The following is a 69,357-nucleotide window of genomic DNA, read 5'->3' as shown; positions in this document are numbered from 1 at the left end:
GCACATGTATTTAAACTTCATTAGCACTCAGCTGTAATACATAAGACTTAGAAATTTCGCAGAGCTAGGTGATTTCGTCAACAATTTAAATGCCAACACACTTGCGTCTTGAAGGCCTGAGTTCCTCTCATGTGTATCTACAATGCTCAGCCTTTTTAAAATAAACCTTTAACCTCCGACATTCGAACAATCGTAAATATTGTTTGTGTTATATAACGTACGTGTTTTTCCAATCTTTATATATTTAAAGCTTGTTAAACAGATCCCGTCAATATTTCCTTAAGTGCATATTATTCATTGAAATACGATGGTGACTAAAAGTTGAAAATTTTCTAAGGGAAATGGAAGGAATAAGTGATAAGATAGGTAATGCTAAGTAATACATTATTGCCAGTGCGAAAAAAGTTGTACAAAGAGTGAAAGGTTGTAAATTTAATTATTAAATCAATTTGAACAAGCAAGTGAATTTTGTTGACATTTTCAAATATGTCCATTACTTATTCTATATGTACACAGTATACAGAGTGTCCCACTGTTGGTATACTAAGCTCAAAAGAGGTTATAGTTTTGCATACGCTGTTGTACGTTAAAAATACTTATACAATTCCAGATGCAGTTTTTTTTAAATAGATGAATTCTTAAAACTCTATGTGTACAACCATAACAAGCAATCCGCCCAGCTTTGCTACCAGCACGTGACCTATCGTTTAAGATTATGTTTTCATAGACAAAATGCTCACATTATCGAAGCGGTATGTGCTAGGGCTGCGCGGAGCTAGAGAAGAAAATATACATTTTAGGAAAAATTTAGCAAACATTTTTTGATGTAATTTTGTTGTTTAGTCCCTTCGCGATTAGAATACCAATAGTGGGACACCCTGTATAGTACGCAAAAATATTTATTAATATGTAGTTGAATATAATTTCAAAAGGTATTACATATATAAATTATAACTATTTTACCAGCGTTTGGAAATAAACTTTATTAATAAAGTTTATTTCTGCACCAACAAAACTGCAACAAACAATTTATGTGAAATGATATTGTATTTGCACCACGCCATATTTATATAAATTCGATTTACTTTAAAGTTTTTCGTGAAAGGTTTTACAACAGCCTGAGCCATGTGAATAATTATAGATATTATAAACACGAAAGACAAACCATATTTATTATATTTCAATATTCTTAGTACAATAATTTTTAAATAATTCAATCCCAAAACAAGGAATATGTTTGAAACGTAGGTATAACCTAATATTGTGAATAAAGTATTTCTTGGATAGTAATCTTTTTTGGTAGGATAACTTGAATAAAATATAAAAAAATAAGAATCACTGTTATTTATTATCGTATCCATAAATCAGGCGCTGAGTTCACTTTAAGCTTCCACAGGTTGCGGCGGTACCAAGGGGTGGTTGCTTTCGAAATGCTACCCATCAAATACCTGCGGTATATTTGTTTATGTAGAGCTCGCCGTCATCACCGATTAGGAGATCTCCCCTTCAGTGACCTGGAACATAGTCACCGTTGCCGTTGTGCACGAGACGGCCTCGCTCGGAGACGACTGTGCCCTCAGCTGTCACGTATCTCAAAGCGTACTGCCCGAACTCGTCATGTAGGTACCTCCTCGTGCTCCAAGGCTGGCAGTCTCCGACCGGCTATGATTTGAGCCAATTGCTTATTCCTAAACACGTCAAAACAAAAGGTTTTAGAGTGGGGTATTCAGCCACTAAAATCTGGAATTATTTCCCTCCTCCGTAAAGGTTAGATATGGCATACGTACCTAACTTTAAAAAAAATCAAAGATCTTGTTATTTCAAAAGCAAGTTAATGTTAATAGATAGGATATAAGCCTCTTTAAAGTTTTAAAGTTCAATATGCATACGTGACCTTAGATAGTGTTTCTTTTTTGTTTGTCTTGTATAATTGTTTTGGTGTTATTTTTACTCCGGTTCTAAAGTAGTTATGTAAGAAATACGTAGGCAGATTTTTGGCGGCGAACCTCAATCCTGAAGGCCAGACTGAAAATCAGCGCTGTTGCACTCTTTCGAGTCAATCAGCATAGCTGAGTCTGGACCTTTTGCCACAAAACTATTTTTTTTTCTCATTGTTTTTTGTTATTATTTTATTTTATTGTGTTGTTTAGGTTAAGTAGATTTAAATGTATGTATCAAACTTGTTGTGGCAAAACGTATTCATTCATTCGTTCATTCAAGATAATATAAATATGAATTCATGGTTGCTGATGTTAGTTTTATATAACTTCTATACACAGAGAAGTAAGGTAATGTCTGATGATAAAATAAAGATTTATTTTCTTTTTATATAGATATTAATGACCTAATTTAATTGAATTCTTCGTTCCTCAAATTGCATAACTCAACAAAAATTCGCATTACATAATGTGCAACATTAGATAATTAACCTAAATTTATTTCTTACTTGTTATTTTAAATAATGGTATTTAGCATTTCAGTCATAGCATTTCTCTAAAATATTTTAGCATTTCTATAAATTTTTATTTTTTAAAGCCTCCGTAAAGAATCATATAATTCGTACTTGGATTACCATAAAATAATTTAAGTCCAGAAAAAATAATAGTAGGACAAATAGTATTTCGTATACGAATACATTTTTATTTATTTTGTTTAAAGTTCATAAATTATATAACTATATAATTTAAGCCTAAAAGTTGTACATAAAAAACAGACGATAAAGATCTTATAATATATATTATGATATAGGTATATACTCAAGAATATTGGTCCATGACTATTGGTTATAAGCTAATATCTATACTCTCAGTAGGTAATAGTAGTATAGATTTAGTCTTCTTTAGTGTTATAAATAAAATTAACTAAATTCTTATATAAAATTACTTAATCTAAATATGATCTTACCTGATACCTACGGAAGCATATACTTTTAAAAATTATCTTAAAATTAAATCGATAACAATAAGTAATTTTCTCTTCCTAACAATGCTTTCTTTAGAAACTTAATATTAGAAACGTTTTTTCTTAATTTCAGATTAAAAGATTAAAAGGCGCTCAAATTGAAAGGATACAAAAGGAAAATATAAATAAATGAAAAGATATTCATATGAAAATTTATTAACAATATTTTTTTCTAATCTTTCAATTGCATCTGAATGCTTGCATGCATACAATTTGCATTTAAGACGCATATACGTAAAATCATCATCCTATTTTATGTGTGTAATTGTGCGTTCAGTCAGTTTCAGTATAATTATTCTAACTAGACCTGTCGTAGAGCCAAATGTGATTATAAATATACATTTTTGATATAAATTTGAACTCGAGGGATAGAGACACATTAACTGCCGTTCTGTAGATCACTCTAGGGTAAAGCTATAATTATGCAAAAGTATGGTTTGTAAACAATATAAATATCAATAAACAATATATAAATCATGTACTAGGTAATATATTCAATATTATAAACAGCTAAGTTTGTGACGTTTTCTAAAGAAATAGATCTAAAGATCTACTGAACCGATTTTAATAATGATTCTAGCAATACTGCTGTGCATGCTGTCTATGCTTTGTATTCTAGGAGGTAGCAACGTTGACAAGTGAGCATTTTAGTATAGTTGGTTCTTTGATATGCTGTTCCTCTTGCTATTTCGGTTACAGTCCGGGCTGTCTGGCTGGCCGCAGTGGTTGCGTTTATTAGTGCGCATCTTATCTGCACAGGAAAATATTCTTAATTTAAAGTCATTTTTTAACGCGTAATTTTTAATCGTTTGCCTTTAGATAGATCCATTAGACATACATTTTTTATTGCAAGACGTATTTTTCGTTGTTAAATAGGTGCCAGACGCAATTTTTATTTCAAAATAATTAAAATATCATCGAAATAAGTGAAATTCCATCAACATGAGTCCCAGTGAAGGATAAGTAATCACTGTGTTACTTATACTATATATAATATTCATTTTACTATTTACAGTTTTTTTGCAACAATCTACCATATCGCCTCCTTTTTCCCAACGAACCTCAAATAGGACGTTAATGTAAACTTGATAAAAACCAAATATCATCAAGAAATTAAAGACTTTTTAACGGATTTTAAACGCGATTTATTCATTGTATTATTTTCTCAAGTCTTTAATTTCAAAATGTATAATACTCGCGTAAAATCAAACACTAGAAAATACAAATATCATCAAATTCATATTTATACCCAAAAGTGTAATAAATATGAAACCATCTATTAAAAATATTAGTTTACTAATTATTCAATATAAGTATTAAAAAAGGATAATATAATATAAATAATAAAGTTATTACTTACCTTTTAAGCGGACTCATGTTGATGTAATTTCACTTATTCCGATGACATTTTAGTTATTTTGAAATAAAAATTGCGTATGGCACCTATTTTACAACGAAAAAAACGTCTTGCAATAAAAAAATTATGTCTGATGGATCTTCTAAAGGCAATAGATTAAAAATTACGCGTTAAAAAATGACTTTAAATTAGGGATATTTTCCTGTGCAGATAAGATGCGCACTAATAAACGCAACCACTGCGGCCAGCCAGACAGCCCGGACTCTAACCGAAATAGCAAGAGAAACAGTATATCAAAAACCCAACTATACTAAAATGACTTTTTTTTAAACGTTGCTAGCTCCCGTACTATTGTGTGTCGTACTAAGCTGTAAGCTTAATAGCGTGAAGCAAAAACTTAGCTTTTAAACTTACGTAAAAGTTCCCCTTTTACGAAAATTGTGAAATTTCAGTAAAAAGTACATGAACATACAACCGTTTGTATTGTATATATTATAACTTTACGCTTTAGTTGATAATTATTATAAATTTCGACTACTGGATGAAGACAAATTGAATAAGATAGGTCATCAAATTCGAAAATAAATCATCAGAACATCTTAAACCCTAATGAGATCCATTACAATAAATATCGAAAGCTCATCTCAATAATATTCCAATTTTATTCCTATTAGAAAACTATAAACCTATAAATAACGATAACGAAAAAACAGGCCAAGTGATGCGCGTCCCACTCTCAAACCGGGTTCCGTACAACCTATTATTGTAAGTTTTGAGATTAAATTTATGGATTTTTCTGTATTTCTCTAAAAACGAATCGGAGTCGTTTGTACTACTGTGTCAAAGTATAAGATGCTATTGAGAAAATTGAACAGACAAGCTGATGAAAAGAAATAGGCGCATAAGTAAAAAAAAATTAAGAGCCAAAGCCGCATTCTGTCGCGTCGACTGCGTCAACTACAATCATACATCGCATGTGTGCAATGTGCAAGTCAACTAGCCACTATGTCACTTGTGGCTACCACCGGCTAAAGCCATCCGGTTTATGGACATTTGGCCTGTTGACAAGCGCAGGACCTGCACGTTTCTTTTTAAAATATAGGTAATTGATATTCTATATCGAGTATTTGATTATTAATTTAATAAGCCATGTGATACCTTCCTATTTGGTTTCTTGAAGCGCCCTTTTGTCACATTATAAAAACCAAAAACTTTAATATCCATTTAGATTACGAAATATGGAAAAGCCTAAACTAAATAATATAGAACGTTTTAGAAATATAATGAAAAATAAAAGAATCAGATTATATACTTGATAAAATAATTTATTTGGTGTCACTGTAGCTGCTCTTTCGGATCAACAATTTAAGCACTTTCAACAATTTCCGGAATTACAACAGGTTCTGGTGCTATCAATGGGTGATTGCTTTCAACTTGATAGCCGTCAGTTCCCGCGGTGAACTTGTTCGTGTAGATTTCTCCGTCATCACCAACAAAGGTGATTTCGCCTTCGGTGATGAGCACGTACTCTCCATCCACGGTGGGCACGAGGCGGCCTCGCTCCGAGACCACGGTTCCCTCAGCTGTCACGAAGCGCAGCGCGAACTGACCGAAGTCGTCATGTACCTCCTCGTGCTCGAGGGCTGGAAGCCGTCTCCGGGCAATCAACTCCGCAAGTACTATATCAGCTTTTGGGTCGATCGGTGAACATAGATTCACTGCTACAAGAGCCGATAGGACAATGAACTGCAATTACAAAGATAAATAAGAAATGTGTTGATAATCGATATAAATATTTACATTAGAAATATTATATAATTAAATAAGAAATGTTATTATAGTATATCATATTTTATGCAAAATGTTGAAAAAAAAACTTACAAATTTCATGGTGATATCTTTTATGTGGTGCTCTTTCTGCGTTCCAAATATTGAGTGATGATAAAACTAAGTTTAATTTCCTATTTATATATGTCTTAATGACTAAATTCCTAAATAGCGTACGGTCAGAATATTGTGCTATTAGTAAATTGTTCGTTAGTAGGTAATAATTATAATATTATATAATGTATTCGCTAATGAACTAATTGATAAACTTAATGAAAGAGCTGCACTGACCCCTATAAAAATCAGAGAATTATTTCATTTTACACCTGGCTAAGGATAGTTCTTGTGGGCTTGAATATTTTTTACAAAATGTTCCAGGATGCCGTGGTTCATTTTATAAATCATTATTTGTTTGAGTAGCTTCATTTTCATTTTTTCAAGTAATATAAGGCTAACTTTTTCTGTTACAAAATTATTTAAAAAAACTCGAATAAAGAAAATTACAGGGGTAGCAGGGATAATACGGATACGGATTTCATGATTTTCAAGTATATAATTATGGCATAAGTAATTATTTAAAAATATGTGTTTAAGTACTTTTAACAAATTGCCCACTATATATTTAATAAACCTGTTAAATTAAAAGTATATTCTGATAAATTTCTATGCACAAAATTAGATAGCTTAAGACAAAATGCGGTAAGCAGCACCTTTTTAAATTAGGTATTCAAAAACTATCACTTACTCTCCAAGAGCTCGTGCTCATAAGGACAAGAAATGAAAAGCCTAAGCCTAACCCTAATAAGTCATTAAAATAACGTTCAAAAAACCGCAGCGCGCTACCTTTCGCGTGTGACGCTTCGATGCTCCCCGAAATAAATTGTTATATTTTGATTTTGAATTTTATACTAATGAAAACAATGTTGAAAATAGTTTGACAATGAAAAATGCGCTGCGCTGCGCTTCTCCATATCTGCGCCGGGCCTTATTGTGTAATTTTTTATATAATATCAATGTGTTCTGTGTGATTTTTTTTTGTATATGTAAATAGGAGCTCAATGGATAAGTTAAAAGGAAGCTTTAATTATCTATCTATGGACGATGAAAATCCATGGAAGGTTGTCGCGTAAGAACTACAGGACAGTTCTTTGGCTTATTATGATAATATATATTATGTATTTAGACGTAACACTAATTATGTAAAACTAATTATTCAATGAAATTATTACAAATGATTTGATACTGTCATCAGTTGATGTTTTAGTTGAACCTAAATACAAAGATTGATAGATACTTGTTCTAAAACCTTAATTTCTTTCTCCATATAAATAAGTATATGATATTTGCAATTGCGGAGCGCAAAGATAGTCTCAGTAGTGAGAGAAATATTTCAAATATCATACTCCATTACTATAAAATATACATATACTTAATAGTTAGGGAGGCGAGGTAGCTAAATGGAGCAATTCAACGGCGCGGTGGAGACTCACCAAAATCGAAAGATAAAATAATTTCGAAAATAAAAGCTTGTATGGTTAAAACCATTTTAGCGGTGGGTTTGGCGTGTACGGTTTTTCAAAAATGATAAAAAGAAACAGTTACTTGGGCATTCTCGAGCGCGTCAGATAAGTATTCATACTATGTATGCACCAAGTGCCTCTGATAACAACGGTATACTAATCTGCTGGTTTGCGTGGTGGGGCTAGGCATATAAATTAGTCAAAAATGCACAAAAAAAAATTTCTCGAGCGCGTCAGATTTTCGGAAGGGGTGTTAAGTAGCCCCTAAGGAAGCTCCCTTTAAAAAAATTACGATGTCAGCGTGACGATAAGTTACAATGAATTCTTTAAAAGGAAAAAAAAGGTCTTTTTGAAATACTCGAGCGCGTCAGATTTTCATAGGGGAGGTTTATCTCGGTATCCTGAAAGCATATTTTCTAAATCTGACAAAAATGTTGGTGGGTTCTCTTAATCTGACCGAAAAAGGTTTTTGGGTTTCTTTTTTTTAATCATCGTTATTTCATATCAATTTTTTTAACACCCTCAATTTTCGAGATATACTCAAAAAGTTTTTATGGTGAGTTTTTATGATGCTTCAAGTCAAAAAGTTTTAACTTTGGACAAAAATGTAAAGAGACCTTTTTTGTGTAAAATAAAATTAACTTTTTTGTTTATTTAAACTTTTTTTTTTGTAAAATGTATCGTTCGCGACTTATATGCTGCAACGCGTTTTTCGGAAGACGAAATGGCTCCTCCAGACATGGTCATGCGGAAACCGGCAGATTTTGTATTTTTAGTAAGTTATAGATTATATTCTTCAAAATAAAATTTAAAAAAATCGCGCTCGAGAAGGCCGGATTAACGTTTTTTTTTTTACAAGTTTGCAACCCTATAACTCGGCGGCGTCAAGGACTTATCGTCAGATTAGTTAAATTTAGTCTTAAAACACTTAAATCAACCCCCAATATCTTAATCTGACGCGCTCGAGTATTACAGACTATCGATTTTTTTTTACTAATCTGATAGTCTATCCTAGGCGCGCATCACTACATATAGAGCTAAACAGTTTACAAGGTTGTTCCATTAGGTCTAAGGTATCTCTCATATCTTAAACTGCCACGCTCGAGTATTACCGAAAATTCCCCCATTCGCCTCCCTAACTATAATTCAGTATCAAAGGTTCAAGTAATAGAAATCTGTTTGGGTAATAATCAAAATTTTTCATCAAATTATTTAAAATAAAAAAGGTTATGATGATAAAATAATAATTTATTAGGAGTCACTGTTGGTTTTGTCATGGATCAATTTCTTAAGCTCTTTCAACAATTGCTGGAATTACAACAGGTTCTGGCGCTATCAATGGGTGGTTACTCTCAACTTGGTAGCCGTCAGTTCCCGCAGTGAACTTGTTCGTGTAGATTTCTCCATCATCACCAACAAAGGTGATCTCGCCTTCGGTGATGAGCACGTAATCTCCATCCACGGTGGGCACGAGGCGGCCTCGCTCCGAGACCACGGTTCCCTCAGCTGTCACGAAGCGCAGCGCGAACTGGCCGAAGTCGTCATGCACCTCCTCGTGCTCCAGGGCTGGGAGCCGTCTCCGGGCAATCAACTCCGCAAGTACTATATCAGCCTTTGGGTCGATCGGTGAACATAGATTCACTGCTACAAGAGCCGATAGGACAATGAACTGCAATTACAAAGATACATAAGAAATGTGTTGATAATCGATATAAATATTTATAATTAGAATTATTTTAGAATTAACCCGGCGTCATTGTGGCTACTAAACAGAACTTGGCCGTTGTGGCCGGGTAAATTTTACCCATGTACATTATTGTGCACTGAATCAAACTTATGTCATTATTAGTTTTCTATAATAGGGAAATAGGTAGTTAAATACATTATTAATAAAAATCAAACATTTATTTATCATAAAATGAGCATATTACTCATCAAATTAAATCTTTCTATCCTGCGATAATTTTTTTAGAACATAACATAAAACGTTTATTCGAAAACATAACATAATAGACATTTAGAGACAAAACATGAAATTTTCTTTAGAACATAAACATGAATTCATGAACTATATAAAACAAAGCTTATTTACTAATAATATACTTGTTCGCTATCGAGATCAACGCAGCGTTTTCTGACCCTGTGCGGACGTTGGTCCGAGGTGGTTGCGAAGACCATTTGGTGGAATTGTCTTTACCAATATAAAACTGCTGGTTACTTGTTGAAACAATTACTTCTTGCTCATCATCGCTGCATTCCTGTTCCGTATCACTGCCTTGACTTCGCTCTGAAATATGGTCGATTTCACCCTCGTTGTCTGAACTGCACTGTTCATTTTCACTGGCGTCAGCTTGTTCAAACAAGGCTAGCAATCGACGTTGTTCGCTTTCGTAAGACATGGTTCATAAAACTTTGAAAAACGATATGCAATTTATCAATAAACAATAAAAAACAACAAACACGCTGCCTTTATAAACGTTACGTGGCCATTGTGGCCGGGTATAACTTACCCGCGCGCTCTTTACACATGTCTACACTACGATGTAGCCGCAGGTAACACAAAATAGGGAAGAGAATACGCGAACAGAGGTCAACGACCGCAGCTACTGTAACGGACAAAAGACGTGCGCATTTTGTTTTACAATTATGACAGTTTTAAAATGCGTCGGGTATTAGATACCCGGCAACAATGACGCCGGGTTAAATAAGAAATGTTATATCATATTTATGCAAAATGTTAAAAAACTTACAAATTTCATGGTGATATCTTTTATGTGGTGCTCTTTCTGCGTTCCAAATATTGAGTGATGATAAAACTAAGTTTAATTTCGTATTTATATATGTCTTAATGACCATACTAAATTCCTAAGTACATTAAGGTTAGAAATTTGCTATTAGTTAATTTTTCGTTATTAAGAAATTCGCTAATAGGCGATATTTGCAAATTTAATTATTGAAGTATGCTTGATTTGTTTTAAAATACCACAAAATACATTTTTTGAATGTTTTACAAAACTATGATGACCTGGTAACGTGTCAGTCTTGATAAACCTTCAAAATAGACCTATTTTGAAGGTTTATCAAGACTGACACGGTTCATTTTTAAAATTCATCAATATCAATCTCATAATCTTTTAGTAGGTAGCTCTATTCTAAGTCGATACGAAGGCCACACTTTTTATTTTTTTGGAATGCAGCATATATTATACGCGAGAGCAGGGATAAAATATACCGATTTGATGATTCTTAAAATTCAATTATTAATTCTAATCTTAATAGGTATGTCCAGTAGAAAACGTAAAAGCATGAAAGTTAGAGGTAAATTCGTGTTATTTTTTTATCGAGTCAATATCAATATTTTATGTTTTTGATCGGACAAAACCCTTGAATAAATCATCAAGTTTGATATTATATATTTGGTCTTGAATTGGTCATGTACCTACCATCTAATAGTAGATTATACCCACTCTTAAGATGCAATGCATTTCCGACATTCACGGTACGATGTGAAGGCATAGGGCATTAAAAAAACATTTTAATACAGTACCTAATAAGGAAAAAAATCTTGAAAGTAACAAACAAATGGATATTTGGAGACAATCGTATGCTCATATAAATTTATAAAGAATAGAAAAAATTCGATCACGAGGCGGGACTCGAACCCGCATCCTTTCACGCCAGTTCGGCGTTTTATTAATAAAGCATTTGAATGCCATTAAACAAGCCATTAAACCAAAAATATCAAATTCAATCGTATGCTCATCAAGGATACGATTATTTCTATCGATCTTTTCGAGAATCTACGAGATAAATGGAAGCAGTTAGAAAAGAAACCCCCCTTTCTGCTTCTTTATATAATTTACATGTTCGCGACTCACTAAGAGAGAGTAAAATATATATAATAACATTTGAATGCAGTACTCAATACTTACACACAAGACTGGAAGATAGATATTGTTACTTACGACACAAGGAACAGAAGTAAAATTGAAATACCATTTTTCAACTGAAGTTATGCCATCTAAAGACAAAAATTAATTTTTGGGATCATATTCGCTTTTAAAATAGAATTCCTCATAGTATAATTGAGTTTAGTAGTGCTAAATTTAAAACTTATAACAAAAATGTATTTGGAGAACCTATTATAGCATTAATGAATATAATATGGAAGATGAAACCACAGGACAGTTCTTTGCCATAATTATTAAGATAATATTATATGCTCATATAGTGTAATATGAATATGTTAAATTAACATGATTTTAAAAGAGCTACCGATATTTCGGTTCAAAATTGCTTCTTGTACAAGTCTTATTTAATTGTATAATAAATGTTTGATTTTGAGGTTTCACAAAAAAATATAGGTTCAACTAAAATATGTTGTATTTTTTAAGGATATAATATTATGTTGTTAACTATAGAGACAACTTGATAGACGACGTTGTTGTGAAAGCCATAAAGTGGAGAGGTCCATTACAGACCGCCTTCTTAATGAGCTCATATTCTAAGGAATTGATTGTTACAATAATATTAATATTGTAGATTTTGTCCTACATTGACGAAAAATGATATAATGTATGTGATTTAAAGTGAGAGTAAATTATTGGTTTTGACTATACAGTAATTATTGGAGTTTGATTGGATGCCAAGTCATATTTTTATATTTCCTTTATTTCAGAGTAGTTGATATTTATATTATATACATGTATGTATGTATTTTAAAAAAAATCTCCAGGTGTTTTTATAAATTAAGTAGTTGCCGCGCATTATAGAATAATTGTCAAATTATTGAAAATAAAAAAAAGGTTATGATGATAAAATAATAATTTATTAGGCTTCACTGTTGGTTCTGTCATGGATCAATTTCTTAAGCTCTTTCAACAATTGCTGGAATTACAACAGGTTCTGGCGCTATCAATGGGTGGTTACTCTCAACTTGGTAGCCGTCAGTTCCCGCGGTGAACTTGTTCGTGTAGATTTCTCCATCATCACCAACAAAGGTGATTTCGCCTTCGGTGATGAGCACGTACTCTCCATCCACGGTGGGCACGAGGCGGCCTCGCTCCGAGACCACGGTTCCCTCAGCTGTCACGAAGCGCAGCGCGAACTGACCGAAGTCGTCATGCACCTCCTCGTGCTCCAGGGCTGGGAGCCGTCTCCGGGCAATCAACTCTGCAAGTTCTATATCAGCCTTTGGATCAAGTGGCGCGCATTGGCTTACCGCTGCCAGCGCGAACAATACAATGTACTGAAAAAAAAAAACAAATAACTCATGATAAAACACTGTCCAAATAAGAAGTCCAGGGTATCGCATCGAGTTATACAATTAAAAATGATTTCACCACTATAAAGCTTATAAAAATATACTTACAACTCTCATATTGTTTAACAAGTTGAATTGTTGATGCCAAGGCGTTACAAGATCGAATTTAATGTTTTGTATTTGACCAATGCTTTTATATACTTCTTCATAGTTAATAGCGTAATTAGGTGTATTAATGGTAATTAATATTAAATAAAATTCCAAAAAACGCTGGACATCTATTAGGATAATGATTTTTGTTAGTTTGATGCCTTTCACAATACATTAATAAAATCATTTCTTCGTTCGTAGCTAATTTAAAATTATGTTTTTTTTGTGTTCATGAAAACACCAGGGATTTAAAGTTCTAAAATGAATGACGTGTTACACTAAAAATATTACCTATATCTCACAGATATGCCTAAGTAAGTAAGCCTAGACTAAAAGCATATATTATGCATATCGCATTTTTTTATTTGTGTTTTTTTTTGCGTATTTCTTTTTTTTCATTCATTTCATCTGTACTTTTATGGAATTTTAAAACAAATTTGTAAACATAAGCTTAAATAAAGAACTAGATATAAGTATATTAATAAATCCATACTAATATTATAAATGCGAATGTATCTCTGTCTGTCTGTCTGTTACTCAATCACGCCTTATCTACTGAACCAATTTGCATGAAATTTGTTATAGAGATATTTTGATACCCGAGAAAGGACATAGGCTACTTTTTATCCCGGGAAAATGACGCAATCCCGGAAATCCCACGGGAACGGGAACTATGCGGGTTTTTCTTTGACTGCACGGGCGAAGGCGCGGGCGGAAAGCTAGTTATCCATAAATGGAAAATAAAGCTATTTATCTTATTTTTTTTTCATATTATAGAGTATGGACATACGTAGGTATGATTTTTAGTAACAGATCAGATTTAGTCGTAGGAGCATCGGATCCAGTTCAGTATTGATATTTAAAAAAAATATAAACTATTTTATTACTGTTTTATGTACACATACAATAAATACATTAAATATTTAAAATTAACTTTGCGCGCTGACTTATTTGCGCCACATTGTAGATAAACGCAAATTATACTTCAAGCAAATCTGCCATTTGAAAAGGCGTTTGAATATACATTATTATATCACTGGAATGATTTTTCAATCCTTGGTTAAAACTTATTCGTTAATTAATAACGTATTAAACTATCTTTTCAAAAATGTATTCTAATTACTTGCATTTGACAGCTTACAGGTGACATTTTATTATTATCGTTTAATACTTTATTGGACTGATAAATTTTAACCAAGGATGGAAAAATCGGCTCATAAAGTTATTTATGTATGCATATTAACAGACAAACTCATAATCTCTTTAATTGAGAACACCCGAACATATTATTATATATAAAACCAATTATTTTTTGACTGACCGGTTGGCTTGGTTGGTAGTGGCCCTGCCTTCCAAGCCAGAGGTCGTGGGTTCGATTCCCACCCGGGGCAAATATTTGTGTGATGAACAAAGATGTTTGCTCTGTGTCTGGGTGTTAATTATCTATATAAGTATTTATTTAAAATTATATATGTATGTTTATCAGCCATCTGGTTTCCATAACACAATCGAAAAGCTTAGTATGGGATCAGATCGTGCCGTGTGTGAAAATTGTCCCGAAATATTTATTTATTTAAATATTTATTTATTTTCTGCCATACTAAATCTGCTGCTCTATGTTTATATACCTCTATCCTTTTATTCCTAAAATTACAAAACGAATTAAAATCATTATCTTAAAAATGAATTACTTGTCTTGTAAAGTTAAATTTTATTTCTCAATAAATTTTCTTGACCAATAGGTATAAGTAAAACAAGAACTGTAAAATATGTTTCACGGTATACATTACAGTGAAACATATTTTATAACTCAATAATTACTATATTTGTGTGTACCTACCTACTGTCAAAAAATCTTCAAAACTTCAGTTCCTTTAAATTCAATAACTAATGAACCTTGCTTGCTAGCCTGTTATAAAACTACAATTTTGTACAAAAGCAGCTCTCCAATTTCTTGTAGGCCGTGGGACAGTCAGCAGTCTTAACATGTAGAATGGCAATAAGAGCGTCATAATGTCAATAATTCAAAGAAAATTCTTAAACATTTTTCTAACATGCAGTTCAGTCGTAAACCGACTTTATTTATAAAAATGTAGATAGAGTATACTACCCATAATACACAATATTATTACATTTTTATACTGCTGGATCTTGCAGTTCGTGTGGCCTATGTCAACAACTACACGTCATATAGGAAGGTAAATTAATTTTTAAATATTAGCTTTATCTTTTCTCTCATCACTATCTTCTCTCATCAATACTTACTTAAGTTTATCTATGTAAGACCTATATACTTAATACTTATTATATAAAACACATTTGGTTTCTGTAAGCATCCTTTGCTTATAGATATGGCCCAGTATTACAATAATATATAGGAAATACCTATATTGTGATACTGTGGATATGGTGTGAGTGTATGTCTTAAATGCCACTTGATATTAACACATTATTTTAACCGAATATGATAGAACTTATTGTTTAAAACTTATGTTAGTCCTGTATCCTTGTTTTTAATAATCTCTATATTATTATTTTCTTTACTCTTTAATTTATCACATATGTTTGCATTCATCTTTCACTGCAAAAACTTTTATAGTCACTATAATACAACAAACTTATAAAGCAAAGTAAATAAAACAACAAAATATTATAAATGATCACTGTATATTTAATTCCGTATCGTCAAATCAAGCGCTTTCACTGGCAACTTAACCCTGGACGGGTTCAGGTGCTACCAGGGGGTGGTTGGTCTCAGAGTGGTAGCCGTCGATACCCGCGCTCCATTTGGTGATGTACAGTTCACCGTCATCACCGATATATGAGACCTCGCCCTCAGTGACGAGCACGTATCCTCCCCTCGCTGTGGGCACGAGGCGGCCTCGCTCGGAGACCACGGTTCCCTCAGCTGTCACGTAGCGCAGCGCGAACTGACCGTACTCGTCATGCACCTCCTCGTGCTCCAGGGCTGGAAGGCGTCTTCGAGCGATCACTTTTACGTTTTCGGAGTCGAATGGCGCGCAAAGAGCGACTGCCACGAGCGCTGATAGTGCGATGTACTGTAAAGAGAGTTATTATTAGAAAAATACAATTTAAATAAGATTAAATATTCATTTCAAATCAAATGTACTTACCAATTTCATAGTGAAAATTATTGTGTATTGCACACTGTGAGATACTTGTACAAATTGATGCAAATTGATAAATCACTTTATTTTTATATAATTCTAAATGAGTTAATTAGTAACTAAAACATCTACAAAGGTGTTCATTAAAATTAGCATTCCTTTAGTTTGCAACATCGGCCAAACTTGACCTATATTGTATATATATTATTAATTATTATTTATTCATTAGCATGTCTTAGACATTTGAACTCTTCAGGCAACGGAAATGCCAAAGAAATAATCTTATAATATAAAAATGAATCCCAAAATGTGTTGGTAAGCGCATAACTTGAGAACGGCTGAACCAATTTCGTTAATTCTTTTTTTATTATATTCCTTGAAGTACGAGGATGGTTCTTATGAAGAGAAAACGTAAATATGTACCACGGGCGAAGCCGGGGTGGACTGCTAGTCTATATATAAAAATGAAACCCGTTTTCCTTGGTCACAGCATCACGCGTGAACGGGTGGACCGATGTCGATAATTCTTTTTTTATTATATTCCTTGAGGTACGAGGATAGTTTTTATGTAGAGAAAACGTAAATATGTACCACGGGCGGAGCCGGGGTAGACCGCTAGTTTTCAATAAATTTGTTCAAATGCATTGAAACATGACTCAATTTTATAGGTGGTTAACGTTGATAAATATAGACCACAATCTATTTATTTTACACATTACATTATGAAACAACAGGTACCTACTCTATACAATCCTAAAGTTTCATTCACGAATTTGACGAATCACATTATTAGTAATCTCGACAGCAAAAAAAATTGCATTGGTGTATTCCTGGACCTGGCTAAAGCCTTTGACACGGTTTCAATACCTATCCTCTTAACGAAACTTGAACGAGCTGGTGTTCGAGGATTACCACTGCAATTACTCTCAAGTTACCTAACAGACCGTAAACAGATGGTAAAGATTGGAAGTGAAGTAAGTTCAATGCATACCGTATCTTATGGAGTACCACAGGGTAGTGTGCTCGGTCCGACGTTATTCCTCGTATACATAAACGAACTTTCCAATCTGAACCTATCTAACGGCCATGTTGTTTCATTTGATGATGATACTGCCATCGTATTTAGTGGTAATGACTGGAACAGCACAAAAAAATCTGCAGAGGATGGACTGGCAATAGTTATGTCTTGGTTAAGTCAAAACATTTTAACCATCAATCTGAATAAAACAAAATACTTAACCTTCTCTTTGTACAAGTGTTCACAGCCGAAAGAACTCACTATAACAGCACATACTTGTAAGACATTCAACTATGCACAAGAAAATAAATCATGCGAGTGTAAGATATTAGAAAGTGCTCTTACCATCAAATACTTAGGTGTTCACTTAGATAACCAACTAACCTGGAAGCATCACATTCAAACTCTGGCATCACGCACTCGCAAACTAATGGTAATATTCAGGAAGCTTCGCGACATCGCTGATATAGACATTTTAAAAAAAGTATATTTTGCCATTGGTCAATCGATTCTAAGTTATTGTATCCAAGTATGGGGCGGAGTGGCAAAAACGCACATGCTCAAGATTGAAAGAGCGCAACGAGCAGTTCTCAAAGTAATGATGGCTAAGCCAATGCTCTACCCTACCTTAACACTTTACAATGATTGTAACCTCCTCTCTGTCAGGAAACTTTATATATTGGACTGTGTTCTAGGCACTCATAACCTGGCAGCTCGAGATACAAATCATACTGAAAAAAGACGTAATGATAGAATCTTTAACTTACCTCTTGTTCATACTGTGTCAGCTAAGCGTTGTCCCGCCTATATGGGTCCTTTGCTCTATAATAAAGTAAATAAAATATTAAATATCCGCAACATGACATATTTTAAACTAAAAAATAAAACCACAAGCATGTTACTTACCTTATCATACGTAGAAACCGAAGAATTGCTAAAATTATGAACTAATAATTTATTTATTTATTTCTTTCTTTCTGATTCCTTACAGCTATTCATACAATAATTACATAATAATAGAACAATACGCCAATAAAAAGGAATTCCGTTAATAGAATTATTATAAAAACATATTGTGACAAGGAAAATCGAGTAAGAAAGTAAGAGGAAAAGATATACGTTAAAATAATAATTAACAAAAGACTCTTGTGATGAGTGTAGGTGTAGTAATGGTGTGTAATGGGTGTATAGCACAGAACATATAATGGAGGTTTGAAAACCTCCTTTATCTGTTCTGTGGTGTGTAGTCTGTTGTGAGTGAGTGAGTGAGTGACTGACTGATTGACTGAGAGTATGTATGTATATAATTTAAGTAACTAAAAATTAAGTACTGAAACCTATAGTTATTATTATTAATTATTGGAAAAAGTGATTGCTTTTTTAAAATTTGAGCGAGATGTCTTAAATATGTCCACATTAGAAAATTTCTTATTATATATATCTGGCAAGCGGAAAAGAGCTGAGTGTTGCAGATGCCTGGTTGATGCAAGCGGTACTCTGAATAAGTGTGTGTGTCTAGTGCGGAGCGATGGCGCCTGAATAGATATATTGCTGAGAATATTCGGGCAGTCCAACTTATTGTTTATAATGTCATATAATATAAAGTGAAAAAACCCAAAAAACCCAAAAAACCCAACTACGACAATAACCGGCGCTGAAAAAGTATAAAACAAGATTTCAGAATACTGAACTGAACAAAGTTGCTAATGTAGTTTCAAGTAAAAGGACACAGTAGACTCTACCAAGATGCCTTCGTTGTAAATTGACAATAATGTCATACAATACTATTCTGAAGTATGCAATATTCCACTATGTAAAGATAAATTTTCATGTTTGGAAAGGCGTAGTCACACGTTGTTGAAGAGCTACGGTAGATAGGTATATTATGTAACGTGTGACTACGCCTTTCCAAACATGAAAATTTATCTTTACATAGTGGAATATTGCATACTTCAGAATAGTATTGTATGACATTATTGTCAATTTACAACGAAGGCATCTTGGTAGAGTCTACTGTGTCCTTTTACTTGAAACTACATTAGCAACTTTGTTCAGTTCAGTATTCTGAAATCTTGTTTTATACTTTTTCAGCGCCGGTTATTGTCGTAGTTGGGTTTTAGTTTTTTCACTTTATATTATTTGTACTATTTTGGTGTTAAAGTGTATTTGGGGGCATAATATTAACAAAAGTTAAACTGATGAACTAATAAAGAAGCTATGGACGAAAAGATGTGAATTATATCATATATGCAATCAGCCCATGAATACAGGTAAAGTCACGAGCAAATGCTAGTAATATATATATATATATATTCAAAATGTACAAGGAAAGCGCTTTCAAATAATACTAAACACGGGATATTTATCTTAACTTTATTTTTTTACTTTGTATTTTTTGTCCGATAGAGGACGCCACATTAGATTTTGTGAAACCCCATATAGCCTATAACCAGCGGACAATTAAGACGCTTCTAATGATATGTCATTTGTCAAATTCTGATAAGTAGTTTAGACGTTACGAGGGAACAGATGAACATACATTAGCCTGTCAAAATCATAACCCTCCTTTTGCTTTGCCGTAGTCGGGTAAAAAGAGCATCATATCAATAATATCCCTTCGCTGTTCTAAGGTATTTAATTTGTGGAGTGCACAAGATTCGAGATAATCAGCTGGATTGGCATGACATAAAAAATTTAGCTTTTTTACAAAGATTTTTTGAATTTTTTCTAGCCGTTCAATATGACAACGATAAATTGGACGCCAAATAGAACTCGCAAATTCGAGCACACTACGTACATACGCGAAATATAGTACCTTTAAACATAGAATGTCATCAAATAATGTGTAATAATGTAAATTGTGTAATAATATAATGTAATGTGTAATAATTTAATGTGTAAAAATGTAATTTGTATTAATTTAAATTTCTTAAAAATCAAATGTATTAGGTATGTGAAACTTATCTATTACTATATTATGCACGCAACCTCGTACACACTCTTACACTTACACACACACAAACACACTCACACTCAAATACACACACTCACCCACACACACTCACCCCCACACACTCACTCACACACACACACACAAACTCGCTTTTACTCACGTTATAATGGCACTGTGTCTTATGGAGTGGAAAGCGTCGATCGCCTATAGCACAGGTCTAGTACCTAGTTTAGGCGATTGTCGTGTCTCATTTATGTAATCTTCTTATAATGTGGGTCTAAATAAATATTTTTCATTTTTTCATTTTTTTCAAGTTGCATAAATTACCTAGGTAAAGAATGTAAGGGAAAATATTCATCATAATATTTCTCTTGAACACGCCGGGCATTCTATACATCGCCTAGGTATTAGGTATATAGAATATCTGGAATGTATAGATTACCAGTAGCATATACAGGGTGTCCCACTGTTGGTATACTAAGCTCAAAGGAAGTTACAGTTTTGCATAATATGTTAAAAATACAAAATTCCTGATCCAGTTTTTTTTTTTTCAAATAGATGAATTCTTGAAACTCTATGTGTACACCCATAATCCCACCAAAAACATAAATGTAAAAATTGGAGCCGAGTTCAATCGTTGACTTAATTTTCCAGAAAAAGAAATGAGATCTAAATGTGTGCCAAGTACTGCAGACACCAGAAATTTATTTACAAAGATGTATTAAGTTCTTAGGTTGACTGAAAACTCAATTGTTTTATTTTCCCTTAGAGAACAATGTTTATTCCAAAATATGACTTTTTTAGTTTGAATAATATGACGGAAGAAAAAGGCCCGAAGGCTATTTTTAAAAGGTGACGTCAGCAATTCTGACGTCACCATCATCAGGGCAGGCGCTCATACTCGAAGTAGAACGCCTGTGGGTATTTTTACTGCCCTTTTATTCCACGTCGTAATTATAGAGAGAGCTCCGAACGCTCCAACGGCCGGCGCGTGAATGTGCTCTGTGCCGTCGGACGCTCGTATTTAAATTAAACCATGACTCACAAGAATTAGTTTGAGAGTGTTGCCACTCTAATTTTTGCAATGAATTTTTATCATTTTTAACAAACATTAATTATTTCGTTAATTTAACCACTTATTTAAAAAGATTTAAGTAAACTTTAGCTAGTTATAATTATTTAGTAGTTTGACGGTAGTCGTTTATTGTCGTTGCGCCGACACGGCCATACTGACAGGCGGTGCGCGCTCTGCACCAGCCTCGTTGTAAAAGTCTGTAACAATGTCAAGTTATAATCTTGGCATGTTTTTTGTCGGTTCTCGGAGAGTCTCGAAGGTTCTCGTAGATTTCTCGGAGGTTGGTTCTCATAGATTTCTCGGAGGGTCTCGTAGATTCTCGGAGGTTCTCGAAGGTTCTCGTAGATTCTCGGAGGTTCTCGAAGGTTCTCGTAGATTTTAACTGTTTTATTAAGAAATCAGTTTTTTGTACTCACTTTATTTAATCTAAGAAGCTAATCATGTTCTGACATGAAATAATGACAACTATTCATCCACAAAATACTAAACCAAAGTTACGTCTAACACGGCCATATTGACAATCGTACGTCCTCGTACGCCTTTTCTCGTATTACAATACTACGGTAGTTCATCTCGGGATTTCAAAAACACACTGCCTCGGCCACACTGACCTTACATAACACTAAACACTCCACATGACAGAAGCAGTCCGTTCGCGTATCATGCGACCAACACCTACTCATTTGTGACATAGGCAGATTCTCGAAGGTTCTCGTAGATTTCTCGGAGGTTCTCGTAGATTTATGCTTATCACAAAGAGAGGCGCAGATAGCACGCACAATTCCTTCGATGAACCACACTCCCGTTACAATAATCCACGTAACAAACTTTTACTTTACACAACGCACGAGAAAAACACAAACGCCAGTATGCCGTTACAAAACTACGTAAACGTTTAAAATTTAAAAAGAGTGAGCTTGAATTCTATCCCACTTCTGATGACGGAAGAAAAAGGCCCGAAGGCTATTTTTAAAAGGTGACGTCAGCAATTCTGACGTCACCATCATCAGGGCAGGCGCTCATACTCGAAGTAGAACGCCTGTGGGTATTTTTACTGCCCTTTTATTCCACGTCGTAATTATAGAGAGAGCTCCGAACGCTCCAACGGCCGGCGCGTGAATGTGCTCTGTGCCGTCGGACGCTCGTATTTAAATTAAACCATGACTCACAAGAATTAGTTTGAGAGTGTTGCCACTCTAATTTTTGCAATGAATTTTTATCATTTTTAACAAACATTAATTATTTCGTTAATTTAACCACTTATTTAAAAAGATTTAAGTAAACTTTAGCTAGTTATAATTATTTAGTAGTTTGACGGTAGTCGTTTATTGTCGTTGCGCCGACAAATATAATTATTTTCACAAAGCAAACAACTAATGACCTATAATTGAACCCCATAATTTGATGAGGCTAGTTTTTAGAACCTCACAAAATATAAACAGTAGGTATGTAAAACTAGCCTCATCAAATTATGGGGTCTAATCATCAAAATCTGGAAGTGGGTTAGGTTTTTTATATATCTATAAGTCAGTCAGTCTTAAAAATTGCGATTTTTGGATATTAATATCTACGCAACTGTTTAATCTTTATTTATGAAATTTAAGTTTCTTGTTTATCTTGAGGTCCTCTTGATATGTACCAAATTTGGTTTATTTAACTTAAATAGTTTTCGAGTTATAAGGGGGTGAAAAGTGGCTCGAAATGGTTCGTGTAAATATACACACGGCTGCTGCTCGCCAGTTCTCTTCGCTTGAACTCGGCTTGACACGCTGCCGCGTGTCTAGGTAAGTAACCCGCCCAGCTTTGCTACCAGCACGTGACCTATAGTTTAAGATTATGTTTTCATAGACAAAATGCTTATAACATTAGCGAAGCGTTATATGCCGGTGTGCGAAGCTAGAGAAGAAAACATGGATTTTCAGGAAAAATTTAGCAAAAATTTTTTTTATGTAATTTTGTTGTTTAAGTATTTTTTACATGATCAGTGTGTGCAAAACTAAAAGTCCCTTCAGAAATCCTATCCTCCCGGACACCCTGTATATATATTGAGTAAACATTGCCTCGATTTACTAGGTAAAATCACCACTACGTTTCAGTATCGATAGGTGTTATCCTATTAAAAGCATTTATATCTAGTAATTGAATTAAAATTCTATTGAGTCATGTGCTCCTGCAATTGAAAATATTTTCTTTTTTTTCTTTGGCATTTCCGTTGCCTGAAGAGTTCAAATGACTAATGACATGCTAATGAATAAATAATAATAATTATTTAATAATGTACAATATAGGTCAAGTTTGGCCGGTGTTGCAAACTAAAGGAATGCTAAATTTAATGAACACCTAGATGTTCAAGTTCCTAATTAACTCATTTAGAATTATATAAAAATAAAGCGATTTAAGAATTTGCATCAATTTGTACAAGTATCTCACGGTGTGCAATACAACAATAATTTTCACTATGAAATTGGTAAGTACATTTTATTTGAAATGCACTTTTAATCTTATTTTAATTATTGTATTCTTCTAATTATAATTCTCTTTACAGTACATCGCACTATCAGCGCTCGTGGCAGTCGCTCTTTGCGCGCCATTACACTACGAAAACGATCCGGAGATGGTAAAAGTGATCGCTCGAAGACGCCTTCCAGCCCTGGAGCACGAGGAGGTGCATGACGAGTACGGTCAGTTCGCGCTGCGCTACGTGACAGCTGAGGGAACCGTGGTCTCCGAGCGAGGCCGCCTCGTGCCCACAGCGAGGGGAGGATACGTGCTCGTCACTGAGGGCGAGGTCTCATACATCGGTGATGACGGTGAACTGTACATCACCAAATGGAGCGCGGGTATCGACGGCTACCACTCTGAGACCAACCACCCCCTGGTAGCACCTGAACCCGTCCAGGGTTAAGTTGCAAGTGAAAGCGATTGATTTGAAGATACGGAATTAAATATACAGTGATCATTTACAATATTTTAAATAAAATAAGATAATAAATAATAAAAAAATAAATATGTAGATTTATTTTAATAAACTTATAAACTTAATATATTATTTAATCGTTATAAACTCAATCACACCGATATGAAATGTTTCTTTTAATGAGGATAATCGTCATGAAATATGTTGGATCTTCTTACGGTGCATTTACATCAAACGAACATCGAGCTAGAGCTAGAGCAAGAGCATTATTTCGTGATCTTTTAGACTCTGAATACGAGTATACTCTTAAATTTAGAGTAAACTCTTATTCAGTGTTGTTCAGTATTAGAACATTGCATATATTTTTTTCTAACGAACTAAGAACATCGAAAGAATGTTCTACACTCTGTGTCTACACCTGTATACACTAAAATAATTTGACATATTGGGGTTAAAATTTGTATTCGTTCATTTGATCTAAATGTAGCGTTAAAGAATTTCAATTATGTAATTGGCTTTGCAACTGTCTTGTGATTCGGGAATTATACATAATAATATGTAGGTTGGAACAACGCATTTTTATCGTCAATTTATCAAATAATCGTTTATTGTATAAATAGTATTCCATCGGTGACCCTTACAATATAGAAAAGGTTTATGAAAGTAGGTGTAATAAATAATTTTAATTTCTGAGCACTTACGAAGGTACGTTACAGAGAAGTTTAGTTACAAAAAAAACGTATCATAGATATATTTTTCATTTTTTAAATATTCGTTTAAATGGAAGCTAGGTTGTATAGTTTAATTCTTTTCACGGGCACGGCCTTTTATAATACCTAAATAAACATCATTTTTGTTAGAATAACCACAAAAAGCTCACCATTTTATAGTTCCTATTTATTTTGTAGACGATTGGTACAAAACTATAATAATATACCATTGTATAACGATTGAATTTTTTCGAAAGGTGTTAAATATTGATATCTTCATCCGCCTGTTCGTATTTAATTGCAATTATTCTCTGACAAATCTTTATTACGATCAGTATTATTGAACTACTCAAATGATTATCATGAAGCTGATGGAAAGCTTAGTGTAACGTAATATTCCAAATACATTGTTTTTAATATTATATGTAGGTATATTGTGTTCATTTTAAGGAGAGTTAAGGAGTTTGTTTTTCAATTCTAATTATAGATAGACTTTTTAGGTTTAGTGTATGATATAAATTATTGCATTAGCATACATTTACTAGATTGATAAGAAGTGATAAATTATATGTTTTTTGTGCACTTCAACATTGCTAGTCTGAATTCAATGAAAAATGTCAGAATTTTTTAAATACCGGTTCCTAATATTAAATAACATGAAATTGTAAAACCATAATCATTAATAATTATGCATTACAATGTGACTTCCTACTATCTACATAATATGAAGGTAAGAAAAAAAATATAAAATAGGTCACTGTTTATTTGATCGGGTGTCGGTAAATTATTCGCTATCACTAACAACTTCAATAGGTTGTACGTGTTCTGGTGCTTTCAAAGGGTGGTTGCTTTCTACTTGGTAACCATCAATGCCAGCGCTGTATTTGCTAATGTACAGGTCGCAATCGTCACCGACAAAGGAGATCTCGCCTTCGGTGATGAGCACGTATCCTCCATTCAGTGGGCACGAGGCGGCCTCGCTCCGAGACCACGGTTCCCTCAGCTGTCACGTATAGCGTAGCGCGAACTGACCGTACTCGTCATGCACCTCCTCGTGCTCCAGGGCTGGGAGCCGTCTCCGGGCAATCAATTCCACCATTTCTGAATCCACCCAGTGAGTCGAGCGGTGCGCAAGATGCAACTGCCAGTAATGCGGCACAGCAATGAACTGAAAAGTAAGGCAATGTAAGTTTCATGTCTTCCAATAATAAAATACGCGTGTTGTATGATTTTACTTGAACTTACCAATTTCATCTTGATTGCGTATTAACAAATACTGTGACGAATTGTATTATACTTTTAATTCTTTTAGATGAATGATGCTATAGATACATTATTCTCCCAATATATGCTAATGACCTGATAATGAGATAGGAATTGGCAATTTCTTAATGTATTGCTTACCGCATATTTCACATTTTTACAGAAATAAATTATTGTGCCGTACATAATCAATATCTATATAAAATAAAATACTACATATTATGTACAATTGTACAATTCATAATTTTTTGTTTGTTTTTTAAAAACCTAGTGAATTTAAAATTTCGATTTATATTTATATATTTCTACTAACACAATATAGTATACAATTGCCAGCTTTAACTATCGAAATAACATTACAAAAGGTATATAAAAGTTTGAGAATCGTTATTATAAACTAGTGTTGCCCAAATTCAGTCTTGGTCTTGCAGTCTTGGTCTTGCGTCTTGCGTTTTTGCAAGACCAAGACCAAGAACAAGACCGCGTATTTTTAGCAAGACCAAGACCAAGACTGACCGTGCAAGACTTGAGCAAGAACAAGACTTAGCCTGCAAGACTCTTGCGTCTTGCAGCTAGGACTTAGCGCTATTTCACTGAGTAGTTAGTGTAACAGTTCGGTGTATAACTAGGTAGGTACGCTTAGGAATTCTATGAGACGCAAAAAACTGTATCAAAGAATATGAGAAACTGGACCTATGCGCATTACTAGTTATTTATTAATCTGCTTGATCTTTACTATGGCTATGTTAATTCAAGCTCACAATGTTCCAATTCTAATACGTTTTTCTAAGATTTAAAGTAAACTTTAATAAATAGTAATAGACTAATAGGTAATTGCAAGACTTGCAAGACTTGCAAGACTCTTGCTGCAAGACCAAGACCAAGACCAAGACTGGGAGCGCAAGACCAAGACCAAGACCAAGACCAGGTGTATTGGCGCAAGACCAAGACCAAGACCAAGACCAGATGTATTGGCGCAAGACCAAGACCAAGACTGGCTAAGTCTCGTCTTGTTCTTGCATTTGGGCAACACTATTATAAACTCTTAACTCTTCGTCTTGCAAACATGAAACAACGAGTAAGACTAGCTGTATTAGATTTATATTAATATACTTAACGGGTATTTTCATAATATACCTACATATGAATTTTGGTAAAACATACTGCTTTCATTTGTGTGTATATTATTTCTAACTTTCATTTAAATAGTATTGGTAAAGGTTCATAAATGTGCAATTCTGTATGTTATATACAATAATTGTGCCATTTAACAACTACGCCTAAAATGCTACAATTTTGTAAACAAAATAATAATTTATAGCAAAACGTGATGTGTAGATTCTCGTGACTAAATTCATTTCCTATATATTGCACTTCACGCATCTTACTCGTATCATAATATATTATGTAATAATTATATAGAACTAACTGTACTTAAGCTATTTATCTATATCATTAAGATATATATTATACTAGCTTTCCACCCGCGGCATCGCCCGCGCAGTCAAAGAAAAACCCGCATACTCGCATAGTTCCTGTTCCCGTGGGATTTCCGGGATAAAACCTATCCTATGTCCTTTCTTGGGTATCAAAATATCTCTATACCAAATTTCATGCAAATTGGTTCAGTAGTTAAGGCGTGATTGAGTAACAGACAGACAGACAGACAGAGTTACTTTCGCATTTATAATATTAGTATGGATTAATGTAATAACAAAAAAAAAAACCTTCTATATTCTTTACTATTTAGGAACATATCTACCTATTGAAAGAATTCGTATTAACTCTTAAATATAGTTTCATCGTTACATTGGTTTAAAGTATTAACAACATCGGCAGAGCTAAATTATTTGTCATAAATAACACATTATATGCACAAGAACCGTAACTTAAAATTATAACTCAAACAAATGATGTCAAGCGGAAATTTAATATTCGATACTTTGCAGCTAGGTATGCTGTTTATTTAGTTCTTCAATATTATCTTCATGAAGCACTTCAATACTGCTCTATATATTTATAAACGGATTTAAAATAACAAAACTTACTTAATGTATTTTCGTTATTTAAAAAAAAATGGAAATTTTCGTGATACTTCATGAAAAAACTAATAATAGAGCTAGGACATATTTCATAAAAAATTAATTTCATTCGAAACATTAATATGCCATTAAAATTAATGCCAGAAAATCTATCCTAATATCTATCAATTAATTTGATGAAGAGAGCTCCTAATGTCGATTGAGGATGGTAAAATAATAAAAGCTTCAGAATCACCTAACCAAAAAACATGCATTCAAATAAACAAAATCTATTGTGGCTTAGGACGTGAAATGCACCTTTTTTGTATATGTTACTAGCTTACCGCCCGCGGCTTCGCCCGCTGTGTCTAAAACCTAATAAATTATATACTAAAACCTTCCTCTTGAATCACTCTATCTATTAAAAAAACCGCATCAAAATCCGTTACGTAGTTTTAAAGATTTAAGCATACAAAGGGACATAAGACATAGGGACAGAAAAAGCGACTTTGTTTTATACTATTTAGTGATGCTAGCACAGAGTTCCTATTTATATATTAAAAGTGTTCATTAAAAATTATATTGCATACAATTTTCATTCAGATCGATTACGAGTATGCATAATGTCACTATCCACTATGGCTAATAGCCGTAGTAGGTAGTATATTTTTAACATATTTTAATCGCACATCCTTGTAAAGCTTCCTGGAGTAATTTATCATTATTGTACAATAATTTAATTACGTGAAGCACTTAACCTTTGTTAACATATAAAGCATTTAATCAGCTTATATAATATAACTTATAATAATACCATGAACAAGGAATTAATCAGTAATTATGGAATCAAAACAAAAGATTAAATACATACATACATGAAAATCAAAAAATAATATTTGTTGATATTAATCTGATAGGTATCTAATAATATTAAAATAAGAGCTTTTCATTATTGTAGTATTGAACGATTAATGAGAACTCAAATGAATATTTTCCTTAAATAACAGACCGTATGCACCTTCATTCCAAAACCATCCAAACACCACTCAAACACCAATCCAAACACCAATCAAAACTCCATTCAAACACCATCTTAATGTATATTATAAAGGCGAAAGTTTGTAAGTATGGATGTATGGATGTTTGTTACTCTTTCACGTAAAAACTACTGAACCGATGAACTGATGAACAATGAAATTTAGCACACATATAGAGGTTAACTTGGATTAACACATAGGATAGTTTTTATCCCGGAAATCCCACGGGAACGGGAAATATGCGGGTTTTCCTTTGCAAACGCGGGCGAAGCCGCGGGCGGAAATCTAGTTGGTGTATAAAGTTAAATATTAGTTTAGTATCTAGTTAAAGTTAAAGTAAATGTGTGATGAAAAAGTATGTTGTGTCCTATTTAAATAATGAGCTTTCACGCGTATGCATTTCATCAACTTAGAATTTTACAGAGCAGTGGTGGCTCAGTGGTGAGACCTCGGACTTCGAATCGATAAGTCCGTGGTTCGAGACCAGGCGAGCGCGCAGGAAATAAATTGATTTTTCAATTTATCTGCGCATGTTGTAACATCACCACTGCTCGAACGGTGAAGGAAAACATCGTGAGGAAACCGACATGTCGAAGAATTAAAAAAAAAAAAAAAGTTCGACGACATGTGTCATCCGCCAACCCGCACTTGGCCAGCGTGGTGGATTATGGCCTGTACCCTCATAGGAGGCCCGTGTCCCAGCAGTGGGAACGTATATGGGCTGATGATGATGATGATGATGATGAGAATTTTACAGTTTTGAAATTATTATTTTACACAATATAATTATTATTAGCCATGCAGAAACAAAACTTCAGACAAAAAGATCCTATTAGACTTTAAATCGTTATTAATACCCACATTTTATATTGATACTAAAAGCATCTAGAAATTTAAAGTCTCATAACATTTTTACAATTCATACAAATATTTATATCAAGGAATCATTAAAATATTAAAATTATATCCACATAAAACACATGTATGACGCGTTATTGGCCTTAGAGATTCTCTAAAAAATTGTCAAAACAAGAAAATCAATGCATCATTGCGTCATTCTGGTCGTCATAAATAATAACACAGTAATTACACCGCTACATATTGCCAACCGAATAAAATATATATTTGTTGACTAATTGTTTATAGTTAACCTTCTCAACAAAATATAGTAAAGTTTACAAAAATTGTCCGTATCTATACTATCAATTCCAAAACTTCAACCTTGATTTGTCTCGGTAATTGTAAAATAAACATCAAACACTCAATACATTACACACTGACCTTTATCAATTTATGCAATACGTTTTATTGAAATTATATAATTGTGGCCAATGAAGCTTTTCTTTTAATAGTAGCGTCGATAAATCATATAGATAATTAATATAGTTTAGAAAACCTTAAAACCACACTGTAAATCCATGAAATTATTGTAGAGTAACCGATACGTCCTGATAAGTGTACAAAGATACAATTAAATATGTCTGTAAAGTAGGTCAAAATTCAATTGAAAGGAGCATTATATTCAATCATACAAACATATAGGTAATAATGACTTATATTTCAAATACAAGACTTATATTTTTTTATTAAAATAGACTAGCAAATTATGAAAATGTACACAAAATTACAAAAATTAAGAAAATGTTAACCGCTAGAACTTTCAAACAATACTCACGTACCTACTGATGCAAAAATATAATATAATTTTTTAAAATATAGTGGTTTGTTATAAATAATTGTGACATAAATATAGAAGTACAAAACATAGAGCCTACGATTAGAATAATCAAGTGAGCCCTATTATATTAAACTAGGCGCTGCTCCGCGCGGTTTCACCCCCGTGGCTCCACTCCTGTTGGTCGTAGCGTAATCATAATATATAGCTTATAGCCTTCCTCGATAAATGAGCTATCTAACACCGAAAGAATTTTTCAATTCGGACCAGTAGTTCCCAAGATTAGCGCGATCAGTCAAACAAACAAACTCTTCAGCTTTATAATTATATCAAAATTAAATTGAATATGTTAAAATATAATATAGTTATACATTATTAAATATTCATTTAACTGGTAAATTTTGCTGAGTAAGGTTTTTTTTGTGTAGTGTTGCTATTCTGCATCTCAATCACCGGTAGAGTTCAGCGTATTGCACATTTTACACGAATTTTGCTTTGGTTATCAAACTTCAAAAACTGAATCTGAAAATTAATAAGTACTTTAGTTTTCTTAGTTCATTTTAACACGATCGCCATATAATATTATTTTTATTATGTATATAGATCAATATACTCTAATAAATAAACATAATTACTTATAGAAATTCGATTACGTTATATATTATATATTATATAGATATACTTAGATATAATTGTGTAAGTAATGTACGATAAACTTTCAAATTCATAAATGCTAATACACAATTAAACACAAGTGTACACAATATATTGTCACTCACACATCCGCGCTATATTTATCACCATAATCTCCTGCAATACAACATTGATTGAGTAAAATCAATAAATGTTTTTTTTTAATCGTAGTGAATACCTGTAGATCAAATCTCACGGATGAGTTAATAAATTACGTTTGCCAAAGTATCGGCGCAGTCTTGTGCGGACATTTGCGCAATAGGCCGCATGCGGGCGCTTATGTTTTTAAATAATATATAAGGTAAAAAACATTAAAATTATTTCATACAATAACATGAACTATAGTTTTAATTTTAAACTATTCGCGTAAGCGGTAAGTCCTTTGCTGTCTTAAAATTTTATCTGTTTCAAATATTAGTAGAAGAAGGATGGATTATATTTTTTATCGTAGAACATTTGTCATAAGCTAATTTTCAATTAACGTTAATAACTTTTTGTTTGTTTTATATAAAACTAGCTTTCCACCCGCAGCTTCACCCGCGCAGTCAAAGAAAATCCGAATCCGCATAGTTCCCGTTCCCGTGGGATTTCCGGGATAAAACCTATCCTATTACCCGGAGTAAAAAGTAGCCTATGTCCTTTCTCGGGTATCAAAATATCTCTATACCAAAGTTCATGCAAATTGGTTCAGTAGTTAAGGCGTGATTGAGTAACAGACAGACAGACAGAGTTACTTTCGCATTAATTATTATAATATTAGTATGGATTTACATGCGTACACTCTGCACCTTTTTTGTCTAGAGTGTAATTAATTTTGGTTTAGATAATAGATATCTATACATATAGGTATGCAAATAAATAATGCAGTATTTATTAAGTTAATTCTTCGTTAAACATACGTAGTCGTAAATTAAATAATATTTTTGCATATTTGAACATATATTATAACATAATATAATTTAATGTTTTTAAATAATTTTGCTAAATAAATAGCATATTTGCAATACATAATTACTCAATGCGGAAATTAAAATTTATATTTTATAAGTTATATTGTACAATCAATTTCTTCCGATGGCCAAGGTAATCTTCTAATTTGCAATTCATGAGGCATAAAAATAAAATATTTTTGAAAGAATTACAAAATTACAACAAATTCATTGTATTAACCTTTAAATTACAACAATAAACTTGATTGTTTATTACAGAAATAGTCAATTTTGACATATAATATAATTAATAGGTATAACTTACCATACATACAAGTTACCAGACTATCAAAATAAATGTTCCTAAATTTACATAATAATACCCATCCTATAATAACACATTGAATTGTTAGAATCGAGGGGAAATTTATATTAGTTTGAACTTTATACCAATAAATGTGATCATTTATATGTACCTATCAAGAAAAGTATCATCAAAGGATGAATATTTAAATTTTTTTTATTGTTAAAATAATCCATTGTACTTTAAAGTAACAGATGACACTAAAGAAGTATGACAACATCTTATCGTATAGGTACTCGAATACCCAAAATATGCAAATCTATCTTATAAAATATAACTATTACCGATGGCTGCAAAGTGCTATTATTTGCAGTTCTAACCATTGTTTTGGTATTATGTCCATGTCATAATCACTGTAACAAAATCATTATTGCTGTTGAGGAAATATCTACTTTTAAGAAAATAAGTACTAAAGAATAAAGCAGCCATGCAAGCAAATAAAGAAATAATTTGATTTGGTATTTCTTTGATAACATTGCTACAGTGAAACTTTGGAATACTTCGCTTTATAAATTAATAACATAGGCAAGCCATAAAAACATATAACAATAACCGTAAACAAATAAATTGACACATTTACAACGTCTTCGAAATAGTAAATATATATGTATTATATATTATGCTGTTGAAACATACTAACATTTTGCCCTTCATGGTACCTATGTTCTTGAAATAATACTCGCAGACCGCAGTATGTTAAAATATTAAATTGTAACTACATTTTACTCGTAAGCTAAAATACACCTAAGAATTTAAAACATTTTAAACCCTCCTTCAAGAATCGTTATTTAAGTACAAAATTATGTATGAAGGCAAAGCTAATCAACTATTTCATTGTTTTTTCAGATTTAACATGTGTGCGGCCAAGAAGTGTCTTTTAATTCTGGGTATCATTGGTCTTACACTTCAAGTGGATGGGGTGGACAAGTATACAGATGAAAACAGGCCATATGAATTCGGTTTTTCAATAGACGGCGAACAGCATCGCCACGAGAAAAAAGGTACATATCATACGCAAGTTCATGGTCACATATATACGGATTGTGGGTTAAATAATCATATATTCAGTCATAGCTATTAAGTCATAACTCGCTTTTTGAGACTTGACGTCGCCACGAGCCAATATTATAAATAGTCAATCTTTATTATGAACAATTAAAAACGATGACACGCTCTATCAAATAAAAATAACTTCCATATTGCGAAATAAGATACTTTAGATTTAGACTTTATTATTACAAAAACATTTTAACACTCTTTTGTTTTATTAAAAATATTGCTTATTCGATATTCTCACATAGATACTTTTATAATTTATTATACTCTAAGCGATCATCTTTTGGATAAATAGTTACAGATTTTTTACATATAGACTATGCAGTAACTGAGATAATATTTGTAATTCGTGATGACTAAATTTATGTAATGTGCATAATATCTTTATTTTATTAAGTTTAGTTATATAGTTTATCGTGCATTAGGCTATAGGAAATAACTATATATATGAATTTGATTATTCAAATACTGACATAATCACGTCATGCCTTGAAGTGTGTAAATAAGTAAAGTTCTAAATGTGATGGCAAAATTCTGAAAATGGAAATCTGGTGGTCAAGGTCGCACAAAAAATTATCTAATAATGAACATTATACCTAGTGGTTCAGATCAGCACCAAATTATTCTAAGAAAAGAGATAATATTATAATAGAGTTTATAGATAAAAGATTTATACACAACATCATACATACATCTCTATTTAAATTTGTGTGATATATTTTATAGAAAAATGTATTTGAGTATAAAATATCCTAATTTCTTTCTTTCTTAATTTTTCAGATGAGAATGGAATTATTATGGGAGAGTTTGGATTCATAACAGCTGATGGAGTGTATCACGTCACCGTGTACGCTACTGATGAACAAGGACGTTTCAAAATATTGTCTATGAAAAATATCCGCGTAAAACCATGTAAGTTTTAAATTATAGTTATTATATTTAAGTAACTACTTATGTAATTTTTTAACATTTTTAAAAACATTCCACAATAGTTAAATATTATTGTTTTTAATAATAATATGCGCTTTTTAATTTATATTTACTAAAATTTCACAGATCCCTCAGCCGCTTCTCAAAACGCCCGGCAAGGACATTCTTTGTCATTGCCAAATACTCAGAACAGTTTACCAGCATCATCAAGTGGAATTTCAACTCCAACGAATGAAGCAAAACAACAACTTCAAACACAATTCACTCAACCTGAGAATCATCAAAATTCTAAAGTGTCAACGTTCCAATTACCACCTGCGTCACCGGTTAAATCATGCTCTCATTGTAGCTTACCAACTACGACAACATTAGCACCTAAATTTGCAAACCCAATATCACAATCATTTGATTCGCAAATAAATCAAGCAGAAACTTTGTCAAGTTTTAACAATGATCAAAATAAAAATGTACAAAACACAGAAAACAATAATTACAACCAAAATACGTATAGTAATGGACAACCAAATAACCCTTCATATGGTATAAATAACAACCCAATACTAAACAATGGACCTAATACTCAATATCCTCAAGATTACAATTCTAATGTCCAGAATTCGCAAAGTGTGTCACAAAGTGGATATGGATTGGAAAATAATCCTTCATATGGAAATGTGGCTCCCTCACCAGAAGGATTAAATCAACAAATATCTAATTTCAATAGCAATATCAATCAATATTCTAACGGTTTAAGAAATGATGGCGTTTCATCATATCCAGGTACAATACCAGACACACAAGTAAATGCTCAGAAACCAAATGAATTTGCAAACCCAATATCACAATCATATGGTTCAAAATTTGAAAATAACCCAACAGGTTTTTCAGGAAGCCGTAACCCAAAAAGATATGAACCAGAATCTGGATTAGTTGGTCCCCAAAATGCATTGCCAGGAATAAATCGAAATGCATTAGAGTCAACAAATTTACCTGAAATACCGCCGGAAAAACCTATGCTTATTTCAGCACAAATGCAAATTGTCGATAAGAACACAGATATTTACCACAAAAACCCAGGTGAAAGCGATGGCTTACCAGAAGGCGTCACTAAAGATTATATGGAGCGAGTTTTATACGTGTTCAATTATACGGTTGGATTCCATGGACATTTCGAGAAGGGTTATGCCAATGGTGCAAAGCAAGGTTATTATTATGTAACAGGCAGAAATGGTGTAAGAACTCGTGTTGATTATGAAGCTGATGAAAAGGGATTCCGTCCGAAAATTAGTCAAGAAGTGCTTGATTTATTATCTGATGAAGTGCCAAAACCTGAGACAGAAAAGGAACCAAAATATGGGCTCAAGAGTTATGAATTTAAGTGGCTGTATTTTCCAGTTGAATCAAAGCAACAAAAATAGTTTATAAAATATCTGCCAATTATATACTACGATACCAATCCCTCAGACTGGGAAGACTGAAAATTCTCAATATTTTACAAACAACACAACGTTGTCTATTATTTAAATTATAACGACACGATGGTCAGCTCCGAGTAAAAATAGAACGGACATTAATTTATTATTTTATAAGATAGTAACTCTTATAATATAATTTTATTATCACTGCCACTTGTTACTGCCAATATTTATTGGTGCTCAAATATGTAAGTTAATATAATGAACTATGTTTATGTGTAAAGCGCGTCACACACGGTGAAGATACTATAATATTTTATGTTAAGATTCTCTAATAAAAAACGTTATAGTATCTTAAGGTATCCGGTATCAGCATTCTGACCATCATTTTTCTTTTTGTCATTGCGTACTAAGACCCCTGTAGAACCGCCATCCTGTTACAAATGACCCACAAAATTTCGGATAGGTACCTTAAGATACTGTAACGTTTTATATTAGAGAATCTTAACATAAAATATTATACATAGTATCTTCACCGTGTGTGACGCGCCTAAATGTGTGAATATGTCAAAATACAATTTTGCGTGTAACAAAAAGCCAGGCGCGCATCTTCTTGCAAAATACTACTTTGAATTCTTGTATCATCCGTAAATATCTAACTATAAGTAATACTTTTATTTTATTATGTATATGCTTAATCAATATCCTGTTAAATTATAAATGGCGTTTTTCATTAAATATTCTAAAATGTGATAGATTAATTACATAAGATATATTTTTAAATAAATATCGCTTATTTCATTTATTTTCCTTATTTATCCATAATAAGTCTCGCATTTAAGTTATCTATGCTTAAGTTAAAATATATTTTCAATATTTGATATTCTCACTGCTAATGCCATGATTTATGTTCTTTTTTTAATGAGGAATTTCATAAATAATTAAACAAGTTATATACTTAGTTATTACCGTTGCTAATAATAATATACCTACCTATAACCTATTCCACACTCCTAAGGTTTATTAAGCTGTCATCTGTTGAAAATAATCATTAAGAAATAATCAATACGTACTGTGTGCCTAGTGCGAGTTTTCCTCGAGTACGAAACGTTATTATCGCGTCTGCGTCACAGCGAAATTTGTATAGGTAATCAAAGCTTCCCCATACGTCCGCTAGGGGCGCTGTTCGATTTCCCATACTAATTCGGCTGTGACGCAAACGCGATAGTAACGTTTCGTACTCGATGAAAACTCGCACTAGGCACACTGAGCTAAGTCCACCTCTGCACCTCAGAATAGTGAGCTGCTTTAATACATAGTATACCCTCTGGCTATAGATGGCGTTACTTAGTGCTGAACGATAAAATCATATGAAGGTGGGAATACACCTATCACACACAACACAAATTAAGCGCTTCAAGAGTAGAAAGATCATTAACGATTAGATTGATTACGACCATTAAATCATTTTTGATAGACGAGTCAATAAAATAAGCTATTACCCAAAAAATATTTTATAATATAAATATTTATTTTACACTTATAAGCACCTTGTGCAATAATTTTAAGAAATATCAAAATTGTTCAAAATTTACACGTAAACATCATCATCACTACATATACCTAGTATAAAACAAAGTCGTTTTCTATGTCCCTATTTCCCTATGTACGCTTAAATCTTTAAAAATACGCAACGGTTTTGATGCGGTTTTTTTTAATAGATAGAGTGATTCAAGAGGAAGGTTTTAATATATAATTTATTAGGTTATAGACAAAGCGGGCGAAGCCGCACGCGGTAAGCTAGTTATTAATAAAGCGCTGTCTGTTAGTTTATCGATGCGCAGTAGTCACAAAAGCAAAAACCAAAGAAAAGTTTATATCACTCACTTAAAAATTAAATAGGAATGGAGAATGTATGACCTCAACATCTAATTATTCTCTTGATTTCCTGTGTAATGTTTTCCATTTGGTATGTAGGTGGTAGGTGTCAGTTTAGTAATACAAAATGCGAATTAAGCTTTATTTCATATTTAAGGAAGCCAATCATCCAACCACATAGGGTAGGTATGTAATAAATATTGCAATAACCGAAAATGTCATAGTATTTTTCTATATTATTGGCTAATATCATCAAATACTCTACGTTTTAATACACCTAATAGTGGGCAAGTAAGCGAAAAAGTTGACCTTCATGTTGTGGGTCAACCGTAAACATTTCATGACCTGCAACAATTCAATAATAAATCCAGTGTAGCAGATTGCATAATTCCGAGATAGTGAATGAGATAGTAGCACAGATGATAGTAGGTATTCTTGGTGTACTATCACCGCGTGTTTTTGGCGGGAAACCCGAAGCAGTTTCAACAGAACCGGCGCGTGCGCACCACGCGTTTGTTTTTCAAGCCTCCAAGCCCGATGCGATCGCGAACGCGACGTTTTGTCTCTTAATCTTTTTGTTCTAACAATTTGTTTAAATGGAAGTATTGAGGACACACCTCATTTCCCATTGTTGCGATTCTCTTTAACATGCTGTGAATATTCTTTGTTAGCTTACAATAGCAGTGTTAGTTCTACTTTCGTAAAATTCAAATTTAAACTGTCCCTGTGAATATAAACATATATACCGTTCTATTTTTCGTGATTGTTGAGACGAAAAATAACTCATTTGGGCAATACCTCAAGAGGTTGGTATTAAATATTAATAAATATGCACTTATGTTACAATGCACTACCTATGGTTACAGATTTACCTAACAAATAATTAACAGCCTCATTATAATTAAACAAATTTGCAACGGACTTCAAAAATCATAACACCTAATATCAAATCATCTGCAGTAACGAAAAATATCAATTTATTCTTAAAAATATATTTATCCCTAAAACATTTATTCGAGACCTGTTTTAGATTTTTTTTTCCTCTAGGCCTGAACGTATTTTTGAGCTTTATATTGAAATTTAATCTGAAATGAACATCTATAAATATTTTTTAAAATTACTGTTAAACAATTGGAACCCCGCTGAAATACACAGCAACTTTAATTAACGATCTAAACAAAATTTCTTCAAACTTCATTTTCTTTACAGTGGTTTTTGTTTTGTCTCTAACCAGTATAGTTGACATGCAACTATCTTACCATATAAAGCCTATATTAAATTTCGACACCCACGCCTAATCAACCCGACCCTGCCCGTCAATGATAAAAATGGACCTGTGACTATTAGCGCATGTTATGTCACTCCACTGAAATGCGAAGGTCTTGTATTTGCGGGACTATGAAGTGACCTTACATGAATGATTACAGTAGCCGTGCTATAATAGGACAAAAATTAATCATACGTGAAATATTGAGGTCATAACTTTGTGATAACTAAACGTAAATCAAACAACAATCGTGTTAATGCCTTACGAAATGTAATTTAATCAAATTATTGATCTTTGTCTTAAATTTAGATACGCCACAATCACTTCCAGTTATAATGAGCTTATTATTAGTTTATAGTGTTCCTTCGTTTATCTCCCATGTAAAATAATAAGCAATTACGCGTATTTGTCTAAATAATAAAAGACATAGCGTGACGTTGACGCACGATTAACCGTTCCACTTGACCGCTATATTTTACAAAAACCTAATGAGATAATTACTTGAAAGACGACCAAACCTTGTCTCTGCAGCATCTTTGTTTGCACATACCGACACCAATTTGAATAAATAGTTCTGTGATAAATAAATATTGGAAATAATTAAGGTGCATCTTATCTCAGCTCCATTTAGGTTCCTTTGTGCGAATCATTATTATCTATGAAAAATATGTTAATTTTACAGAATGTCTTAATAAACAAAAATACTATTAAATAATAAATAATATAAAAATCGCTTCATTAAATATATTTACAGGGCTGCATTAAGTACAAAATCTACATAATTATTATCTTTACATACTTACTTACTTGAAGAAATTCAAACATAAATTACAAATTAACCCCGAAAAATGACAAACTAAAATACAAGTGATAACTGCGTTAAAAACAACCGACTTCAAACTTGCACTTGCAACATTTACAAATACAGATAAAAATGCTCTTAAAATAAAAACTACTGGGCCTATCCGAATAAAATTTTTATGTGACCAATTCGACACCATCCCACATCGAACAAAAAAAGAATCACGTAAATCGGTTCAGAAACCTCGGAGTAATCGGTGTACATACGTAAAAAAAAACATACCGGCCGAATTGATAACCTCCTCCTTTTTTTGACGGTTAAAAAAGATAGTTTGTGCAAATCCTTTAACAATGGACGATAAGTGGATTAGGACATTAATTAATATATCAAATCCATACTAATATTATAAATGCGAAAGTAACTCTGTCTGTCTGTCTGTTATCAATCACGCCTAAACTACTGAACCAATTTTCATGAAATTTGGTATGGAGATATTTTGATACCCGAGAACGGACATAGGCTACTTTTTATCCCGGGAAAATGACGCAATCCCGGAAATCCCACGGGAACGGAAATTATGCGGGTTTTTATTTGACTGCGCGGGCGAAGCCGCAGGCGGAAAGCTAGTTAAGAAATAATTCAAAATGTCCTATTACTACTCTACGTTTCGATAGAGATATCTCGTTGAAATTCTTATTATTAGAGCAGATTCAGCAAAACGATCACAAAAACAAGGTACAACCGTTGTAATTGTTATACGTTCGGAAGTTAAATCAGTTCGTTAATTGAATGATTACCTATTATTTAACTCAAGGCATAATATAAGGAAATGGAGTCTTAATCAAACGTGTTATTATTAGTTAATGTAGGAAACAATAACTTTTTCACGCGTTTGTGACACGCTCAATTACATTGAATGATTTGTGAGTACTGAATAAATTCAAGATTACTTAATCTTACATTTATTTACATTCCAGTCTATATTATAATAATAATGCAAAGTATAGATAATCTAAAGCCAAAATTACCTGCTAATTTACCTATACAAATTTTTGAACCTAAAAAAATAAGACGTCTTAATAGAGATTTAGTGAAATTTTTCTACATCTCCTATAATAGGGCACTCATAAATGTTCTAAGGAAGCATTTTTGATGTCAATGAACACATTATTTCGCAAAAGGTAAATCAAGATCATTAGATATTCTCACTAACAGTGCATCGCCCACTTTATTAATATAAACAAGATTCTTTAGTAAGATAGTATTTTCTTATTTACATATATGTTGATAATTTTCCGAAAAAGGCATCGCATCTGTAGAATATATAACGGAAAATATATAATGTGTGGGTATCAAAGAGATCATATATAAGAATATTTATTTCATTCAGACCCATTATATGCTTCGCTTTTCAGTTTCGTTCATAAATTAGCAGCATAATAATATTATTAGTGGTTTCCGCTTTTGAGACTTAGTAGATATGCAAATAAAATCATATTATGCATCCAAAATCAAGGACCGAAATTTTTTTGAACAAAGTTTTTATCGTTATTATATTTTATTTTTGCTTAATTCGGACAAAGCAATATATAGCGCAATCACTGTGCAATATTGGTTGCATATCACTCAGCTCATTATAGAGTCATTTTTTTAAGGAAACATTTTTCTTTATAAAGCCTTTTAATTTTTGACGAAATAACCGTAATTCCGCGCTTATCTGGAATATTAAATCGTCGCATCAATACAAGATATATTTTTAAATGTAAGTAGTTTAAATATTAAGCAATACTGTAATAGTGCAGGATTTACAAAACTTAGTTCATAATATAAGTAGGTAAACCACAAGTCTTGCTGACACCCTATTGAATTACCCATCCGCGTTTCTTAACGTTATAAAATATAGCAAAACGTGATATTACTCAAGCAATTTCTAATGATGAAATGATCATCTAGTTAATTTGGAACATAACATGGACAAATTGATTTCGGCGGTTGTGATAGCGATTCATTGCGTAAAATATATGCTGGTTTAGTCTGCGTTGGCTACTGTAGAAAATACTATAAGTGCGTTTATATAATGTGTTATACATAAATAAATATAAATCACATTTAATGCTAAATAGCTTTATTTTCATTCCCCGACGCAAGATTATTGCGCCAAACGCGTTTACATTTTAACATAATAATATATCGTAACAAAGGTTCTCATTACATAATTTGAATCTGTGAAAATTACGAACTCAGTGAAAACAATACTTTCAACTCTTATAATTAAAACACTACTGTGCATATTATCACCGTTTACAAGACATACAATTTATCATAAATGACGTAATAATCATAGTTTTGAATGTGAACATATTTTATTTATACAGGTAATTTGTTTTTGTTTAAATATTTTGTATAGGTCTTGTACAAAATGTAAATTAGGCTCTACAAATTGCGTGAACTAATTAAGTACGGTTCTGACATCTTAAGGTACACAGTATTCAGATACGTAACGAACGTCTGAATATATTATGACTTCTTATATTATGCCTCAGTTGTAATTTATATGCACGGGATGCTCCCCTTTTCACTATCATTTCAATATCGCTTTCTATTTATGCGGTCACACTAATGTCATGTAAGTGTAACAATATTAATCTACGCAATATCGACTTCTTCTAAAAACAGTTAAGATTTAAGAACTTAGAGTTTTTCAAACATACGTATATTGATAACAAAACAAGTTTTAGTGTAAAGTGGGAAATATACAATTTAAATAATAAAATAACACAATAGTATATCTATGTCGCTAATATAAGCGGTCGTAGCGTTGATCGTTACCTACATTTTCAATGTCACGAATATTTCTTGTCATGCCGAAGTGCATTCATCGCTAGTACATGATTGTTACGACTAACACACATACAAAACACCTACAAGTTACCTTGTAAATTGGAGCACACGACACTTACGTGAAGCTTAATGATTAACAAGCATAATTAAGGGCACTGTGGGTAGGATGTTTCACAAATTACTTCGAAATAATACGTATAAAATACTAGTTTATAAATTGTTGTAATGACCCCAGGATGTCTATTCATTCCTATAAAAAAGACTTTTTTATTAGTCACAGGAAGTCTGAATTGCTCGAGCAGAAGCAAAACAGTGTTTTTGAAATTAAATGGATAATTTAACCTGGCGCAGAACATAACTGATAGTTAAAAGGTGGAAATTATGTACCTTATAGTGCCATGTGCCTCATGTCACAGATGTGATTTTTAAAAATATAGACGTAGCGTACGTAATAAGTATAATTATAGTGTCAAACGATTTAATAAACAACTAATTATTTTACAGATATCACGGCGCTCAATGCGGTTGTGATGAACAATGTATAAACAAGAGCTACTGATATTGGTAAGTAGGATATATTTTTTCCTTTAATTAATAATGAAATAACCCGTATCAAACATCCCGTTAAAACCTCTGGGCTCTTCAATAAAAAGGAAACTCCGTGTACTTATATATTGCTCGTATTGTGTGTATATTGCTCCTATTTCACTAATCGAAGTTCCGGACAAGTCGGTCATCAGCCTTCTTTACGCAGTACTTATTACAGTTGTTACAATACGTGTTACAGTATCTTCTACTTTTCTACAATGGAATAAATACTGCTAAAGAACGTAACAGTAACCTCCACGGGAATTTTTCTTTACTGGGTAGGTATAAAACCTCATATTATATACCCCTGGGATCAACAATTAGGTAACGCTCGCTCTACACCCGCTAGTTGACATAATACCGTTACTCGTATGTACAGAAAAAATAAAAATTAAGTAAGTTTATACTACAATACATTAACTATTCATACTACAATACATTGTGATTAAAAGTGGCCCAAAATAAGGTTGCGAAAATGCGCTGAGAAGAATGAAGTTGTAAATATAATTAAATTACACGTCTGACCAGTAGTAATAATTTTCTACATACATGAAAACAAAGTTAGATAAATTATTGCAATGTAATCAATGAGTAAAACGAAAATTATGAAAAAATAATATAATACAAAAAAAGCAGTCAAATGAATACTACCTACATACTTGCAACTCTGCATAGAGTTAAGTAGATCTATTGTATTTATATCGAGTTGGTTATAGTCTAACTATAGTCAATTGAAATGGCATATTTTTAAGGCTTTTTTTTTACTTCAACGCCCTACTTTCCCAGAAGACGCAACCCTGAATGTCATTTCTCCATATACCTGCTAGACTTAAAAGCTAAAAAAGCTCACCACGGGTTGTGGTTGCAGTATAAAATCCACATCGCAAGTTCTGTAAAAATACTAATATATTTTGTACAATTTTTACAACCATAAACGTTACAATTTTGTAGTTAAAGTATATGTTACGTATATGTTGTTATTTATATATCCTAAAACCAATCTAAATCCTGATTAGATGTTACGATCCTACAAGTCAATATCCGTTTAATACGCATGAGAAATATTTAAATTTGCGTTTTACATCTGCAGGTAATGAAGCGAATGATAATAAAAAGCCACTTCTAGCGTTTCATATATATGTTGTTTTTATCTTAATATGGAACTTAGAAATGTGAATTTTACGTTATTTTTAATTATAACTCAGTGTTTCGTATGTAGGATCTTTGCGGTGAGAATACTCTTTTGAATGTCTGATATTTTTGGATATTTTTTTACAAACTTATTTTGATGCTGAAAGGTATCTACTGAAAGAGGATATAATAATATTATTTTTTTCAGAGCTATAATAAAGATGTAGTTTGCATTGTAGAAAAGGTATGGAATAATTATTATGTACTTTAATAATATTTTCACAAGTAGGCCTTCATTTTAAAGCCGTTCTTATAAAAATAATCTACATTTTTCCTTGAATAAAATAATCGTGCCTAGGTACCAATTTCACCTAATTGAAAATCTTCTTCTATCAATTTCCAATTTCCATAAATTGAAAATCGAGGACATCATAAAATATCACTAAACATTTTACAGGGAGACACAATATGCAAAGCAGCAGGAACTCGAAAAACAGCTGACGTTAACCTTCCCTCACACGAACCTTATATACCAACAAAAGAACCAGCAATATTTTATGATTGTTCATCCCTGCATTGTGATTCTATAAAACTTTACTCGTTAACACAATTATCAACCTTGGCCCAAAATCTAAGGTTTTGTTATCTGGAAGGGAAAAACTACAATTGTCAAAAATTAAAATATCGTAGCTACAAAGATATAGATAAGTTACTATTTTTATCAAATAATATACCAAATAAGGTATTCTATTTCGTCGACTGCTTGATGTACTCGGACGGGGCGCGTGTGTGCCATAGAAAGGAGGAGATTGATTCTCACGCCAAATTAGTCGATACTGGGAACATTGTGCGACCGAACGAAGCCAACATTCTTTCGCAGGATGAATTTATATGCGAACAGAGTGAAGACAAAAGAATTATATGTGATTTCAATCAATTTGTACCGTATAATGATGAACTTAAATTAAAGGATTCTTTAAAAACTAAAACCAATATACTCTTAAAAACAGGTACATCTCTAGTGAATCTAGACTATAGTTGTCTGAATTCTTGGTGTGGGTATTCTGGGCAAATGTCTCCTACTCGTAGAATAGAGCATTACGAGCCACCAGGAGGAAAAGTGTACCGCTGTTATTACGCAAAAGGGCAGCAGGCTTGCAAGGAATTATACGGTAGAATGAGGTCAGTTTACAACGACCGAGATTGGTTAAGTTCTTGAGACATGATACGAGAGACAATTTATATAATACACTTTACAAATACCATTGGTAATAGTTGCTAGAATTTTGAAGGTATGTAATCTCTAGCTAGTTACAAGAAATTGGTAATTATAAGATGTACTTATCAAAAATTATTGCGAAAAGGCTGTTCAGCAAAAAGACAAATTACCTATTAAATTAAATATTTATCTTAATAAAAATATAAATAAACCTTTAGAACGTATTAAAATTTAACTCAATTCTTCATTGTTTCTTTTTAATGGACCGTAAAATTGAGTCACAGAACTGCACTACAAACTCAAAACAATGAATACTTGACCGTATTGTTCCTAGTAAGGTAGGTCAGGTGCTATCTGCATCATCGAGCTCATCAATACCAATAAGTTTACTATCACAATTTGTTTGCTGTCTTAAAAATAGTCATAATAGCATACCTACTTTAAGAATTATAATAACAAATAACATTTATTCAGAAGAATTTCCAGAACGGCAAACTAGCTGGCCTGGCTATCAAGACTTCATTAATAAATTCCCTAATAGAAAATAGTATTAAGTATCTTTGTAAGGTACCTTCTTAATAATTAATATATAATAGATTGGTCAAGCAGTTCATCACTACATAGTATAAAACAAAGTCGTTTTCTCATAGTTTATTTGATTGTAAAAAGGAGTTTTATGTATTTCCAAAACCTGATTCCTATCATCATCGATTTTAATTACTTACATTTGATTGATCTAGAAGTATCATATGCCGAGGGGCGTAAATGCATGCAGTATTATGAAATTAATACAATATGTACGATCTTTACATCATCACTACATAGTATAAAACAAAGTCGCTTTCTCTGTCCCTATGTCCCTTTGTATGCTTAAATCTTTAAAACTACACAACGGATTTTGATGCGTTTTCTTTTAATAGATAGAGTGATTCAAGAGGAAGGTTTTAGTATATATTATAATTTATTAGGTTTTAGACAAAGCGGGCGAAGCCGCGGGCGGTGAGCTAGTTGACTATAAAGCTCTACTGGTAGCCCTTTCTTGTCCCCAACCTGTTATATAATGTTATATGTGGACTGTGGTGCAATGTTATTACGATTATTAAGTTCACCAAGTCACTTTCGATCGCTTTGCCAGTGGAAGTGGACGAAGTTTCAAGCACTTGGTTGCCTACATACTCCAACAGACATAATAATTATTATGCAATTGTTATATCAATTACGTACGATACTAAAATCGACTTTTTATTGTCTGTTTCCTCGTGTTGTAATACGTAGTAACAATTAAAAATTACATTATTAAGTAATATAATTTATTTAATTACATATTATTACTGGGTAGTGGGTGTTTTGGATATAATACAGGGTGTACTTGATGTGAATTTGTCTGTTTCCAATTTTTAAGTTACGCGTTGCATTGCGCTGCATTTTGTAACATAATGGTAATGCAATATTAATTTAAACTACATTCACTTGTTTCACATATATTTAAAGATTTGTTTTTATATATCACTTAAAATATCAGTGTGTAATTAAATATTTAATTTAAGCACATTAGATATACATGATATGGATAATTGGTAAAGTATAAAAAATTTTAAATTAATAATTATTTTCTTTTCAAATTCAAAAGAATGAGTAATTTTGTAAATCTTATAAAGAATAATAATATGCGTTGATATAAATGTCCACTAATTAATGTCCTTATTCCACCTGATAACTAGAACATGTTTTTTTATGTTTCCAGTCTTGTAAGACATCTACAGATTACATCAATATGTATTGCATCGTCACATAAATCATTTTCTCTTGGTAATTCAGTGCTCCTTACAAAATTTTGGTATAAAGAAGTTTTTAAATACGATCTTTCGTAAACTGCTTATTAGAACATTTTCGTCTGATATTTCAAAGAACGGACTCTGTCATAATGATTACGAGCACTTAATTTAATTTAATAGAAGCGCAGAAAATATGCGCAATGCATGAGAGCAATGATGCAAAAAGCAATTGATTTTTTGAAAGAACCTTACATAAAATTGGGTATAAAAAGTAAATCATAACTATTCAACACATTTTTGTAAATTAAATAATCGATTGCACGATTGTAATCTATCTATTATTTTCATATAATTCAACGAAATATGAGCTAATATAAAATTCATAACTATGTTTATTTTAACGAAATTGGCACTGGTATCGTAGCTCTTTAACGACAATCCTAGAGTCCCTCATCATTTATAGTTAAAAAAGAGATCCATAGCGATAACTTTAATCTGATGAGGACTTCGTATAAAGGGCCGCAGAACCATAAAATTCTGACCTATAAACCACGTTTAGTAGTCCGTGGAACTTTAAAAAATTTAAATTCCTATCCCACAATATTATTATTATTCATGACATTTATCACTATGACATTTACAACAAAACAAGAAAGTATAGCCCAAATGCATTCGCATGAAGTGCGTCACGAACGAGCTTTAGAATGTTTAGCACGTTGTTTAACTGCAATTTAAAGTTATATTTTACATTAAAAAATCATGGAAATGGGATCAAAAGCAAGTTAGTAAGAGGCCAGTTTACAAGTACGCTGGATAAGACAAAGAGCGAATGTAGAGCGATTTATCGAGCCACTAACCGGCTTGCGTAACGCACGACCGCATGTGCCTGTAGGGTTGTATACAGTTACTTATTGTACAGCACAAGTTCATTTTTATGTGTAAAATTATATAGATTTGTAATTACATAAATAGTAATTAAACAAATGTACAACACCTAATGTATTTAGCTCTAAGGTTAGTTTAAGTTTGATTGAATAAACGAATTTGAAATTTGAATTTGAATTTGAATTGCAATTGCTAACGCAGTATACAACGACTTTATGTAGCGTTCCTTAGATTAGCAAAACTCCCTACATAATGTTACATATAGCAAATTACCAATAATTTAAAAAATAAAACACTAATTTTATTATTAAAATCTTTTATGCGTAAAATTTTACGTAGGAATACTTTTACTAGTAGCGGTAGCCCTATTATTCAGCGCTGTGACTCGCAAGTTTCTGACACTCTCACGCTGACCATTAGGATACACCCACTAATTTTATAATAAACTCGAATCTATGGTATTTATTACTGACCTGCTTACAAAATCATAGATTTATGTAAGACAAAATATGACTAATACCTTGATAACATTTCAAAAATAATTTTACACAGATTCGTATTAATAGCAGACTAAAATTATACGCAGTTTATTTAATTCTAAAAAAGGAGTTTTGTATTTCCGAAACCTGTTTCCTATCATCATACATTTAAATTACATTTGATTGATCTAGAAGTATCATATGCCGAGGGGCGTAAATGCATGCAGTATTATAATATAATATGTACGATCTTTACATCATCACTAAGTACATAGTATAAAACAAAATCGCTTTTTCTGTCCCTATGTCCCTTTGTATGCTTAAATCTTTAAAACTACACAACGGATTTTGATGCGGTTTCTTTTAATAGATAGAGTGATTCAAGAGAAAGGTTTTAGTATATAATTTATTAGGTTTTAGACAAAGCGGGCGAAGCCGCGGGTGGTAAGCTAGTCGTGTATAAACGATTGATAAAAAATATTATTTAAATTACACTATCGTTTGAAACGAAATTGACGACCATCGATGATTGCATTTCGGTCTAGGTCACATAACCATAAATTATTTTGTTATTATCTGCAGTGTATCATTACAAGTAGTTTTTTTTTCATTTAGAATGATTGAATCATAACATTTAAAACGTATGCACATATATTAAACAACAGATTATGACTTCGCAATACAATGATAATGAATTGGTTATCCTTGTAATTAAAATTAAAACTATTATAAAATTGTATGGCGTCTTTGTCATATATATACACATACCCATTACATAATGCTCTATCTAAAAAGCTATATGACTTGTATTCATTTTCATTATTCATGTGTATTGGTCTGATTTTAACGAATAAAATTAATGTATGAACACAAATTCAACTAAGTTGTTTGATCTCTATGCAATTCTGAAACTAAAGGATAAAAGGCGGAGTGATGTTTTCTTTGCTGTATATTAGGTATTAAATGAAATACATTTCTATAAAAACAACTAAATTAACATTGTTCATAAATGTAATAAACGCTTCGTTGCCATGCCATTTTGATCCCTATTCCAATTACAAATACATATTCACTATTCAGTAACCCATAGTTTAAATTCCATAGAAAATCTTACGTATTAAGTAGAGCATGTTATTATTCATAGTGCCTAGGTGCAAATACTTGTTTATTATTCTGTACGTGGTCAGAGTAAATAATCAGGGCATTACATTAAATTATCGATTTATATAACATAGCTTTGATTACATGCAACATAAATAGCTTAGCATAAGCTTGACTCACAATTTGATGGCAACAATAATTATTAACAGTTAACTCAGCCATTACAGATTATTTGATTGCAAGGGAAAAAAATATTATTGTATTCTTTTAACTGTAGCCTTATTTACTTTAGTTCGTAAATTATTGTATAAATTTATCGTGAGAAATCTTAAGCGACCTAGAACGAGTACTATAAAAATGTGAACCATTCGACAAATTGTATTAGCAATTACGAATACAAAATTTAATTGTACGTAGACATGACCCTTACAATTAGATAACATTTTGTAGTTTTTGTTACCCGACTACGGCAAAGCAAAATGAGGGTTATGATTTTTGACAGGCTATGTATGTATGTATGTATGTTCATCTGTTCCCTCGTAACGTCTAAACTACTTATCAGAATTTGACAAATGACATATCATTAGAAGCGTCTTAATTGTCCGCTGGTTATAGGCTATATGGGGTTTCACAAAATCTAATGTGGCGTCCTCTATCGGACAAAACATACAAAGTAAAAAAATAAAGTTAAGATAAATATCCCGTGTTTGGTATCATTTGAAAGCGCTTTCCTTGTACATTTTGAATATATATATATTACTAGCATTTGCTCGTGACTTTACCTGTATTCATGGGCTGATTGCATATAATTCACATCTTTTCGTCCATAGCTTCTTTATTAGTTCATCAGTTTAACTTTTGTTAATATTATGCCCCCAAATACACTTTAACACCAAAATAGTACAAATAATATAAAGTGAAAAAACTAAAACCCAACTACGACAATAACCGGCGCTGAAAAAGTATAAAAAAAGATTTCAGAATACTGAACTGAACAAAGTTGCTAATGTAGTTGCAAGTAAATGGACACAGTAGACTCAACCAAGATGCCTTCGTTGTAAATTGACAATAATGTCATACAATACTATTCTGAAGTATGCAATATTCCACTATGCAAAGATAAATTTTCATGTTTGGAAAGGCGTAGTCACACGTTGTTGAAGTGCTACGGTAGATAGGTATATTTTAGGTATGTAACGTGTGACTACGCCTTTCCAAACATGAAAATTTATCTTTACATAGTGGAATATTGCATACTTCAGAATAGTATTGTATGACATTATTGTTAATTTACAACGAAGGCATCTTGGTTGAGTCTACTGTGTCCATTTACTTGCAACTACCTACATTGATTTTGATTTTATTATTTATTATTTATTATTATTAAACATACATACATACAATAATTACAATTACAATTTATTACAATAGGTATACAATTAATATACATGTAAAAGTATATAAATAAAAAGGCTACCAAAACAATTATTTATACAAGCCAATGTTTCCCTAGCTAGGTTACTGGGCAACCTGTGTTTAGGAGAAACAGCTTGCCTCTAATATAAATACACAAAAAGCCTCTTAGCAAGTACTTCATTATTATAAATTAAAATTGGTTACAATAGGGAGTAAGAGAAAAAAAAAAAAAAATGTGTAAAATTTAAGGTGTATAAGAGAATGCGGGTGTGGCGAATGAAACTGTATCTTATGAATGTATATATATTTGTGTGTGTGTATGTGTATGTGTGTGCGTGTGTTTGTGTAAGTGTGTGTGTGTGTGTGTGTGTGTGTGTGTCTGAAATATTATATTATAGATATCTAAGCAAGATCAGTCACGTTTACACTTAAGCCAGTATCTCAAGAAGTTGTTCTGTCTCGTCATAAGTTTTTCCTAATAGAAAGAAGCGTACGGTTAATTTACATTTAGAATACGGTAAGGCATAGATGCTAAGACTATCATTAATTTTGTTATACAAATAGGGTCCGAGGAAGTAAAAGAACCTCTTGGTGAACATGCTATTAGGCTGAGGAACAGTGCAGATTTTGTTCTTTCGTCGAAACGAGGTTGTAACTAGAGGTGTTAATCGGTGTTGTAAAATAATAGTCTGTAAAATAAAATGTTGTCTAACGGTGAGAACTTTCCAATCTTTGTACAGGTCGGTTGTACAATACTGCATAGGTTTAAACGTGGAGACTTTCATAACTGCTCTTTGAGCCACCTCGAGGGGCTTCAGTATGGTTTTTGCGGCACCTCCCCAACATACAATACAGTATGTGACAATAGATTCGCACAAGGCATAGTAGACGGTACGTAGAACGGCAGTGTTCGTGACGTGTCTCAAATTTTTAAAAATATAAATAAGTTTTCTGACCCTAGTTGTTAGGAGACCAATATGAGTTTTATAATTTAGAAGTTTATCCAGAGTTATGCCCAAGTATCTAATATTATCTACAGAATTAATGGTTGGACAGTGACACAGAGCTGTTGTTGGCGTGTGACAGGAGTGAGCTTTTACTGAAATTGGTGTTTGAGGTTGTGACTTTGAAGAAAGAGAAAAGGTTATTAGTTTTGTTTTAGAAGTATTCAATGTCAGGGTGTTAGTAATAAGCCACTCATGTATATAGTTAAAGCCATTTTGTGCGATGTTTTGAACTTCAGACCACGAATTTGCGAAGAATGTTACAGCAGTGTCATCTGCAAAGGATACTATCTTAGCGTTAGGTATATAGGCGTTACAAAGATCGTTAATGAAGACAAGAAATAAGGTGGGTCCAAGTATACTCCCTTGAGGTACACCAAAGTGAATAGGAAGCTCCTTACTTGTGTAAGCTCCTATTTTAACCATTTGCGTTCGAGTCGCAAGGTAGCTCCTAAAGTAGTCCAGTTGCGAGCCTCGGATACCTATTATTTCGAGTTTATTTAGAAGCGTGGAAGTTCGAATGGTATCGTAGGCTTTGGCGAGGTCGAGGAATATTGTAAGAACCTTGTTTTGTGAGTTCAACTTATTGACAATAAAAGTTGTTAGTTCCTGAACTGCATCGGTGGTGCTTTTATTTCTCCTAAAACCAAATTGTTGACATGAGATAAGTTTGAAATTTTCTAAGTAGTTTATTAGTCTATTATTTACCAAGCGCTCAAGAACCTTCGACAACGCAGTGAGGACTGCTATGGGGCGATAGTTACCAGGAGAAGCTTTTTCTCCTCCTTTGTATATCGGGTGTACGATAGCTTTTTGAAAAGAGCTGGGAAAAGTAGAAGTTTGGAAGCTCAGGTTGAAAATATAGGTTAGGACAGGGGCCAAAGTTTTCGAATATCGTTTAAGAACGGAAGGGGGAATACCATCCCATCCGGATGCTGCATCTGTTCTAAGAGAATGTATAATAGTCGTAATTTCGTTGGGATCGGTTTCAAGTAGAACAAAAGAGGCTACCGGACTCTTACACTGCGGCAGAGTTCGCCCCGTTGAAGAGTGGCTGTTGATTAAATTTTTAGCAAGGCTCTCACCTATTCCTACAAAGAAACTATTAAGGTCGTTACAAGACTGAGACGGTGAGTTTGACAGAGACAGTAAATCACTTGTTCGGTGTTCTGGTTTTGTAGTGTAAATAATTCTTTTTATAGTATTCCAAAGAATTTTTAAATTATTTCCAGCTTTGTTAAGTTCCTTAGTATCGAATTGTCTTTTTACTCTTTTTAATATATTATTACAAAAATTTCTGTATCGTTTGTAGCTGATCATTAGGGTTTCGTTGTTGGGTGATTTTTTAAATTTTTTGTGAAGTGCATCCCTGTGTTTTATACACCTAAGTAGTCCTGGAGTGATCCAGGGTTTTAGGATTTTTTTCTTAGCAGATAATTTTTTGACAATCGTGCTTTCAGTAATAGCGTTTTGGATGAGTGACACGAGAGCATCAGTAGCAATATTAACATTCGAGATAGAGTATATAGGTGCTAGATCTATTTGTTCAATTATTTTGTCTAATTTATTAAAATCAATTTTAGATATAGTCGAGGTTTCATTGTTTTTTATTTTTTTAAGATAGACGCAAAGCAGGGTAGAGTAGTGATCAGTGACTGTCGTATTTAAGAGAAGCGAAAGTGATGGAGATTTAGTTCTTAAAATTATGTGATCTAGGCAGTTGGGGCCTCTTGTAGGTAATGTGTGAGCGGGAAGAAAGCCATGACATGCGAGGGTATTAAGGTAGTCGTGACAACGAGGATCCGTTGTTTGTGGTTTAATGTCTAAGTTGATATCGCCAGTTAAAATAACAGATTTAAATCTGGAGAAGGTAGGTAGTATTTCGTTCAGAGTAGAGACGAATAAATCAGTGTTTACAATAGATGGTGATCTATATATACATAATATGGCAATGTCACAACCAATTTCAACCACTAAGCCTGTGGCAGAGTTTTTAAAATCTAATTCTTTATATTTTGTATTTAATTCGCTTCTAATATACACCACAACACCATCGCTCTGATTTAGATGTTTTGTAGTAGAGTACATGTAGTAATTATCTAAACAGGGGATATTACTATTACTTAGACACGAGAGCCAACACTCCGTTAGAACAATAATATCGCAGTTAAAAGCAATTCTGTCCAAAGTTGTTTGGAAAGAAGGAAAATTGGTAGCAATGGATCTTATGTTTTGTGAGAGGATTTTAATATAGTTTTGAGGTTGCTTAATATAATTTTTAGCTTCCTCAGCGCTACAAGAATATGATTCCGATACAGATAATTGATCTAGGTTATCTATATTTATTTCAGCGTTAACGACCATTTTATTAATATACGTTTTAGAGTGACTTTATTTCTATAATGCTGGAAACATATTTTATGCAAATACTCTTTGGGAATGATGAATACGAATGGTGTGAAGGTGAGTTGCATTTTTGGTTTGTTGGGTGTGTTGTAAATAGGTGTGTGAATGTTTACAAATAAATAATAGTAATCTAGGACATACGACATTTGAATGTTACACAATACGACTAAAAGAAATAATTTATATAAAACTAGTCATAGTTTGTTTTGCAATGATAGGTTTTCTAGTTGTTGATTACATTTTATAACAATATGTTGACTATTCGTGTTCTTCTTTAACATAACGCGACCATTTGATGTCCAACAAAAGGCGTAATTGTTCGCCTTGGCGAAGCTGCGTGTTAAATAGAATAGTTTTTTAGAAGAAGCTGTCAGTTGTTCAGCAATATATACTGGCGTAGGAGGGGCGTCAAGGCCCATGAGAGTTGAGCTTATTTTGTTAGTTGGATTATTTTTATTATATTGTTTAGCAGACTGTAAGAAGCTGTTTTTTATAATGGTATTCGAAAACTCAATGCTGATGCTCGACGTCTTACTATCTTTTTTGGACGGCAACCTAGTAATGTCTCGGATGTCAGAGAGAGAAACTTCCGTATCTAGTTGTTTTGCTAAATGCCGTATGGTTGTGTAGATAGAACTTTTATTTTCTTGCGGTATTTTTGGTACATTACGCAGTTCAACACAGGTTTTAATGCTGTGGCGCTCCAGAGCCTCTATTTTTTCTTCAAGTGAGGATATTTTTTTCTCCATGTCAATGCGAAGAACAAGAAATTAGCAACTTTGTTCAGTTCAGTATTCTGAAATCTTGTTTTATACTTTTTCAGCGCCGGTTATTGTCGTAGTTGGGTTTTAGTTTTTTCACTTTATATTATTTCAATTTTAAGTAAATTATAAATATATTACTTTATTTGAAAATTAAAAACACTGAACTTTATAATGTACCTACCTATATAAAATATTCAGAGTAATTATATTTTGGATAATGTTTAATCATATAGTAAAAATCTACCTACTTCATTACGTTAATCTTATTTTTGAAAAAACATTTATAAAAGGTTTTTACACAGAACACGTAATACCTATAATTTAGTAGTTTTTCTATAAAAACATAACGAATTAATTAGGAGTAGGTAATTAATTTTTTGCGGACACAAAAATTACGGATTAAAGTAACAAGTTTATGATTTTTTTACATGTAAAACAATGATGTGGGATTGTTTTACATTCTTTTCTGAAAGATAACTAAGTTCACTAAGATTTAATCACTTTACAAAAAACTACCTACCTCTACAAAAAACCTAATTTTATGCTTTTGTATAAAATCCTATTGTTTAATTACGACAATTTATATTATTATAATCTGAACAAAAAGAGTAGGTACTAGGTACATACCTAAAAAACAACAAATGGTGTGCATATATCTACATAAATAAAAATTTGGACATTTAAAATTTTCCCAGTAAAAAAAAACAAAGAACATATTCATTACGCTAAAGTTTACCTTGCTGCAAGTGAGTAAGAGCATCAGAACAGGGTAACAATAGATTGTTATACCGAGGTCTTTGCCAAAATTACCCACGTTCATTCAACAAAACATACAAGTGAGTTGCTATTAAGATGCGCCCACGGACCGTCGGTAGTAGATTAATCACTAAGCGCAACACCCACTCCTTAGATTCCCGGCGCCCAAAATAACATAATCAAACGATTTTATCACCAACATCGGGAATTAAATTTAACCAATATACGTGTACCTATATTCCCACTAAGAAAAATTGCCATGGAAAGCCGAGGATACTATTCTTTGTAGGGATTTTAGTTTTAGTATTTTTTAGTTTCTATGAAAATCAACTAAATTAACATTGTTCATAAACGGAATAAACGCTTCGTTGCCATGCCATTTTGATCCCTATTCCAATTACAAATACATATTCAGTAACCCATAATTTAAATTCCATAGAAAATCTTACGTATTAAGTAGAGCATGTTATTGCGGAGTATATAAAAAATATTTAATTTTTAAATTAATATAGTTTAACTGTGAATTGTTGTAAGATCTATAAGGAAAACAACAATTCAAGCATTATTCCGGATTCCCACATTTTTTTATTTAATCAGGATGCTTTATAAGACTCGGCCGAACAAAACTAAAAGATAAAATAAATCAAATTTACGAAAAATAGAAAGCGTATCTAATAAATATTCACATATTTTAGTATAAAAGTAAAACTATTATAATTTGGTAGGCACTTTAAATATTGAATAATAACGAATAGCGAGAGGCTCTTTTATTTAATACTATCACAACAAAGAAGCTCATTTATTAAAATGTTTTAACGTAATTAAATAATATAAATGAATACTTGAATGTGTATAAACAGTTACACAATACACTCTTTCAACGCATACAATCCATATATAAAAAAACATTAAATTAATAAAATATGTAGTTGCTAATTAATAAATTATTTACACGCTCAATGATTACGTTTAGAAACAGATTGCTCTGATATTATTAACATCATTCGCGCTATTAATACTTGATACGATATGCTTATATAATTTATACATTCCTGGTAAGTGGTAATAACGTAATAGCATATGTTATTTATAATTATTACATGCAGTTTTTTTTTAATACTAAGGTACGTTATTACTTGCAAAGTTATTCAAAATATTTTGTTTATATAAACAATGACAACATATTAACACATTTTTCTAGTCTCTACAATATAATGTTATCGCTACAACGACCGTTTTGGAGGCTCTTTTGTCGTGAATATAACAATACTTGACGAACCTTGTTAAGAACATTCATCCAACTATGAATGTATGTCATTCAAGGTTTTTAGGAAGCATGTATAATTTTAATTATATAAAGCGTTCATTGTGTTGTCAACATTTTAAAATCCTCTACCATTCCAACATTATTTTGTATATTTTGAAAAATACGTGATAATTGAAACATATCTATATTTTAACGATCCTTTTGCATGACGATAATATAGTTGTCATCTGCTTTACAATTATGATATTCATTAATGACCAATTTGGAGCTCTGTATTTAAAAGTAAATTAAAATAAGATTTGAAGAAAATAAAATCCAATTAAGATTTATTTGAGAAAGATTTAAGTACGTTCGTGACCAGCATTAAGCAGATGCTGAATGAACTAGCCGAATCCTCCTTACGCATCGGTCTCCGCATGAACTCAGACAAAACGAAGATCATGTTTTACCGATCATAATAAATGGAGTCTCTCTAGAAATTGTTCAAGAGTATGTATACCTAGGGCAAATGCTCCAACTAGGTAAGAACAATTTCGCCGGTGAGATCAACAGGCGGATACGGCTGGGTTGGGCGGCTTTTGGAAAACTCCGTCGAGTCTTCGCGTCGTCACTACCACAATGCCTCAAGACAAAAGTATTTAATCAGTGCGTCCTACCAGTCATGACCTACGGAGCCGAGACGTGGACACTGACAGTACGACTGGTCCACCAACTTAAAGTCGCACAGCGTGCTATGGAGAGAGCTATGCTCGGTATTTCTCTGAGGGACCAAGTCCGGAACGAAGTAATTCGCCAGAGAACGAAAGTTACCGACATAGCTCAACGGATTAGCATGCTGAAGTGGCAGTGGGCCGGTCATATGTGCCGCAGAACGGACAACCGCTGGGGCACACATGTACTAGAGTGGAGACCGCGGCTCGGCAAACGTAGCATAGGACGCCCTGCTACAAGGTGGAGTGACGACATCCGCAGGGTTGCTGGGAAAAACTGGCGACAACGAGCAAATGACCGGCTCAATGGCGTGCCATGACTGAGGCCTATATCCAGCAGTGGACAAACATGGGCTGTTAATGATGTGACCAGCATACATACATGACTAAGAATTACAAATAATATAATTGGTACACATTTGTTACACGGAACGCTTTTGTAAGACAGTTAATTTCATTCGTCAAAACATTTACCTACTTGTATAGTTGCTAATATCCTTTAAACTCTAAGCGGGTCACGACTTCATTTACGTAAAGATTCGAAACGTTTTGACCTCATATCGCAGGTTGGCGTCCGCGTGGGTGAAAGCGATCGCAACTATCCTTCGTAATAATATCCTTACATGGCTCTCAGTCTTACCGTAACTTACGGGATGTGAGATTTCACATACTTCGAATAATCTTCAGTTTAAGAACCTCTAATAGTTGAATCCTGTTCTTGTAAATAAGGAAAGTTGTAGAACCATAATATCGCTTAAGATGATAAACAGTGAGCGGCCCTATTTAGAAACTTAGTCAAGTATTGGGACTGGTTTTTCTACCAACGAAACACTCCTATTACTATATATTTATTATTAATATATTCTTCTCATAAGCACTTAAATTGACAGAAAAACGGTAACTGTTTTATTTATAGAAACTTTTTAATGTATAATAAACATAATTTTATAGGCGAAACGATATCAAAATAACAAGACATTTGTAAATATTTGGATATGGTCGCAGTCCATGGCAATACCAACAAAAATTGGCTTAATTGTTATTTTTATAATTTTGTAAATGCTTCGATAAATTTTTATGATAATATTATACCTATAAATAAAAAAATAAAAGATAGTATTTCCTGCTATACATCATACTAAGTTATTCAGAATTTGCTGGAAAAATATTTACAACTAATATATTCTATCAGACCTATGGTCATCTTATTGATATAGTGCCGTCCAGTATAAAATTAGAAAGTGCATTTCGGCACATGCCAAAGCGTATGTTGTGCAAAAGCATTGTGTAATAATACATCAGGTGTTTGCTTATTTGATTTCCGATCGGACACAGCGAATTTATTACCGGACCTTACCTTTGCATGTTTTCTCGTGTGATCTTGCACACGACTTGAATCTTAATTATATTCAGTTACTTTATGTATATATGCAGTACCTACCAAGCTACAAATCTTGTTCTAACCGTAAATCCCAAAAATAGACGTTAGTAATAGAAATAATTTAGGTTAAAATGGAATGTATCATTCCAAATTGTGATTGGGAATAAATTACGAAATTATACGATAAATAAGAGGTTGGCACAAAAACAATTTTACATTGAACTATATTTCGAAAGCCAATGAATTTGTTACAGTGAAACATACGAAATGTTAGTAATGCAATTCAATGTGTGTAAAAAGAGTAATAACTAACAAATATCAATTAAAGAATTAATAATAGTTAAGAATAATGTATTGTTTAGTACCTAAGATTTATTTTCGATTCATTTGATATTTTTTTATTTGTGAACAAATGTGCCAATATTTATGTGTATCTGTTTATTTTAAAATCAAACAAAATTTAGTTATTGTTCATAAGCTGCTTATCTATGATTGAGCGAGAGCTAAATAAAAAAAAAAAAGATCTTGCATGTGGTGTTAGCCTTTAAGTAGCTGTTGCATTTATATAAGTTATTTTGTGTTCTTGTTTCTGTATGTATGTGTTGATGTAAACAACTGCTGGCTGACCTTAATTAAATAAATAAATAAATAAATAAATAATTTAATACCTATGACAAATGCAGATTTTAAAATATAAACTAAGCTGAACCAAGTCTAAGAACCATTTAAGGATTTTTATGAGTAGATAGTAAAGAATGATTCAGAATCCATGTAGTCATTTCCAAGCATAGTTCAGATATATGATCATCTCGACCGTTACCAAAATACCATGAATCATTATTTTAACCAGTATTTATAGTCTTAAAACCTAAATAGGTAGATGTAGGTAAATAAACATATGTATTTGTATTTCCTTACAATAGGCTTCTAAAAATAATCATAGGTATCCAAATTTGTTTTTTTGATTGCGCGACTTGTTTATAGCTCTATCATTTTAAGATACATTTACGTCTTCAGAGAATTTTAATCCCACCATTCATGTTAGAATATGTTTAGGTAGATATTAACTTTTTTTTGGTGTTTTAGTGCTCTCAGCACGCCTCAACCCTGTATTTATGGTCTATCTCATTTAAAAATTATAAGAAATAAAAAAAACATTATTTTACACCGGGTTATCACAAAAACCTTACTGTAGGCTTTTCACTAAAACCTTAAACTGTTGACCGAGCCACGAAGGCTTAAATCTTCAGATAAGGCAATTTAAATTAAAAAATATATTATTGTAGTGAATCGCGTGTTCTCAGCAAGGTTATATTATAGCCACATAGCGTCGACATGCAATTACGTCAGGCGACTGCTTTCGTCGCGTGAGAACCCGCGTATTGTATCGGGCATCACTTTCGTTGTTTCCGGGACTATGTGCGGAACGAACCCATTAACTCACTCATATCGTCGCGTACATCTCTTCTTACTTCTTGACTGTTTCACGACGTAATTATTATTTCTTTTAATATGATAACTATCGTAATATCTCTCATTATATTTCATTTGTTTTCTTGCTATTAATTATTCTTTTTCTGTTCTCGTCCCGCCAATTAGTGACCTTTTTGCTTGTTTACCTTTTACCGTGGTTGCCTGGAAGACTATTAAGTGATAAGGCCACCAAAATAGTTGTACTCTGTTCTATGTGTAAGTAGTTCTAAGGCTTCTGTACAACTGTTCTGTACAACTATTAAAGAGTTAAATAAATAATAAATAAATAAATATATTCAATCCAATGAAGATGCTAAAAAAAATTTAAACATTTATTCAAGATCACCTCTACATTCTTCCTGCGAATGGTTTGAAACCTAATTAAATGTATAATAAATATGGAAAAAGACTAAGAATTTAATACAAATAAATTCTTAGGAATACATAATGGATGATTGCAACAACGCAACGGTACTTATACTCAATGTAGCGAAGAGAGCGGTCGTTAAGTAAGTTTAATGCACAATGCGTTTTCCTCCACATCTGCACTCTAAAACACAGGTCATTTACAGTTAGTTCACATTACCTTAACGGATAAATAAACACGAATAAATAGAAAAAATGTAATACTTAATACTTACGTAATACTTATAAACCTTTAAAAAAAGTAATGTTGGTGTATGGCATGGTAACAATAATACTCATATACAGCGATTATGAAAAATATCTTCGATACAGTGATTTGATATCGTGGTATTGTGTTACAATATATTCATTTAATTAAATCGATGATTGATTGATTACTGCAGAACAATGTTGCCAATTGCCTTGCCTTTACGATTTAATTGGTATGACAATATTAATCTTATTTTGTTTACATAATATTGTTTATATAACATTTTTTTCATTACCAGCTCAAAACATTACATTACTCATCACACATCATCATATTGATGCAATATGTTTAAATAAACACCAGGAAATTTTTAATGTTTTTAAACTTAGATATATCAATGTTTATTGTTTGTGTGACTTCATTTGTCTGAATTATGTTACCTACCTTCTATATTATTACCTATATTACCAATTGTTGGAATTGTGGATGTAACTATATACATAAATTAAGGACTTATAAGAACATCAAGAACGCCAATGTATTAATCTGTCATTAGAAATACAAAAATGTGCATCATGTACCTACGTAGTTTACGATAATTCAAGGTTCTTGTGCGCAATGCGGATTTGCGCGCCCTAAGCCCACACAGTGCCGTGGGTGTCGCCTACACCATTGGACATGGTCCAATGAAACTCCAACCTTAACAACTAAACGCTCTCAATACAATTGCCTTCACGTCGAGTACCTAACTACCTAGCGCTCCCACCTGCGAAACTTATGATCTCATACCTCTGTGACGCCGGCAATCTAATTAGGATACAATTTTAATTACAATTAAAATTATTTTTAAATCGCTAGTAAGTCGTTCATAAAAAAGTGTAACCGTCTACACGGAAGTCCTATTGTAGTGACGGGTTTTTGTCGAATAAACTTTTTGTGAATGTTCATATCAAAGTATTTTCGTTAATTTCATAACCAAATATGCGTTTCCCATGGCCAATTGTTTAAGGATTAGTTACAACGTCATGTAACAAGTGTCTTGCTCGATTGTGTGGGTGTGCGGTCCAACGACAGGCATACAAAGTCAACTAAATCGTAGTAAGAGTTGGCAAAAAGCGAATTCTATTCCATGTAGAGCTATCGCCACATCATGCTCATGATTCAGCATCGCAAACACGATTCCATTAAGTCGAAAGGACAAACTTAAGTAAAACGTTATTCACTATAAAAAAATATGTGTGGTCGTTATTAACAAAGCGCCGACATATTTATTACGGCTAGTTGGACCAACCTCAAACCATGTAAAAGATACCTGAGTGCTGATTAAAAGGTTCTGAATCTTTTATACTGATTTTTTGTGATAGGTAAAATGTTCTTAAGTCCCAGTAAGCATTAATTTAGTGGTTTAATTATAACAAGAAACTGAAATGGCAATAAAATAAAACCTCTAGATAGGTGTATCTTCAACGAAAAAAATATACATTTTTCTAAAGTAATGTTATGGTTTTGATGAAAAAAGTAGGACCGATGAATGTTCACCAGTATTTGATATGTTAACCTACCCATTTCTTCTCTCTTACTAATATTATGAATGTATATAGGTGAAATAATCATTAAAAAAATATCCCTAATGTACCAGCTAATGATGACTTGAATTTAATAAAGGTGGCGATATAGTGCAGATAACCCATATGAGATCGTTTAATAAAAATAAGAGGTGACTGAGCAATTCCGTCTCTCCGTAGGTATCTGGACAATTGGCACTATTATCTAGGCTACAAATATTTGCAATTTAAAATACGTACTACTTTAATTACGTAGTGTACATTGTACAACGTACATGAGTCACATAATGAATCGTGTGTTTATATCGCTGACCAAATCCAAGCCAGTACAAGGGCCATAAATGGACCACCGGTGACTGATATGTTGTCATACTACATACTCCAATTTTGTAAGTATTTAATAATCCTTGCGTCACTTCCTTTTAATTGTATAACGATAACATTATATAAATCCTTTTGTAATTTATTCAGGATATAGGTTGCTTCGTTATTTGTTCAGATTATAATAATATCAAAATTATAATAATTGTAAATAAAATAACTTTTAAATCGTCGTCGTTCGTACAATAAATTATGTAAACTCATTAAATAAACTGTGGGAATTTAATAAATTATGACATGAGGTCTAAAAAATATAAATTATTTTCAATTTATTTAAATAAAAGTAATTCATTATTCTTATTACATACTAATAATAAGATAAGAAATAAAACAACAATAGTATATTTCGTACAATTAATTGTTGGAAACGAACCTAAAAATTAAACTAGTTCCGTCAGTAATGAAGGTCATTCTCAAATATCTGTGGCTTTTAATTATTTTAATTAAAATATTTGCACGTTTCAAGAAAATGTTGGATGAGTATTTTTTACCTGATATTCTATTAGATCAAATCGTCATGAAATGACTCACTATTTGATATAATTTGTATGCTGTTTGAGGTCTAGGAAGTTTATTGGGATTCTATAGGTTTCGTTCATCATTGCCAAAGAATAGAATATATTAAGTTTTCACCTTCGTAGGGACCTGCTCGATTACAACATACCTAATCATAGATTTTTTTTCCCCATTTATAAAACAATAAAAAAAAAAACTGTCCCGGAAAACGCTAAAACCCTAAAACGCTGTTCTTTAGCTTAGGGGTATTAAAAATAGATGTTGGGCGATCCTCAAATCTGTCCCAATAGGCAAATGAATTACTTAAATGGTAAGATTGTGATACGATAATTTTATTTATAGAGATTTTTTATTTTTCATTTTTCACTTTATAGCATAAAAATACTTATTTTTTTAATAATATTATCCTTGTACTTAAAAAATAATTGCTTGTGTAAAGTATCTCGTTAAATCATTCATTAAATTGTATAAACGTGGATTATTTTGTGGGTAAGGTCAAAACTACTAAAATAAATTATTCGTTCTCATCCTTTGCTCATCAATGTTCTATTAAAATCATGATTTTTTGCATGATTTGACCGGTATATAATTTATTTTATATAAATTGTAAAATTATCTCTTCACAGGGTATCCTGACCGCGACGTCCGCGTCGCGTCGCGTCGCGTCGTCCGCGTCGCGTCGCTGTGTATTATGTCTCTTTGAACTTATAGTTTTACTTTCATTGATTACACCAATGGCGGTACAACCTGTATAATTTATATCTATAAAATATGTGTATATTTAATACACAACAATGATTCATAGATTTTTCATAATGACACTAGAAAAAATGCCTGCATAATATTTCCTCAGTTCTTAGTTACCTGCCCACGTATGTCCCCGATGCTAAACCATCGTGTGTTAACTGCAGATCATTATTATTGTTATTCTAGTATGTTTATACGTTACCTTCAATGTTCCTTGTGACTAATTGTAATATCGTTAGCAACTGTCAAAGTACCTACATTAAAAACTAAGCAAATATTATGTTCACAGTCAAAGATTTAAGACTTGCTTGGACAAATTCTTAGGTGCATTAAATTAAATAATACGTATTGTTGTGTGAAAAAATGAATTACTCTTTAAATGAATGCATAAAAAATTCTTTATTGTACCTACACCATATTGATCACAATTTATAGATAATAAAAAAAAACTTAGTTACTACATGTAAGTGACACAGATTTTTATGGAAGCAGATTTTATATATATTTCACTAAAAAAATTTCATTTATAACCTATTCTTTATTTCATTTATCAATCCTGATATGAAGAATTACTCATTTCGAATTAGGAAAGTAAATTTATGTCATTTTGATATAAGGAACCTAATTCTAACAATTCATAACGATTTTGGAACAAAGATAGATTTCAACGAAATATATAGTTTTCGTGTCCCTGGCATCATAAAGATATTATACAATGGAACTAAACAACCCAACTCCCACGCCTCTTAAACTATTGATTAATAAGACTAAAGCATTAATCAAATCCTGCAAACCTATACCTGTGCCTATACCTTACAGAGGTACAATTTAATATTTGACTGGGTTGTTCAAAAATATTTTAAATTACGCAGGTATTTTATTTTTAGGAAGGAATCGTTTATCAATATAAAATGATTATCCGCATCCTATTTACCTTTAAAGACTATTTTCTAGTTTCGCTGAAAAATTAGTTAAGACTTAAAGATGTCCGTTTTTTAACTTTAAAATCGTTTATTAAAGAAGTCATATTTTCAAAATATTTTCCTAAATCTCTATCGTATATCGTATATATCTATATGTACCTATATAATGCAGAATGGAGTTCTCAAGTATTAATGTTGAAAATTATCTTGTTTCAAACAGATGTGCGCCTGCAGCGCTTTGGCTGCCCTTGACGGTTACAGCGCCCAGCAGGACCCAGATCAGTTCCACATACAAACTGATGAAGATGATGAACGTTACTTCTTGTATCAAACACACAACGGACAATATAGAAAAGAGAGGAGGCTCAAGGATGGATCCGTCGTAGGTTAGTAAAATGATCGCGTTTTAAGAAGGAAATTAATTTATTTCTAATATAAGTTTAACTATGGATGCATAGGTAATATATTAATGGAACAGCTTAATTTTATGTTCCAAAAGTTATTATGAATGTATTAACTATTATGAAATAGGTATTTAGTCTTTAAATAATTCATAAAGCTATGTAGCTAGTGTTATGAAATAATTGATACAGTTATCTATCGAGATAATTGAAGAAAAATCTCTGGAACATTCTTAAAATTCTATTTTTATGGCTTTTATTTATTTATTTTTATCTCCGATTCCAGGTACAACAGGATGGGTCGGTGCTGATGGGTATTTGCGTTTACAAGACTACATAGCAGATGACCAAGGATACAGAATATATAAATCTAAAACCGTTTACGTGGGTGACCGATCTATTGGAGTAAGTCATATGTTTATTCTATACAATAAAAAAAAGTTATATAAATATGTATATCTGCAAACAATTACAACAATATCAAATAAAATTCTTTCTTTCTTCTCTTCCAGGAGTCATTGAAAATTGCTAAAACGGCACCTACAGATTCGGGTTTCAACATTACACCAGCTCCTGCGCCACATCCAAATCGCGACACTCCACGTTTTAGTACTACGACTAAATCGCCATTGTATCCCTCAACAACACTGAGTCCTCCCTATTCTTACCCAAAGGAAGTCACAGCTACTCCTACACCGCTTCCATCATCAACACCTACGGTTGAAGTTTCTCCAAACTCTATCGATACATCCACTTCCTATAATTTCAGGCCTACGGTGCCACCTATAACTTCAGATGAAGCTGCCTCAACCCCTAATCCATACGATTACGATGTAACAAACACGAACGCGTTAGACGGGTACTATGCTAGCGATAGTACTCCTTATAAACACGTTGATATTTACAATCCCAACTCATATAGACACTCTGATGACTGGATACGCAGACAAAGACCTGGGGTCCGTCTGGGTGATGGGTACACGCCCCAATTCCCAAGGTATGACGGAATAGCTTTAAGAAGAAATGGATTCCGTTATTATCTGCCTAAACAATACCACGAAGAACAAACACAAAATTCAGATGAAAGAATTGGCAGTTTTGGTTATGTCGATCCTTTCGGCATTCGACGTGTTATTTATTATAATGCAGCGCCAGGACAAGGATTTCAAATTCGCAAAAACAATAGATACGTCGGTCATGATGCGACTCCTTATGATCCTAGACCAATAGATTAATAGTTATGATGACCGTGATATTTAGTTACCACCTACTATCAGTATTGTTTAAAATATATCGGTAGAGACAAAACGATTGATCCTCGAACGACCTCTTAGCCATAACGCTTAGACATTAGATATTGACTAAAATTTATTTATTAACAAGATTATTTCCTGTAATCCAGTTATTATTTTTCGTGACAATAGGGCATAAATAATTGATGTGCCATTACAACATGTAATTTAATAAGTATCTCATTACGTTATATTCATGTATAATTATCTATTTACATATTATATTAATCAAAGAAAAAAAATGCTTAAATGTAATTTTATCTCTATCGCTTTAACATTGAAATAAAAACTAAAGCGGAAAATAAGCAATAAGAGGACTACAAATGAATCCAGCCAAAGAGTCCCATATTTTAGATAAATAATTATTAATTAGAAGAAATTCTATATAAAATGAATCAAGGTGCTATGTATTACATGTTAAAACCCATGTAATCGGCTGGTCCTGAATAGTTATTGAGAATAATTTGTCATTGTATTTTTTATATAATATATAGGTTTATGTCTAATTTATGCAATATTAAATGACGACTTGTTCCAATAACTATAAACATTTAAAAATATATAAGCTAATATATTATATCCTGTTAATATTTTATTTTGTGAACTGTTTTCTTAGAAGGTGCAAGTTGTAATTTTAATTAACTATATTTCTTATAACTAATAATAGAATAGATTTGCACTAACGTTCTTTTTTTTTTAATCCACTGGTTTCTTCTTTTCTAATAAATTATTTCATAATACTTTACACTGAGCATTATACTATTTACCTAACGACCCAACATAATAATTAATGAAACAAGTAGTTTTTACTTAAAATTATTCTATGTCACAAGTTAGCCTTAATTAGGTAATTGACGACATGTTGCAATAAAAGTATTTAATTAATAGTTTGTCTTTCAATAAAAGGACCCTATATTCATTTCTATCCATCAGATTGAAGGAGGCACCTGAAAGGTATGCATTGTCAATTTCTTTAATATTCGCCTGATTTGATTCTTGTGTGTTGTTATTTGTCAATTAATCTTCATATTTTATTTTTCAGAACAATGAAGCTATACATTGTTACTTTTAGTTTATTATTTGTCGTACCCATTTGGGCAGATGAAGGATTAGACCAATATTATGATGATAATGTCGATGATGGTGATGATGAAATTTATATTTACAATGAACCTCCAATATTGGGACCGAGTAAAATTTCAATGGACGAGATATATGATCCCAATTATCAAGTGAACCCAGAAGCTACACTCACGTTTAATTATGATCGAACGAGAGATGGACAAAGCCCACATCACGTAGAGGCAAGGAAAGAGAGCGTTCAACATTACTTTCGCGTAAGAAAGCCGGTGCCAAAACGGACTATTTTTCATATCAGAAATAACAAATTTGATGAAAACAAAAATCTAGAGACACTCGCTAAAGATGCACAAATACTTAAAGAATTAGAAAAATTTGAAAAGTTAAGTGAGAAAGATCTATCTATTGTAACAATACCAAAATCTCAAACC

The 69,357-nt window shown here is 32.4% G+C and overlaps 8 protein-coding genes across 9 annotated transcripts; 4 read left to right on the top strand and 4 right to left on the bottom strand.

Moving 5' to 3' along the window:
• Positions 1 to 8,895: 8,895 nt before the first annotated feature.
• Positions 8,896 to 10,458, bottom strand: LOC123692305. Its single transcript, XM_045637038.1, has 2 exons — positions 10,416 to 10,458; positions 8,896 to 9,334 (listed from the first exon to the last, which is right to left on the bottom strand). The coding sequence occupies exons 1-2, from the start codon at positions 10,422 to 10,424 to the stop codon at positions 8,954 to 8,956; spliced, it is 390 nt and encodes a 129-aa protein (XP_045492994.1). The 5' UTR covers positions 10,425 to 10,458; the 3' UTR covers positions 8,896 to 8,953.
• Positions 10,459 to 12,532: 2,074 nt separating this feature from the next.
• LOC123692660 lies at positions 12,533 to 13,045 on the bottom strand. Its single transcript, XM_045637430.1, has 2 exons — positions 13,037 to 13,045; positions 12,533 to 12,913 (listed from the first exon to the last, which is right to left on the bottom strand). Exons 1-2 carry the CDS (start codon positions 13,043 to 13,045, stop codon positions 12,533 to 12,535), a joined length of 390 nt encoding a protein of 129 aa, XP_045493386.1.
• A 2,744-nt stretch (positions 13,046 to 15,789) lies between these two features.
• Positions 15,790 to 16,279, bottom strand: LOC123692659. The gene is made up of 2 exons (XM_045637429.1): positions 16,213 to 16,279; positions 15,790 to 16,137 (listed from the first exon to the last, which is right to left on the bottom strand). Exons 1-2 carry the CDS (start codon positions 16,219 to 16,221, stop codon positions 15,790 to 15,792), a joined length of 357 nt encoding a protein of 118 aa, XP_045493385.1. The 5' UTR covers positions 16,222 to 16,279.
• Positions 16,280 to 23,710: 7,431 nt separating this feature from the next.
• On the top strand, positions 23,711 to 24,157 carry LOC123692658. Its single transcript, XM_045637428.1, has 2 exons — positions 23,711 to 23,719; positions 23,798 to 24,157. Exons 1-2 carry the CDS (start codon positions 23,711 to 23,713, stop codon positions 24,155 to 24,157), a joined length of 369 nt encoding a protein of 122 aa, XP_045493384.1.
• A 1,506-nt stretch (positions 24,158 to 25,663) lies between these two features.
• LOC123692657 lies at positions 25,664 to 26,133 on the bottom strand. The gene is made up of 3 exons (XM_045637427.1): positions 26,125 to 26,133; positions 25,928 to 26,047; positions 25,664 to 25,882 (listed from the first exon to the last, which is right to left on the bottom strand). Exons 1-3 carry the CDS (start codon positions 26,131 to 26,133, stop codon positions 25,664 to 25,666), a joined length of 348 nt encoding a protein of 115 aa, XP_045493383.1.
• A 5,679-nt stretch (positions 26,134 to 31,812) lies between these two features.
• On the top strand, positions 31,813 to 36,645 carry LOC123692288 (protein lethal(3)malignant blood neoplasm 1-like). Of its 2 annotated transcripts, XM_045637012.1 has the most exons (4): positions 31,813 to 31,869; positions 33,708 to 33,862; positions 34,698 to 34,829; positions 34,974 to 36,645. In XM_045637012.1, the coding sequence occupies exons 2-4, from the start codon at positions 33,715 to 33,717 to the stop codon at positions 36,263 to 36,265; spliced, it is 1,572 nt and encodes a 523-aa protein (XP_045492968.1). In that variant the 5' UTR covers positions 31,813 to 31,869; positions 33,708 to 33,714; the 3' UTR covers positions 36,266 to 36,645. The 2 variants fall into 2 exon arrangements, with proteins under 2 accessions (XP_045492968.1, XP_045492969.1); XM_045637013.1 differs by lacking the exon at positions 31,813 to 31,869 and having other exon boundaries at positions 33,753 to 33,861; positions 34,696 to 34,829.
• A 1,965-nt stretch (positions 36,646 to 38,610) lies between these two features.
• Positions 38,611 to 68,733, top strand: LOC123692290. Its single transcript, XM_045637016.1, has 5 exons — positions 38,611 to 38,946; positions 43,555 to 43,614; positions 66,374 to 66,539; positions 66,841 to 66,959; positions 67,067 to 68,733. The coding sequence occupies exons 2-5, from the start codon at positions 43,588 to 43,590 to the stop codon at positions 67,787 to 67,789; spliced, it is 1,035 nt and encodes a 344-aa protein (XP_045492972.1). The 5' UTR covers positions 38,611 to 38,946; positions 43,555 to 43,587; the 3' UTR covers positions 67,790 to 68,733.
• LOC123692292 lies at positions 44,743 to 46,275 on the top strand. Its single transcript, XM_045637019.1, has 3 exons — positions 44,743 to 44,867; positions 44,978 to 45,013; positions 45,227 to 46,275. Exons 1-3 carry the CDS (start codon positions 44,796 to 44,798, stop codon positions 45,986 to 45,988), a joined length of 870 nt encoding a protein of 289 aa, XP_045492975.1. The 5' UTR covers positions 44,743 to 44,795; the 3' UTR covers positions 45,989 to 46,275.
• Positions 68,734 to 69,357: the final 624 nt, after the last annotated feature.

This window comes from Colias croceus, chromosome 6 (genome assembly GCF_905220415.1).
Source record: "Colias croceus chromosome 6, ilColCroc2.1".
In the NCBI taxonomy this organism is placed as follows: domain Eukaryota; kingdom Metazoa; phylum Arthropoda; class Insecta; order Lepidoptera; family Pieridae; genus Colias; species Colias croceus.
Note: the sequence above shows the minus strand (reverse complement) of the source record. Positions and strands in the feature narration are given on the sequence as shown.

Bases quoted from the DNA above. Each gene is read 5' to 3' on its own strand.
- LOC123692292 (XM_045637019.1), top strand. From the start codon at position 44,796: ATGGAACTTAGAAATGTGAATTTTACGTTATTTTTAATTATAACTCAG. The intron at 44,868-44,977 runs GTGAGAATACTC...TATTTTTTTCAG, and splicing joins TCGTATGTAGGATCTTTGCG to AGCTATAATAAAGATGTAGT. The intron at 45,014-45,226 runs GTATGGAATAAT...AACATTTTACAG, and splicing joins TAGTTTGCATTGTAGAAAAG to GGAGACACAATATGCAAAGC.
- LOC123692290 (XM_045637016.1), top strand. From the start codon at position 43,588: ATGTATAAACAAGAGCTACTGATATTG. The intron at 43,615-66,373 runs GTAAGTAGGATA...TGTTTCAAACAG, and splicing joins AACAAGAGCTACTGATATTG to ATGTGCGCCTGCAGCGCTTT. The intron at 66,960-67,066 runs GTAAGTCATATG...CTTCTCTTCCAG, and splicing joins TGGGTGACCGATCTATTGGA to GAGTCATTGAAAATTGCTAA.
- LOC123692288 (XM_045637012.1), top strand. From the start codon at position 33,715: ATGTGTGCGGCCAAGAAGTGTCTTTTAATTCTGGGTATCATTGGTCTT. The intron at 33,863-34,697 runs GTACATATCATA...TTAATTTTTCAG, and splicing joins GCATCGCCACGAGAAAAAAG to ATGAGAATGGAATTATTATG. The intron at 34,830-34,973 runs GTAAGTTTTAAA...AAAATTTCACAG, and splicing joins AAATATCCGCGTAAAACCAT to ATCCCTCAGCCGCTTCTCAA.
- LOC123692657 (XM_045637427.1), bottom strand. The intron at 25,883-25,927 runs GTGCATGACGAG...TATACGTGACAG, and splicing joins CAGCCCTGGAGCACGAGGAG to CTGAGGGAACCGTGGTCTCG.